This window comes from Asterias rubens, chromosome 4 (genome assembly GCF_902459465.1).
Source record: "Asterias rubens chromosome 4, eAstRub1.3, whole genome shotgun sequence".
Taxonomy (NCBI): Eukaryota; Metazoa; Echinodermata; class Asteroidea; order Forcipulatida; family Asteriidae; genus Asterias; species Asterias rubens.
In genome coordinates, this window is record NC_047065.1 from 19,253,626 (window position 1) to 19,325,714 (window position 72,089).

The 72,089-nt window shown below is 38.3% G+C and overlaps 2 protein-coding genes across 3 annotated transcripts in view; both read left to right on the forward strand.

Moving 5' to 3' along the window:
• Positions 1-16,182: 16,182 nt before the first annotated feature.
• LOC117289501 (ras-related protein Rap1-like) lies at positions 16,183-43,437 on the forward strand. The gene is made up of 4 exons (XM_033770647.1): positions 16,183-17,158; positions 36,873-36,964; positions 38,160-38,364; positions 41,923-43,437. Exons 1-4 carry the CDS (start codon positions 16,768-16,770, stop codon positions 42,261-42,263), a joined length of 1,029 nt encoding a protein of 342 aa, XP_033626538.1. The 5' UTR covers positions 16,183-16,767; the 3' UTR covers positions 42,264-43,437.
• Positions 43,438-49,776: 6,339 nt separating this feature from the next.
• The window catches only part of LOC117289631 (carbonic anhydrase-related protein-like), a 27,793-nt gene continuing 5,480 nt past the window's right edge, over positions 49,777-72,089 (forward strand). Inside the window, exons 1-6 of one of the 2 annotated variants that reach the window (XM_033770839.1) lie at positions 49,777-49,962; positions 54,970-55,164; positions 55,796-55,843; positions 57,799-57,923; positions 64,749-64,844; positions 68,178-68,240. In XM_033770839.1, the coding sequence (XP_033626730.1) occupies positions 49,782-49,962; positions 54,970-55,164; positions 55,796-55,843; positions 57,799-57,923; positions 64,749-64,844; positions 68,178-68,240 (708 nt within the window). In that variant the 5' untranslated portion in view covers positions 49,777-49,781. Of the gene's footprint in view, positions 49,963-51,431; positions 51,647-54,969; positions 55,165-55,795; positions 55,844-57,798; positions 57,924-64,748; positions 64,845-68,177; positions 68,241-72,089 lie in introns of those variants that run through there. The other variant, XM_033770840.1, reaches the window with a different exon arrangement.

Below are 72,089 nucleotides of genomic sequence, written 5' to 3' on the forward strand. Positions count from 1 at the left end.
TCATAAAAGTACGAAACAGTGATCACCTTGTGTGCTTTTAACCAAATTAAATGCAATCTGCACAGGTGTGCTGATTGAAACCCCGAGGATGGAAATAAATTCACTTCAAATAAAAATTTGACAATGTTTTCTCCCTAAAATACCCCGTTATTGTTCAGATTTCTGAGAAAAGCGGAAAGTAAGTGACGTAGTGTAGCAGTTAGTTGAGCCTCATGACTTCAAATTATAGACCGAGTCTAAAAATACAAACCCCATGCAATTGAAGGAGATTTGATTATTTAGTTCGTTGCACCCTTAAGGGACACTCACTTCACAGTACCGTCGTTCCCGCTCGGACTTCTGGCCGCTCCAATAAAGCGAGCCGTGGGTTGCCCATGGAAAAACCAATTTCAAAGCTGCACTTTGAATCCGTTTTCGGTTTCTGTTAATCGAATAGACAGTTCCGTCAAGCAGTTAAGATTTCGGAAAAATCGAAACCATCTTCTATAAGTCTAGGGGACTGAGTTGACTTGGGCCCAATTTCATGTCTCTGCTTACCGTAAGCAAATCTTCGCCGTTTACGGAAGCAGGGAAGTCCGCGCTTAGGTCAAGCGTATACACTAATTTTGCAACGTCACAGCCCGAGTTGTTGCCAACTTACGTTGGAAACTATGGACAATCATTAATGCAAAACAAAAACAGATAGTCATAACAATATTACACAAAACTAAATAATAGTGTTGAATTTGTTGGAAATAAAGCAACCAGTAGGGCATTTGCTTTAATTGACAGTCTATATTTGCAAAAAATGTTGAGTTTATTCACAAATGAATGTTTTGCTAGCATTGGCCGTCCATGCCAGCCATCGAGGGTTTTTTTTTATCGACAACGCAAAGGTATATTTTACAGGTTTTGGATTTGTTGCTCATACGCTTGCACACACCATGATAACAAGTCATTCTTCGATTACTTTAGGCCCTTTTCGAAACCACGGCTTCGGCGCCAGATTCGGCTTAGGCTAGCTTGGCCCCGCTGTTGTGCTATACTCGCTCAGGGCTTCACACGATCGAGAACGGAGCCGTGGATTTGAAAAGGGCCAGCTCGTGCAGGGATCAAAAAGACCAGTCTTCTCACTGTCTGTATCTCCACATTATGCATAGAGTAACAAACATATGAAAATATGAGCTCAAACAGTCATCGATGTTGCGAGATTATAATGAAAAAGAAAAACACCCTTGTCACATACAGAAGTTGTGCGCTTTCGAATGCTTGATTTCGAAACCTCAAAATTCTAAATCTGAGGTCTCAAAACAAATTTGATGACAATTACCTCTTTCACGAAAACTACGTCATTTCAGAGGGAGCCGATTCTCACAATGTTTTATACTTATATCAACCTCTCCCGATTACTCGTTACCAAGTAAGGTTTTGTGCTAATAATTGTTTTGAGTAATTACCAATAGTGTCCACTGCCTTTAAAGGCAAGGGAAAAAATGCATCAGCTTGCATCCATTATTATTCAGTGTAAACTGTTCCTTTACAAAACCCATGCATGCATCCTCATACGGGGTATGCTACTTTATAATTAGTCATCTGGTTTTGTTTTTAAAACCCATGCACCGGCTTGCATACTTGAACGGGTTAAACTGCTCCTTTAAGATTACTCATCATCTCGTGTATTTAAACCCATGCGCCAGCTTGTATCCTTAAACAGGGCAAACTGCTCCTTTAAGATTACTCATCAACTCGTGTTTTTAAACCCATGCGCCAGCTTGTATCCTTAAACAGGGCAAACTGCTCCTTTAAGATTACTCATCAACTCGTGTTTTTAAACCCATGCGCCAGCTTGCATCTTTAAACAGGTTGAACTGCTCCTTTAAGATTACTCATCAACTTGTGTTTATAAAACCCATGCATCACGCTTGCATCCATTAGTGCTCCTAAGATGGTACTAGTCATTAGTGTATATCGTTTCCACTTAACTTTCCAATGTTTAGGAGGGACTGGGCGCCCGTGATATTTAAGCCGACCAGTCCTCCCCATCTCGCATTCACTCACTCTTTTATTTACAATACGGAAAATACAATTACTTAGAGTTGTCTATATCGTGAAAAGATTTTCCCTTTTGGCTTTAAACTTGAAGGCCAATTTAATAAGATTTCGTTTGTATGATAAATGGGATATAGGGATATATTTTAGAAATGTTAATATCTGCACAAATCTAAATACATAATGAGCCATACAAGCATACGACGTGCACTGTAAATAAATGTTGTGCACCATGTTGTCAATTTTAACGATGCAGTGTATACATAGGCCTACAAAATAACGTTTGCTGAGAATAAGACAATATTAAGCAGTCGTAGCATTCTTTCCAAAATAATAAAGACGCGGTTAAAAACAAAACATGGTTAAAGGGGGAACAAAAACATCAAATAATTTGTGTTAAGTAATGGGGGTAATACTGAATGATAGGAGTTTTAGTTTAACCCCCCCCCCCCCACATCCCATCCCTCTCGCTATACTGTTGACCACTATGAATGACGTCACATGCATGAAGATACTTTCTGCCCAGGGGTCGATTTCACAAAGCGCTATACGATTCAATTTAAAATGAGTTGTCAACATCACGCAAACTTGAGCGTAGGTAATGTGTGGGCGTGGATTCGTGAAGCGAACACAAATTGAACAGACAGTGTAGAAGGGGGGGGGGTACTCCAACTAGCTAGTGTCCTATGTCACAATTTCGTGCCAGGAACCTTTGAATTTCCACCGTTTTTTTTTCTCGAAAAACTAGGCCTTGAAAAACTTTACTCGCACCATATAGAGTCCTTTTCCCGCCATTCCGTGTTCTAGAAAACACTAGTGGAAGTATCTTTTAAAAACACAAACTCATTGTTATAAGAGTGAAACTATTGACCTTTTTGTTTTAAATTGGAAACAAAACAATTCCTCTGAATTCCCTTTTCATAATTGGTCTGTTGTATAAGTTGTTTTTGTTCAAAATACGATAGCTAAAGATCCACGATGAAGTAGTCGAGTATAAATCTTAAGAAATTTAATGGCAATTAAAATTAATGGCAATTAAAATTGTAGGTTAGAAGCTTACATAAGCAGCTTTCGGTAATGTATAGAATGTTGAGAAGTGTTATCACTTCAAAGTAATAAGGTACAAAAAAGGTATCAGTTGTTGTGCTCCCAAATTTTCTAGATATAAGCATTCGAGAAGGACCTTGTACAGTATATAAATCAATGCAATCACGTTTTCTAAGATTGAAATATTTACCCTTTTGTTTGGTTGGAAACAAAACCATTCCCTCTGAATTCCCCTGTCATAATTTTGCCTGTTGTATATTTAGTTGTTTTTGTTCAATCGACGATACCTAAAGATACATGATGAAGTGGTCGACTAAATATCTTAAGAAATTTAATGGCAGTTAAACTTAATTACATTTAAAACTTTAAGTTATAAGCTAACATCAGTAGCTTTCGGTAGTGTACAGAATGGTGAAATATGATAACTTCGAAGTATTACTGAAAAAAGGGTAGCAGTTTCTATGCTCCCAAATAAAAAGAAGCATTCGATAAGTACCTTATACAATATAAATCAATGCAATTACGATTGAAATTAATGACCCTTTTTGTTAGTTAGAAACTAAACCTTTCTCCCTGAATCCCCCTTTCATAACTTGCCTGTTGAATAAGTTGTTGTTGATCAATAGACCATACCTAAAGATACACAAGTGGTATAGTTTTTACTTGAATGTTTTCAAAATGGCTTCCCTGTGACGTACCTCATGTATCCTTCACTAACTACAGGCCGATCCTTGCTGATCGTATAGACGTTTATGTAGCACTACTTTAAAAATAAGGCGAGGGCACATCCTTCTGATTGAAGGTGACGAAGTGAACGAGTTCTTCCGATTTTGTAATAGATTTGGCCATCGATGCGATCAGATATCATAATCTATAATCTATAATCTATAGTCTATGACCAATCGTCAATCGCATCGGCTCTTTCCGTGACTGGAGGCTATAGTTCCGATGACTGATCGAGTGTTGTTTTGCACCGAAATGAGAGTCATAACAACAGTGGCGGTGTTGAAAATATTATACTGGACAGTACCCTTGCGATTTGTTTATGTAACCTGCACTGATGGCACAGGTTTAAGAACATTGAATTGGATGTTGTCAAAGACTAGTATTCTCACTTTGTGCATCCCTTTTTGAATCTGTGAAAATTTGGACTAAATTGGTCATCAATGCAGCAAGAGAATCATAAAAGAAAAAACACACATAAATTGCACAAAATGTGTGTTTTTAGATGCATAGGCCCGAAGTCTTTCAATATTTTAGTGAGAAAATACCTCTTTCTAAAAAAAAACCTACGTTACTTCAGAGGGAACCGTTTCTCACAAGGTTTTATATTATTACAAACTCTCTATTGCTCGTTGACAATTACATTTTTAAACTATCAATTATTTTAAGTAACTATTCCAATATTTCAAGTGCCTTGGACGGAAAACGCTTGGTATCTTAAAATGAACGGCAATACAAACTTGTGGTTAGAAGCCTTCAACAGCTTTCCAAAATAGAAGTATTTTATGGATCATTTTACTCTGAAGTAATGAGGTAATGCGAACCGTTTTAAAGTCCGAAACTTGAATTTGAGAAGCGTCTATTGCCAGTTACGTCTCTCGCACTGTCTATATTTTTGTTTGGGATTATTTTTCCTGCGTGGTCGTATGGCTTCGAAATTTCTGGAAACACGACCATTTTTTTAAATGAAATCTTCACAGAGAGGTTATTTTTCAGAGAGAGAGGATTGTAGTAAGACCATGTGAATATGTGTTTTTGAGTTGTGTTGGTCTGCAAAGAACATGGATCAATTTCATAGAGCCGCTAAGCACAAAAATTTGCTGAGCATAAAATTTCTTCCTTATAATTACCAACCAAATTTCCACGTGGTTTTCAGGATAAACGATTAAATATCCAACAAATTGAAATTTGGTTGGTAATCCTGTTTTTTTACCAAGGAAGAAATTTCATGCTAAGCAAATTTGTGTGCTTAGCAGCTCTATGAAATTGGGCCCAGGTGGTTAACGATCGTACGTTTCGATCAGTGCTCTGATCGTCTTTTTAGTTTTTAGTTTGTATCTAGGCCTATGTTTACATAGGATTAAAACAACCGAACGGTTTAAAAACCAAAGGTTTGGACCTTTATCAAGCTGCCTCCATCTTGGTCATGTTCCACGGATCGAACATCGATAGTGCATGCTAATAATCGTTGCAATCAGGAACCAGACTAGTTTATTCTTTCAGCCTCGGTTTGGTAACATTGATATAAATGGGAGAAATTCAATATGGCTGCACCGTGATAAAGGTCTATGCTTTACCTTTAAACATATATATATATTTTGGCGTCGTACTTATTTGTACAGCTTAGTTGTGATTCCAATTAGCAATGGATAAACAACAGATCATGTTCGGAAAAACTGTGAATGTTCGATAAACTGAGTGAACTACATTATCAGAATAATGAAGCCGAGCATTTCCGGTTTTTCTAGCCAACCGTGAGGTTAATCACATCATGATCATTGGGCCTAAGCTAGAGAACAAAAAACGATATAATCCACATTTTTAAATTGCTGTGAGTCGGTTGTGTTTTCAAGGCAGTGGACACGATTGGTAATTACTCAACATAATTATTAGCATAAAACCTTTGTTGGTGACCAGTAATGGGGAGAGGTTGATGGTATAAAACATTGTGAGAAACGGCTCCCTCTGAAGTGCCATAGTTTTCGAGAGAGAAGTAATTTTTCCACGAATTTGATTTTGAGACCTCAGATTTAGAACTTGAGGTCTCGAAATCAACCATCTAAACGCAAACACCTTCATGTGACAATGGTGTTTTTTCTTTCATTATTATCTCGCAAGTTAGATGACAAATTGAGCTCAAATTTTCACAGGTTTGTTATTTTATGCATATGTTGAGATACACCAACTGTGAAGGATAGTCTTTCGTTTGAAAGAAACTAATGACATCTAGTATACACTGTTAAAAATACATCGGTGCAACGGTAAACAAAAATTGTATTTATATTATTTTTATTTTTAATTATTGGTTTTGTTTATTCGTTTGATTTAACCCTATTTAGAAACCCCTCATTAACTTGGCCTCAGACTTCAGGATAAGCCATAGTCGTCGACTGCTTCGGAAACAAATGTATGCCTAGATCTATTAAAAGAAACTTAATGGCACTGGACACTATTGTAATTGTCAAAGACCAGTCTTCTCACTTGGTTTATCTCAACATAATAATTATGCATAAAATAACAAACCTGTGAAAATTTGAGCTCAATCGGTCGGCGAAGTTGCGAGATAAAAAAAAAAATAAATAAATAAAAATTGTCACACGAAGTTGTGTGCTTTCAAATGCTTGATTTTAAGACGGTAAATTCTTAATCTGAGGTTCCGAAATCAAAGTCGTGGAAAATTACTTCTTTCTTGAAAACTACATCACTTCAGAGGGAGCCGTTTCCCAGAATGTTTTATCTTATCAACATCTACCCATTACTCGCTACCAAGTAAGGTTTTATGCTAATAATTATTTTGAGTAATTACCAATAGTGTCCACTGCCTTTAATGACATTAGGTGGTCTTTTTAGTTCTTCTCTTGCCACGGAAATACAACTAATGAATTCCTTCATTTCCGCCCTGCTTTTCTTGGATCACATTATAGACTTTCATCGGAAATTGATTTCAAATTCTGATTATCGTTGTGAGGAACAACCCCCAGTGCTTAGAGTAAACAGGAAGATATCATTCCTCAAAACACACTAACCATGTTTTGTTTCAATCACTGGTCATGAACCTGTTCAAACAGTGTCTTCAACCCATGTCTTTACCCGCGCAAAGTATACATTTTTTCCGGTCTAGAAGAATTTGTTTACCCGCGCAGATACGCCTATATTTATCCAAGACTACCCTTTCCCGCGCAAATAAGACCAATTAACACAGTTAATAACCTTCATGTTACACCTTGAAACTTTAAGGTATGAGACTAAAATAAAGGAAGGATGCTTTTCCAAGATTTTGTTGCAGTGTGTTCTTTGCTTATTGCATTAACTACACCTTTTTGAGCTCGGTGAATATCATGTTTCTCAATTATACGTCATTGTTTTGTTTTAGAAACTTATTTCCAATCCACACGTTTTCAACAACCATTAACTTTAAGCAACATAGCCGGGACGTTCATTGAGGTTGGGGGAGGGGGGGGGGGGGGGTGGCAAGGCACATGGGTGGGGCATTACTTTATAGTTTTTTTTTTCGGCAGGGTGAATTGGTAAGGGGAACTTTGTAGGGACCACTATCTTATTATGCTCATGGCTTTTTGTTTACTTGGCAACATTTTGTTTTCATTCTGTTAACTTCATTTCCCTTCGTTTACCCTTTTCCTTTTTTTCGGTGGAGGGGAGGTAATCCAATGTTTCATCAGGGATTTTGTGAACGTCGGTGGTAGAAGCTTTAAATGTTGTTATTAGCATTATTCCCCCTGCCCCTCCCCTCCATCTCTCTTTGATAAAACACCCGGCACCTAATCTTAAGTAGCTTTCGCAGAAATGACATTCCTCATGCATTTGAAACGCTATCAATCAGTCCCCCGTAGACGTTCATCACACGGACAAAGACAAACACTGCAGTAACATGTTTCATGTAAACCTATTGACGTCAATTGCTTTCATAATCTGTATATGCACAATCGCAATAATGAGCAATCGTTTAAAAACGCCAAACGAACGCTTCACAACCAAGGCGGCTGGGTCTTTTGTTTATAGATGACAATTGGAATGATGAAACGCTGAGCTCAGTTGTAATTTGTTTGTAAACAATCTGATGGCTCAGTAAAGAGTAATTCAATTCAATTCAATTCAATTCAATAAACATTTTTTTTCGGTATTGTCCTCACATGATATAATACATCATTGGTTTTTCATAAATATTAACAGTGGCAGTTGTAAACAGTAGCCAAAGTTATTAACAAATCAGAAGGGCAAAACTTAGGATTGGGTGAAGCCTTGGCTTTTGTACCCTAACCTAATGACAGACTAACAAAACAATAAGACTCACAAGACAAGGGACTACAAGGACATACGAACAAATGTAGGTGTATCAACAATATACCAAAAGTAAGCCATGAAATAATTATAATGAATATGCATTGAGAAGTAATTTTTTAATTTTTTTTGAGAATATAGGTAGAGTGATGCTCTAAATGAATTCTCTTCTCCCGAAGATGACTAGTAGATCAAGCTAGTCGAAACGTTGGGACCTAAAGGGAAACGTTGCCTTGGATCGGTTGAGTTGGTCTTTGAAAAGGATGTGAAACCGTTGTTTTGCAATGCAGATGGTTAGATAGATATTTTAAAAGTAGAATATAATGATCCACACAAACATGCCTCGGAATTGCACGGCTTTCCTTTTACGTCGTGAACTAACACGGTCGGCCATTTTATGAGGTCAACATTTTTTGCTCCACAAAATGGCTGACCGTTTTTCTTCGCGACGTTGTGCTCCAAGCAGTCCCATCACAGCTGATTTTCTACCTTTCGTACAGGTAGTAGTTAAAAAGCAGGGCATAGCTTGAGAAGTATGCAACTGCTACGACTAGTGTATTTTTTGTGATGGTTTCTGTCAAAATGATGTAAATGAAATAAAACAGCCAATCAAAATGATGGTTATCTCTGTTCCGAAAATGTTTTGTGGTGTTTTTATTTGGGTACTTTGGAGATCATCTCATTGGTGAAGCTATACGGTATTGGTCTGCAATTTTTATCACTATTTTTGTTTAACTGCTATTTAAAATGGGTTTGTTTTGTTTTTGTTTTTATTGAAAGGCACGGTTGATTGTTCTTGCACGTCAGCAATGCGATATATCCGAGTTCCTATTCCACTATTCCATTCTCTGTTGTCCAGGCTGCACGGCCTGCTTTGTTGGAGAACAACAACAACAACAAAGTAACAGAATATACTTCATGTCGCTGGTGTTACGCAGGTGTTGTCAAAACATGTTATATCTTGTAAACAAGATACGCCTACGATTTGACCGTGGCAGAATAATAATCTTTTGCACCTGATCCAAATCCAAATCAACGGGACCGTTGAAGACACTGGACACCTTAGTCTTCTCACTTAGTGTATCTCAACATATGCATACAGTTACAAACCTGCTCAATCGGTCGTCGAAGTTGCGAGATAACTGTGAAAGAAATTATTTTGAGTAATTACCAATAGTGTCAACTATCTACCTTTAAAGCCATTATACACTTTCGGTACAAAAAAAGAAGAAACAAAGTTCACAGACTTACAAATAATTTACAGGGTTTACAGAAGGTAATGGTGAAAGACTTCTCTTGAAATATTGTTCCATGAAATGCTTAACTTTTTGAGAAAACATTAAAACAATATCAATTCTCGATAGCGAGAATTACGGACTTATTTTAAACACATGTCATGACACGGCGAAACGTGCGGAAACCAAGAGTGGGTTTTCCCGTTATTTTCTCCCGACTCCGATGACCGATTGAGCCTAATTTTTCACAGGTTTGTTATTTTATATATAAGTTGTGGTACACGAAGTGTGGGCCTTGGACAATACTGTTTACCGAAAGTGTATAATGGCTTTAAAGGGTTTGATTTCTGTTGTGGATCAAGTTTTTGGCCATGACATGAATCCGCACTCACTTGAATGGACATGTTGTTAGTTCACCAACCTGTAGAAACACCAGTTACATGTAACATTAATCGTCAAGTTTATTAAAAAAAAAGGCAAAATTCACAGAGTAATGTTTTTAGTATAAGGTCACGTAATTTCGTTGTACTTGCTAAAATAATTAATTTATCCCAAACCGAACATAATTGTCGTGACATTGTTTTACTCATATGTGTAGCCTGCATTGTGTTTTGTGTCGTACAAAAAGTACCCAAACGTCATTGTAGACCGGGCGTGACGTCCCATTGGGTTGCTCAAAATAGAAAGCGTGCCTTCTAGTCAAGCTTTCTTGCAAATTGAGACTTCGATTGTTTTTTCTTCAAATGCAATGAATGTTTTAAAAAGTACGTGAATATACGCAATATAAGTCATGTGTAAATGAATAATGGGGATTGAAACGCTTGGTATCCATTGCTATGGCCAATCATAGTGGCATTTGTCGTCATTTGTTAGAATTTATCACTTATTTGTTTGCCTTTGAGGGCATGATAGCTTGATTGTTTTTTTTGTGCCCACGGGAGACATTTTGAACGGGACTTAAGATTTTGCTTTCGTTTCCGGATTAAAAAAGTTTTTTTTTTCAATGAGGGGTGTTGACATTTCCATAGGTGTTGTAGGCGATTCATGTTTGAAAAACATTCGATATCGTATTATCCCATTGTGCCTTAAACATTCGATATCGTATTATCCCATTGTGCCTTAAACATTCGATATCGTATTATCCCATTGTGCCTTAAACATTCGATATCGTATTATCCCATTGTGCCTTAAACATTCGATATCGTATTATCCCATTGTGCCTTAAACGGCAGCAGTCATTGCACAACACCAATAAACATTTTAATTGGATTGTGAACTTGCATTGTCAGTGTGTCTCGCAGGCATGACGTCATCGTCCATCAGTGAATGGCCATGATTTGTATAAATTGAATTATTACGAAACTAAGGGTGTGACCGAAACGGCGACTTCGGCTACAGCTACGTCTAGATCAGCGCGTCTACCAGTGTTGAAGAATAGCAGACGCGCGCGATCTAGCCGTAGCTGTAGCCGAAGTCGCCGTTTCGGACACGGCCTAACATCGCTTTTGCTCTCGCAACACGACTGAAAGGATGACATCAGACCCCCCGCAATGACCTTGTGCGTTACATGAACTCACATTCTAGACGGTCTGGCAAATCATTCGTAAGCCAGACGGTGCTGCGAGACGAGACACCTCGCCCACGTCCGCAAAACCACAAAGCGAATCCATCGTCTGGCGGCTGGTGGGAAGACTACATCCGGAGTAGCTTAGCATCAGCGGTCCGGTAACTTAACTGGGTCAATGTGGTGACAGGCTCGTTTGAAGAAGAACAAAGGCTTAATTCAAGACGCCAATACGAGCTTAAGTCCAGTGGATGTTTTCTTAGCTCTGATCTTTGCCGGTCCTTGTCCAAGGATTATTACTTATTGCAACAACATAAAAGTTAATATCGTACAAAACAAGTTTTAGAAAAGGACTTTGTTCACCCCACTCGATTTAATTTAGACTCGATCAAAGGTCAGAAGCCGTACTTGAAATGAAAACGTTTTAAAATGAATGAGGATAAAGGGGCTCTTTAAAGATGTCACAATTCAAAGAAGAAACGTTAATTAAAACCACATGCTGAGTGTTAATCTGAGAAAGTAATTCCCTTCATACTATTATAATAATAAATTGTTTTACTCATGTCTAAAAAAATAAACACTACAGCACCTCAGCGGGGGGTCTGATGTCATCTTTTCAGTCGTGTTGCAAGAGCAAAAGCGATGTTAGTTTCATAATAATTCAGTTTATACAAATCATGGCCATTCAACGATGGACTGTACACCTAAAAGTAGTTGTGTGACCTAAATTAGACAGCCGAACTAGAAACAGTTTCTTTTCTGTCAGGTTGGCGAAGTGGTGTCTTTCCTCACCTTCAACCTCTGCGTCCCCGCTTCGAATCACACCGGGGGCACGATGTGGATTTGGGTGTTCAGGCCCTCTGACTACGTTGGTTTTCCCTGAAATGATTACCTGGGGTTCCCCTCCCACATATAAAACTGAAATGTCTTCATTGTTTTGTCATCTTGTCTAGATGCTCAAAAGACTTTGACAAGAATTAGCATAGATAATAGATGAAGATTATAGAGTAGAGTCTGCAGAGTTCGTAGAATCTCGCGGTAGATTGCGAGAATGTCTCACTTCTGAGGAATGTCCTGGTAGCTAGAGCAACATCTGCAACCTCTTCCAAATGATTTCACAACGGGGTCTTGTACGAGGAAATCCAGTTGAAGATTTCTCAAAGGAAGCTGGCACCGCCACGGCCGTGCTCCACTGATGACGATACAGCAAGCGGTGCGAGACGATCGCCTCGTGGGAGCACCAGGAACATTTCACGGGTAGGATCGATGTCAAAGGCTGACCCAGATTCAAACAGTCCTCGTAGGGTGATGTCATTCGTCAGGGATACATTTTGAAGAACATGAATGTTGAGATCTGGTTTACATCTCAGTGTAAATTGACTGTTAATCACGTCTGACTCATGAGGGGATCAATTGAGAAAGCATTCGGCCTTGTGTCTAGTCAGAGATGCGGCTGCGAAAATAACTTTCACTTGTCATGAGTGGGAACACTGATGGGTTTGGGTAAGGCTATGGCTGCCATGATCTAGCCGTAGCCATAATTAGAAAAAAAAGACTAGATATATAGTAACTCGCGTGAACCAGTGTTTGTTTTGTGGGTTGGTGGTATTGAGCCATTAACCAATTGCTTTGATCCAATCGAAAATTAATAAAGAAATATTACAACTTAGTTTCCCCGCTTTCGACCGACGGACAGATCTTTAAGTGCTGAGCAAGATGTGTGCTTACAGTCTTTATAAAATTACAGTAGTATTTTAGACTGGCTCCTGCTAAACGATTTTGCCTAATGAGAAACAAAAATTTGTGAAGCGCTGCTTTGTGTTTAAAGGCACTGGTCACGTTTAGAAATGTTCAATGACCAGTATTCATTCTCACTTAGTGTATCCCAACATATGTATACAATATGTATGCATACAATAACAAATCTGTGAACACTTGGACTCAATTGGTCATCGCAGTTGCAAGAGAACAAACGCCCTTGTTGCACCAACTTGTGTACTTTCAGATGCCTACAATGAAGGCTTCACGCCTGAAGTCTTTTAACATTTGTGTGAGAAAATTACCCCTTTCTCAAAAACGTTACTTGAAAGGGAGCCGTTTCTCACATACAATAACAATACAATACAATCATCTTTATTAGATCCCAAAAAGGCTAATGCAAATGCTCGCATACAGAAAAAACATTGACACATTAAAAACAGTAAAAAAACAAAAAACAGACAATGGCTATATTATATGCAATTACAAGAAAAACCACTAAAAATTGATAAGAAAAATACTGGAGACTGGGCGATAAATAATTAGTACCGCAGATTTCAATTTAAAGGAACACGATGCCTTGGATCGGTCGAGTTGGTCTTTGAAAGCGTTTGTAACCATTTTTTATAAAATGCATATGATTAGAAAGATATTTTAAAAGTAGAATGCAATGATCCACACAAAATTGCCTAGCAATTGCGTGGTTTTCCTTTTACTTTGTAAACTAACACGGTCGGCCATTTTGTTTATGGGAGTCAACAATTTGACTCACATAAATGGCCGACGTGTTAGTCGACGAGGTAAAAGGGAACCCACGCAATTTCGAGTGATACTTGTGTGGATCATTATATCCTACTTTTAAAATATCATTCTAATCATATGCATTTTATAACAAACGGGAAACGCTTTTCAAAGACCAACTCGACCGATCCAAGGCAACATATTCCTTTAGTCTAGCTGTCATAAACAACACCCGTCACATCAATTTTTAAAGTGAGACTCACGCGTGTTCAAACGTTAAAATGAGCTACTTTAGGTGATTGCTGATGTTATCACTCAGAGGGCATAGTTTCATTAAGATAAAATACATGTACTAATACTTGAATGTAATCAAGGAAGAGTGGCAATCTGGTTGCATTGGTTGCTTGAAGTGTTAACGATGCTTCAATGATACGATATTACCGTTTTAATGTTGTACCTTACATTTTTGGTTAACACATTAATGCACCGTTGGGTAGGGCAATTGAATCGTAACTTAATAGACTGCCGTCACATTGTTTCACATAATAATGTGTGATGAGCCTTTTCCCAAACTCCGGTTTAAAGCCATTGGACACTTTCTGAACAGAACAAAAATTAAAAGCTCATATAGATTTACAAATAACTTACAGGGTTTACAGAAGGTAATGGTCAAAGACTTCCCTTGAAATATTATTCCATGAAATGTTTTACTTTTTGTGAAAACATTAAAACATCAATATCAATTCTCGATATCGAGAATAACGGATTTATTTAAAACACATTTCATGACACGGCGAAACGTGCGAAAACAAGGGTGGGTTTTCCCGTTATTTTCTCCCGACTCCGATGACCGATTGAGCCTAAATCTTCACAGGTTTGTTATTTTATATATAAGTTGTGATACACGAAGTGTGGGCCTTGGACAATACCGTTTACCGAAAGTGTATAATGGCTTTGGACAATCGCGTTACCGATGTTGTGCGATTTCTTTAAGGCTCCAGCTCAGACTAGGGCCCTTTCATCAGTTCAGTGAACACCTTTGCATCAACATCAAACAGAACCAAGAGCGGTAAACATACCTCAGCCAACGTTCGGAAACGCCCAAAAGACCCAACGCAGTATTTACGATACCCGAGAACAATATTGTTCGGCATTTAGATATCGCAAAAGCCTTAGGTTGAAATCAACGGGATAATAAAAAAAAAATAAAAAAAAATAAACAAAAATAAAAAACCACAGACAAAATCCATTTTATTATAAATTGAAGTCATTTTTATTTATAAACCTTAACATGGCCTTACCAGCATTTTAATTTCAGAGGCTATGCATGAACGAGTTTAATTATTCACTTTTTTCCTCATTGACCCTATAAGGGGCAAAAATGTATGTATTTTAGAAAGAAAGGAAAAAACATATGGAGAAATAAATTGTTTATGTGTGTGTGTAATTACTGTTTTTGGTGAAATGTGTGGGACGTTCATTTTGTTGTTGTTTTAATAACTATATTAACACAACCGACCGACTAAAAGCTTCTCATCGTGATCGTTCCGAGCATGGGATGGGACAGCGGTATAAATTATGCAAACTCTTAACGACATCCATATTATTTTGTCAGATGCTGTATTAATCCGTTAAAACGGTTGTCGTTCAAATAAACCACTATGAATGTTGTTATATTTGGCAAGGATATATAGATAATTATACATGACGAGGTGCCATCACTTTAGAGACAGTAATAACAAAAACCAAATAAGATACAAGCTATCATGCGGGAAGTAGAAGCTGAGAGCTGCGGTAGTTCACCTAAAAATGTAAAAATCATCTATAACTCACTTGCATATAAATTGAGGAATGGTTTGAATGGGTGTGGGTGTGTGGGGGGGGGGGGTGTTCTTATAACAAAAAACCTTCCTTTTATGGCCTTTGAGGGTTTACCCCCGATGACCTAGATTTAGAATAAAAATACATATCACATTTTCATTCAAAAACACAACTACGCCCTTGTGTTTCAGAAACACAACTACCCCCTTGTGTTTCAGAAACACAACTACGCCCTAATTGTGATTCAAAAATACTACATTTCTAAATTTGGCTCTCCGTAATTCGTGACTCTTAAAACATGTCAATGTCACTCTGATTGCTTCGGGTTCCTTATGAAGCAAACAAACCAGATGCTTACATTCACGACCTCACTTATTGCTCATCTTTTCCAAATGTTCAACTCCTCTCCTACCCATGACATTACACGTCAGGCTTTTAACTCATTTGATTTTGATGTAACCTACATGACGATCAGACTCTTAAAGCATCATGATTCACCCGCCACAAAACCCAAGTAAATGAAAAAACATTCGGCGCGCTTTATTACTTTGCACGCAGCGTGTGTATACGGCGTGCTTACAGTCAAGAACCGCCACTCTCCTCCTCAACGTGTCGCTGAACTAAAACTTTCATCATCCCAATGACATCATCAGTTGCCAGGACAACCATCGGCCACACACAGAAGACTACATCCCATTGTGCTGGCAATAGCTCCCTATGAATAAAATTTATACTTGATAAATGGTTGGTGTATTACAGAACATACGCTGATAAATAGTGTGTCAGTCGTGGGTATGAGTTCTCTATACACGCTGGAGCAATCGGACATCCACACAGCATGTGGTGGTTGGGATCTCCTTGGGAGCATGCGCAGTGGAGATGATGACGTGATATGCAGAGTTGGTTTTGATGGATGATGAATGTTGCAGTGCCTTTACTCGAGATGATTTGATTCGATGACTCGATTTGATGAGGCAGCACACCGATGTAGCAGTGACGTACAACCTGCTCTCCAGCCTTATGTGGAGAAGAGTGTGATTCGCTGCAGCGCGAAGCTCCACCACACAATAAGTTGCTACACTGTGGGACAATGTAGGCCTGGTCAAAGCCTGTATCCACTTCGATTGTACTCAAGCAAGCGCGCAGCGTGTGACTGCACTATGTTGTTTAATTGTAAATAATATGCTTGTTGTGAGGACGGAAATCATCAGATGCGAGTTCAGAGCTCGCCTGAGCAGTATTTAACCATCTGTATAGAACAACAACCAGACTACCCTGTCGATTTACCGTTTGAGTTTATTTATACACCTGTCAACTGATAATGCCTGGTGTTTCTTTGTAACTCCAAGGGGAACACGTTACTGCATCTTCGGGATTGACTCACAGTTTTCAGGGAACTGAGCCAAGTTCCACGGACTCTCTTCCCTTCTTATAAAAGATTTGGTGCTCCCGGGGTTGGGAGCATTGCAACGAAAGACGGCAGCCCGACTCCTCGACAAGCAGGCCCGACGTGCCTCTGCTGCTGCTTCAGACCCTGCGCTAGCTAGCCACATGATTGAACGGAACATCAAAAGAGGGGTCCGGCCCGGGGCTCTGGACCCTCACCACCACCGGGCGTCTACCCCGAACCATCACCATCATCACCCCTACGACGATGACGACCATTGGCTGGACCAGCCAGCCTCACCCATCAGTACTGTGACCAAGTCGTTGCACTGGAGTATAGCGGACATGACAATCAGGCAACAGCAAGAACATAGCTACAGAGGGAGAAGTTCAAGCCTCCCTTTCTTATCACTCAAAGATCTTCCAGTACTTCAGCAACCCCCTGTTCTCAGAGTGGTTCTCCTCGGTAGCCCAGGGGTGGGGAAATCAGCGCTACTCCAGCAGTTTTCATCCTCGTTCTTCACCGATGTCAACGACTACGAATCAATGCTTTCAGGTAAAACAATAACACAATTGTTTGATAACATTACACATGGGTTCGAATCCAACCAAAGTAATATGCCTGTTTTTTTTTCTCACATAGCTCGAGAAAGTACTGAGTATTATACAGTGCTAACACACATCATTCTGTATAAGGGTTAAACCAACATTAATAAAATTACACATGATCTGTTTTTAGTTATTTTGCGATTGCTGAGCTTATTTTTGAGCTAAGAAAAGTGGTGCTTAGCAGACAAGGTTTACCAGTATGGATGAAATGTAAATTGCAGTTTGTTTGTCTTTAAAGTTGCTATTTTTCTTTGCTGTGAAATTACGATACCACTGCTTTGAGAAACTTGAAGGAAATATTGGTGTTATTTGTATTGTTGTCATCGCTATTGTAAGTCTGTTGTGGAATGTTGGTGATTTGGCCAACTCCTCTTTCACAGCAGTGGCGGACTCGTCTCATTTGAATCAAGTATTGTGCAAGACATTCTTCTCTCGTCTTACAGACCCTGGACACTATCGGTAAATTTTAAAGACCAGTCTTCTCACTTGGTGTATCTGAACATACATTTTGAAAATTTGAGCTCAATTGGTCATCGAAGTTGCGAGATAACACTGGAAGAAAAACACCTTGTCACACAAAGTTGTGTGCTTTCAGTTTCTTGATTTCGAGTCCTCAAATTCTAAACTTGATGTCTCGGAATCAAATTTATGGAAAATGACTTCTTTCTCAAAAACTACGTCACTTCAGAGGGAGCCGTTTCTCACAATGTTTTATACTATCAACCGCTCCCCATTACTCGTTACCAAGTAAGTTATGCTAATAAATATTTTGAGTAATTACCAATAGTGTCCACTGCCTACAAAAATGCAAGCAACCATATAGGGCCCTCACAGTATACTCGGTGTTTTCTGGAAATTCCAAACAAGTGCTTTTCTAGATTAAGTTTATGTTTGTATCTTAGTATTTATTTTGAACTATAGAGACTTTAACTTCTCAAAAACACAATGATCTACCGTACCATTGGAAAATCAATCGCATAATTTCTAGCTGCAGCTGCGGGTCTACGGGTGACATAGTCTCTGTACGAGTCGGTATGTTTTACCTTGGGGTATAATGAAACAATTATCCCATCGTATAAACGGACATCGCGAGAATTATGACCTCCGGGATTTGTGTAAAACTTCCGAGTATATATTTTTACAATGGTACTTCAGATTGATTTGATGATATTTGTGGAAAAGATGACACAAAGCTTTATGTCTAGTTATATTATCATTTCGGATGTTGAATTTCAAACTAAGGCCATGTCAAAGGAAGGCCTTCCAATGGCGTAACTAGACATTTTCATTTGTGGGGGGGGGGGGGGGGGCAAGGATTCTGAGCGGGGGGTGCAGGCCTCCCCCTGCCCCCCCCCCCCCCCCCCCCCCCCCCCCTCTGGTTAGGCCTTCTAATCTTGAAGTCAGGCACACATTGAAGGCAGTGGACACTATTCGTAATTCCTCAAAACGGCTCCCTCTGAAGTAACGTAGTTTTTGAGAAAGAAGTAATTTTCCACGAATTTTATTTTAGAATTTGAGTTCTCGAAATAAAGTATCTGAAAGCACACAACCTCGTGTGACAAGGGTGTTTTTTATTATTTCATTCATATCTCGCAACTTCGACGACCAATCGAGCTCAAATTTTCACAGGTTTGTTATTTTACTGCCACTGCCTTCCGTTTTGTGGCGTTGAATCAAAATAAAACAAGGCCGAATAGCTTTGTGTTTGTTCACCAACACCGATGCCCGGATCAACGTTGATTTTATTCTGTTAACAACGACTTAAATGGGTAGTTCATCGACACTAGACATTTCACTAAACTTGTTCATTAGTTTAAGATAGGGGTTGACTTTATTATACTTTAACTATTTATCTCAACTTCAGACTTGTTGTTTTCATCATGTCTATGGTTCAGTGGATCCTGTTAAAGGGCTAGGTACTTTTTTTACGACAACAAACACAATGTACACATATTTACACTGAACTTACACAGTTTGAAGATAATGATAGTAGAATACTTCCCTGAAAATATTACGTGCTGAGGTGCTGTATTTATTTGGTAATGAGTACAACAATGTCATGAAAACAATTTTCGTCTCATGAGACCAAAACGTATTTTCCTTCCTTTGTTTTACCCATTTCTCAAAAATTACAGCACCTCAGTTAGTAATATTTGAAGGGAAGCTTTCCACTATCATTATCTTCAAACCTTGTAAGTTTAATGTAAATCTATGAACATTTTGAAAAAGTACCCAAATCATTTAAAGGAACACGGTGCCTTGGATCGGTCGAGTTGGTCTTTGAAAAGTGTTTGTGACCGTTTGGTATATGGTTAGAAAGATGATTCAAAAGTAGAATACAATGATCCACACAAATTTGCCTCGAAATTGTGTGGTTTCCTTTTACTATGGGCGTCAACCTAAAATGGCTGACCGTGTTAGTCGACGATGTAAAAGGAAAACTACGAAATTTCAAATGATACTTGTTTGGATCATTTTACTTTACTTTTAAAATATCTTTCTAAACATAATGCATTTTAAAACAAACGGCTACAAACGTTTTTCAAATACCAACTCGACCGATCCAAGGCAGCTTTTTCCTTTAAATGCACTATTGGTAATTACTCAAAATAATTGTTAGCTTAGCAACTGACTTGTTGATAGTATGAAATATTGTGAGAAATGGCTCACTGTGAAAGAAGTAACGTAGTTTTAGAGAAAGAAGAAATTTCTCACACAAATATTGAAAGACTACATCAGACCTAAAGCATTAGCATCTGAAAGCATACACAGTTGTGCAACAAGAGTGTTTTTTTTCTGTCATTATTATCTTTCAACTTCGATGACCAATTGAGCCTATATTTTCACAGGTTTGTTGTTTGATGCATATATGCTGTGATACACTTAATACAAATACTGGTCTTTGACGATGACCAAACATGTCTAGTACCTTTAAAGGGGCCGTGTCGTCATAATTTAACCAGGCTTGTGGCTGTGTATGAACTCAGTTTAAACTGCACACACACCTCTTCCCCTATAGAAAGTTCGCACGTGCAGTAACTGGGTAAGGGTTCATAATGACATGTAAGCCTACAGCCACGTAAAGCGAGGCCTATACTTTGATCGTGACGTCAGTTCCACTTCATATTGCAAAATATGCCGTGTACTTGAAAGAGTCAGTTGGTTCAGTCCGAAGGAGGTTTGTTATTGTGCTAAATAGTGTAATTTTGTAATAGCTAACTTGTTTTAAATGAGATCTAGACGGACTCTGGTAGCACTGTTCACTGCTCTATACTGGAAGTGTCCGTACATGAATTGTTTTTAACGGGAGGTAGGGCAAAGCAATGTGGTGGTTCAGGATTGGCAAGATGAACAACCACACCTTTAGAACAATGGTGCACAAAATATATAGCTTATTTTTCTTTTAATTAGTCTATTTTTCAAACCAAAATAAGTATTATTTTGATGAAAGCACAACAAAGGTTTTCAAGCAAATATGAATCATTGTGGAAAATATAACAATCTGTAATAACCCAGAAACAATTATGACATCTACCGGAGGTATAGTCACCCTTTTGGTCACCCTAGATCCACATGAAGGTTATGGTTTACTACTCACTCCATCACCTTTCTCACCCAACACCCTTAGGCGTCAAACCCCATTAATGAGATTCCAATCAGATAGCGACAGTAATTACCCATGTAGATCATGTGCACATTATCCCTCTCCGCTACGCGTGGTTAATTAATACTGGGGGGAAAAGCGACACTTTTTCCTGGCAGCATGCGTTAAGTCATTAAGAGAGACTGGGGGTAACATTATGCCGGCTATTGGCTCGGTGAAGCTCATGTGACTATGTGCGCCATATGGAGCATGAATTCCTTTCAGAATGTACACTCTAAAAATAGTGTTCAGTTTTTCAACCCATTTTTAAGCGCAAGTTTTGTAACATTTGTACCCACTTTTTTTACATGTAGGTTATAAACTAAAACATGTTAAGATCCATGCGTGAGTTTGAATCCTTTGGATTAGGTGTCAACATGATCTAGGCATGTTTCTAATTTAAACATGTTTAGGCCATTTTGTTTCTTAACGAAATCAAATAACCCTTTTGAGTAGCAATCGATTTCGCGCGAAATAGAATAGCTTGATTGTTAAATTGGCTGCTCATTTTCCGAAATTGGCCGAGAAAACCTATATTATTATTATTGTTATATTATTTAAAATACAAAAATCGCAATAAGGTAAAACTAACAGGACGTCTCAAGATGCGTAGACTTGTAATTTAAACAACGAAGCAAACAAGACGCTGTGTGCTCACCTCTATTTTAGTTATGGGGGATGAAGGTAACATGAGCTGTGGCAGATGATTTTCAGATCATCTAAGATGTGGTTTCACGGGACACAGAATAGCGATTCTCCTTCCCCTCCCTGTGACCTAACTCCTAAAATCACATTCGCTTGTCACATTCTTCTTCTCCATCTCTTTTCACCTTCCTCCCCTTTGACCTTTCTCCCGAATGATGTCACCTACCTCCAGTTAACCTTCCTCCCTTTAACATTCCACTCTATACCGTCACCTTCCTCCTACATTTCACCTTCTTCATGTCACCTTCCCCTCCCTAAAACCTTACTCCTCTCTTTACCTTCCTCCCCTCTCATCATTCTCCTCCCCAACACCCTTCACCCTTTAACCCTCCTCCTCACATCGTCTCCTTCCCCTCCTCTAACCTTCCCCATCTTTTCCATTAATCCTTCCTGTCACACTGTTCCCCTCCACCCTGCACCCCTCCCCCTTCCTCAACTCCACCTCATTCTTCTTAATGACCGTTCCGTTCGTAACCATAGGATACATTTTTTTCTGAGGTCTCTTCCTCAACGTACACTACCTTCAACGCTTCAACCCTTCATTGCATATCAAATCAGCAAGTTCCAGCTGAATGTTATCAACAAACAGTGCAGATGTAATACTCTATATAGCCGTGTTTGATATCCATATCTGGAGATGGCTGACCATAAAAATGTTTCAATCAACCTCTGGAATGTGACATCCAGCTCAGACAGATTAAGACTTGGCGCTCATTTCATCACCGCCAAAATATATACAGCTTTTATAGCAGCAGCAATGTGCTACTGCAGAATCGATTGATGGATAGTGTCGATTCATGCTTATGCTGCGGCTATGTTCAGTTTCTAGGTCTTCAGCTGCCCTCTGTATTCTCCAGTGATGGCGTCATCAGTTTTGTTAAGATTGTACTGGAAAGTCGAAGGATTTCCTTTGCGTGTTGATGTTGAGAAACACGCGGTAAATCCATAGGGATGAATAAAAGGGCAGGAAGCTGTGACAGCGTGGTGAAAATGAATGGACACGGACGATCCTCTGGGAGGTAAAGATTGACATTCCCAAGGCAGGTGTTGAAAGGGGTAAAGCAAAAACAGGGGACCAACCTATAAACACTGAGCCGTTGTTTTAACGAGTGATACCAATCCAGGTGCTGAACGTTAAGTTTGGAACTCCCCCATATTGAAACCCCATGGAATTTAAAGCCATCAAAGAAGTCTTGGAATTTAGTTTTCTTCTGCATGTCAAGGAATTTCATTCCTGAAAGTTTGTTGGTACCCCGACGAATAAAGGGAATGCATTGTGGCTGTTTTGATATCATGGTCCCAGCGCTTAAGTTCCCATCATGTATTGCTCCAAAGAGTCTCCATGTTGTGTTCATTGGAGTGACGTCAGATAGTCAGATACCGAAGTTATCTTTATCAACGGGGTTATAAAGTGCGGGAAACCAGCAGCGGCTTAACAATTGTGTTTGGGACCATTGAACCGTGCCAACTGGTCGCCATTTTATTTGTCACGGGGGCGCAAATTTAATCTGTTCTTAGAATGGTGTAGCCTTTATGCAGTCTGCGTGTGTTTGAATCACGTCTATACCCCATATAACTTGTTTATGTAATTCAATATTCTGTGTACAGGATACAAATTCCAGCACAGCTACTGTTTTACATTATGGTCCCGTATCTTAAAAATAATAATAAGGTAAAACATAACTAACAAAATATACTAACAGTCGGAGACAAAACATTTTACTGATTTCAAAAAGACAAATATCAAGAGGATATATAAATGCATGATCTGGGCGGCTCAGCAACGATAGACGTATACAATCCATTTACCAATTTGCGCGGCAAGCTGTATTTACGACGCGCAAAACGATTAAAACAACCGTGAAACTTCTGCCTTGAACAATTTACGTGCATGGTTGTGATGCATCTCTCCATGACTGCACCTGTTACCGGTGCACACTGTTTTGTTGGTGGGGCGATTTAGAAGCTCCCAACCTGCGCGTGGGCTTGTTGTGAGTTCCGGTGCTGCTCCTTGATGGAGCAATGGTTTAAAACGCCCACCATGTCAGTTGTGTTTAATTTAAATGCAGAGACGTGAATAATACAATGACTTTGCAAGGTGAAGCCTCTACCGTTAGAATAGGTGACATTTATCTCCTATTTATTAAGAAACAAGAAAGGCTTTCCACTTGAACCTTCTTTTCATCAAGCAACAGCGTGGGGAGTCTATATTACTTCAAGTATTTACCTAGATCAAATACCTGCTCCAAAAATCGAGAAGTTCATTTCACATCTCGAACATTTTAAACTGGATCTGCCTCGTCAATAAAACGTGTCAAAAGAAATCATTCGCAATACTTGTCTTATGAGAGATATTGAAGAAAAAACATCATATTTAGAATTCCACGTAATTTTTTCACGAAAGTAAAAAACTATATGCAACAACTTGTTATGCAACCAGTGTACCCTTTCTACCAACACTTTGTTTGCTTCCTATGGTTGTTAGTGTTCGTTTTTGTGTATATTGTCCCTGTCTTAAGGGAAGAGGGAAAACAGCTTTTGCTTCTTTTTTCCTACATGTTAACGTCAAACTATTTTCCATTTTTTGTTCATTAACTGGATTAAGTTGTCCTTAGTACAAGTTATTATATGTTTTCTGAACAATGTTATCACACTGTATGGATTGATGTTGACATGAAATAAATGTATCTGAAATGAAGATGAATTGTGTGATAAATTTCGCCTATGATGAAATGATGTCTTAATGGCAACAGCGGTTTCTCTTGAAAAACCACTCCCGTTGTATTTACTAGAAGTTGCAATTAACAGTAAACCAACTAACAGATGTAGAGTCCAAGATTTGTTTGACTCATTTTTAAAATGGTGCCTGGATCGCTCATCGTGACACGTACTTTTGTCTGCATCAGTTTTATTATTGAGAAACACTTTTCTTGGCTCCTTTCCAAACTGCTCGGCAATGCATTTTAATAACGAGATTTCACTTTGTGTAATCAGCCAAGTGCAGTTGAATGCATTCTTCGAGATACTATAGAGTTTTGTGATGTTTCTCAAGCGAAGTGAAGGTACAGCATACTTCCTGTGTTTTGCATCCCCGTGGATACATCATTTGTTCTTTCCTTTTTCACATAGGCTTTGTAAACAAAACTCCTTTTTGAGCACCCTTTTGTGTTCACTCTCCCGTTTTGTTTACGGTCTCCACGATGCAGTTAATCAGCAACGCTCTTCAAAACACGAGTTTGTGACCTTTACAGTTTAGAGTCTTATGGATAAACCATAACATATCCGCAATCTAGTGTCGTCGAAAAAAAGCTTACACAAATAAATTTGCTAAGCACAAACAAGCGCATACCAGTCACAAGTAATGTACACTGCAAGCCAGTTTTGCTGATAACCGATGTGTCTGCTAAGCATGATTTGTCGCTGCTTACTATCTTCATGAAATTTGCGTTCTGGTTTCTTTGGAATAGTCTTCCAGTGCATATTCGCCAAGCTAATTCTTTACAATGTTTAAGTCCCTGTTGAAAACTCATTTGTTTAAAGCTGTTTTGTTTTCGTAATTTTCTGATTTGTATCTTGTATCTTTCTCTCATTGTTTATTTTATTGTTCTCTTTACGGATGCGCTTAGAGGCTTTTTGCAGTAGGCGCTTTACAAATGTCTTATTATTATAATTATTATAAGGCAGTGGTAACTTATCATGCATTGGCGCTATGGTGAGGACATATTTAGTTTGTTGTTAATACTTTCCATAGATTTCTTTTGGTTCATTTGGTTTCGTTTGATTTCCCGGGAGAGCCATAAATGCTTCGGTTCTGCTAGAGTTGCGCTGAATGAGTGTGATCCATCTAATCTAGTTTCATGATCCTTATAAATTATTTTGAATCCAGCTTTTTGCCGCACAAAGAAAGGCCGCTGATCGGGTATGATTGCACACAAGCCCATCAAAGCGCTTTTTGTGTGTGTAGGTAGAGCATATGACCGAAAGAAAATTAAAGGGGGGCAACATTTATCGCAAACAAAGTCATTTTTTGTGTGAAGGGGAGAACGTAAAACAGGAAGAAAATTTAAGTGGGCCAGAATGTATAAAGGCTTTTTACCAAAGGATTACCTGAACAATTCATTTGTCTCATCAAATAACTACACAATAATCACAATAATCGTTATCTTTGATCTTAAGACAATCATCTTCACTTAATGTATTTTAATCCAAGTTTAAAACCAAATTGTTTACGATTAACTTCTTCACTCTTATAGTAGCATTTAACGTTTTATTTTCTCGGCAATGTTTCGTTAATGTTTCAAGGATTTTGGTACTTTTTGTTACCCAATGTCCACTTAATGATGTACATTAAACTTTTCACCGTTAGAAGATAATAATAGTAGAAAGCGTACATTAAAATATTAGTTGCTGAGGTGCAGAAGCTTTTGAGAAACGAGTAAAACAATGTCATGAAAATACTTTTTTACATACTACAATAATTTTCGTCTCATGATCACTGAGACGAAAGTTATTTTCATGATACTATTTTACTCATTTCTCAAAAACTACAGCACCTTAGCGAACAATATTGTCAGGGAAGCTTACTACCACTTATATCTTCAAACCGTGTTTAATGTAAATCTGTGGAATTTTTTTTTTTTTTTTTCTTCCTTACAAAAAGTACATGTACCCTTTATAGGGCAGTAGAGTTGTCATTAAGGTATTGCACAATATAAATGTAATCTGTTAAAACTATTTTTATACAAGCAATTTACAAAGGCACAATCATTTTTAAATCCAGAATAAAATAGAGAAAGTAGAGGAATATCTAACAGTAAGAGTGGACATGAAAAAAACCCGAATATTTTAGATGGAGAAATTCACGGAAGTTCTAAATACGGACCAGCTGAAATGCCACCCTCGGGTAGAATTCAAATCTTTCAACTTTGGCTTTCCATGGAGGAAAAACATAAAGGGGAAAAGGTTTAAAAGCGCACATACAATGTCTTTTGAGACGATAGGAATACCCAAGCGCATAATTGCCACACAGCGCCCCCGGGAAATTGAAACAGAACAAAAATCAAAATCGCCGTATGCGATGGCTCACACGTAAAAAAAAAAAACTAAATTAGATTCGTCGAGATACCCGAGGTGCAACATGTCAGGGGGAGAAGAATCACGTTAGAATTTGAACTTGGACAAATGCTCTTAAGGTTGTTTCCCACAGGAAATTACCTGAAGACGTGGAATCACAGTCCAAGTTTTAATGATTTCTGGTCTACCCCGCGGGGGAGGAAAAAAACAGTTCTATTTTCTGCGTTCAAAATGTGTGGATTTAAATGAATACGATGCGCCAAGTTGTCCGCATGCACAGACACGTTTATGGGTTATCGGTGCGCAACATGGAGAGAAGAATTTTTGTAACGAAGCTTTTGCGAAATGCGGTCGGTGAGAAAAACCTCTCTCGTTTACCCGGGGCAAGCTTTGATAAAATAGTTTTCACTTAAAGGTATTAAACAGGACTGAGAACCTGCTAAATCCGTAGACTTGACTCCAGTGTCAATCCCGGGCCATCCTCAGGAAAATACTTTTGCTCTGCTCACCTGGTGACGGCGAGAGCGCGCACTACTGTGTATGCTACGTGTTGTTTTATAGTTAAAGTTGGGGTATAATTATGCTTATTGGGACCTCTCACACGAACGAGAATGGGACTTGAATCAAGTCTACTAAATCCGTGATGTTGAAATCGACACCACGTGTGTTGCCACATTTAGATAGCTTTAAAATAATCATAATTAACAGAGTGTTAAAATAACACCAATGTATTTGTGTTTACAGAATCAAGTGTTTTTGTTAACACCCGAAATTGAGCAATCACTCGAAATTGGTAGCTATTGTGTGGCAACGCAGATGGTCGAAGTTGCGAGGTAACAATGAAAGAAAAAACACCCTTGTCACAAGAAGTTTTTTCAGATGCTTGATATCGGGAGCTCAACATCTACTTCTGAGGTCTCGAAATCGAATTCATGAACAACTATTCTTTTTTGTAAACTACGCTACTTCAGAGGGAGACGTTTCTCACATTGATTTATTCTATCAACAGCTCCCCATTACTCGTCACCAAGTAAGGTTTGTGGCTAGTAATAATTTTGAGTAATTACCAATAGTGTCCACTGCCATTAAGCTCTACTAATCATAAAATACCTTAACATGTAAGTACCAAACCCTGGATAGCCTGAGTTGTATAGATAACTTGTATAAGGTTTGATGACTTACCACGACCCCGGGGGTGGCGGGCGGGGGGGGGGGGGTTACAACTGATGAGAGGCTCATCATTTCTTTGGTCTTTAAACAAGGGTTCTCGCCTCCATCTAGTCGCTAAATGGACAACGTAATGAAAGCAAACACCAAGTGGGTATAATTGCCCGAGCTTCTAAAACTGGTATATTTACTCTCAGGAGAGTGTCTATGGTTTACATGGGTAGGAGAAACTGACGCCTCACGGTCCCATCTTTAAGCCCTCCAGCCCCTATGTTCGGGCTGTAAATTGCGAGGAGTTGTTTTCATTTCAATGATTCACCGATCTTAACCAATTCCACTCTACGTGACGAGACCTGGTCACCCGAGCGCGCCAGAGAGTGGCGTACCTCACTCTGGTGGAAACATACACTTCAGTGGATTGACGTCAATGCTGGATAAATATAGCTCCCAGGGTTGGGTCGGCATGCTGTTATGCGACTTAAAATAGAACCCCAAGGTTTCCGAAAATAACAAACAACTTGTCACCTTACACTAATAGGTAGGATCCCTGGGCGGTTTTAAGAGAGACGAGATGTTGTTTGTGATTTTATAACGCTGCTGACCACGTGCATAATTATGTTCGACTTTTGAATGTTTGAAATTGATTGGTCAATCCCACCTGATGGATCTCAAATGGGTGTCTAAGACTGGTCCGTGACTGTCTCTTCCCGAACTCGTCAAAATGTATTTCGGGCATAATCTGTGTTACGATAATAATAAACTATTTTATATGGCGCTTCACGCTTAGTAAGACGAAAACAAGACACAGCGTACAAACAAAACCATACTGCCCAATTAATAAGCGTTTTTCTGTATTCATGTATTTTATTTACATAATGTTATTAAACGGATGTGTGGAAATCGTTGAGTGGAAAGCATCGACAATTCAAACTCGCTATTTTTAAACATGAGCAGATGTCAATAGCAATTAAGCGGATTATTGTCATGCCCATGGATATGTATTATTTTGATTAATGTGTAAAAAGCACTTTATGTTTGCGCAATACACTTACCCATATTTTATGTGGCTAGCGTCTGGAGGTAGCAGAGCGCGACAGTACTTCCTGGTGCTCAGTGGGGTTTGACAGTACGTTATTGCTCAAGTAATTGAGTCGGTACTGAATAAGGAAGAAGAAGAAGAAGACTAAGACATAATGGAGCCGATATGTATAAGTCTTAACCCGGCCTATTTAAAATGCTAGTAGAGGGTGTGGTTTAAAAGTGCGAATACATTTCCTTTGCACTCACAGTATATAAAGCGAGTAGAAACATTTCAGTAGCATATGAAATAATAACTCCACAATCTCACTGAACTGTTACAGTTGCATAATTATATAACCCACTCTGAACCTGTCCTGGACAGCATCAATGCTAGGAGATTATAAACAATTCAAGATTCAAGATAGCTAGTAACTGTTGAGGATAAATCGCTCTTCAGAAATTACAAACCATCTGATGAGCAACTGTCGACTCACTTGCGGTTATTACTTGTGAAATAACGCACATTATTCCAGATTTCCCAAACAGTCCATCGTAATCGAAAACATACTTTAATACTCCTATTTGGCAATAATTATTGAGGCCTCGTATGTTGAAACTCGCACAAATCAGGGACTGAGTGATTAATGGACCCTTCCCTTGAAATATGCTAATTACATTCACGCATGCGTACATACCCTGTTTGTTGGCAAACACCGTAGAGTTGTGCACTAAGCAGACGCGCAATCGCGTCTGCGTCACGCACCCATCAGCCGTGTACAAAACAGCGCGATGTTCCCTCATTTTGTCAAACAAAACGTTAGTGCGCACGCGATATGTGCAATTTACATATTTCATGGGAAGGGTCTATTGTTTAAGTTGCACTAAAACAAGAAAATAGGGTCAGGCGTTTTCGAGAAAAAAAAAATGGAGCTGTGACAGAATTGTTTTTTTTCTTCGTTTTTTCTTCGATAAGCTACTCACACACCATGAACTGCTTGGTTATCACTGCATGATAGGTAATCTCTTGAAGTGAATAGTTGTTTATTAGTTTTGAACAGCACGTGCATACGAATAATATACACCACATTGATTTGAGATGGATGCCAGACTATGCCTGATCTCACACATTGGATAATGAGTATCCCGTGTGAATTGCGCAAAATGACACCACGTGCGTTTATCAGATTGCATGCATTTTATGCGCTCATGGCTAAATTCAAGGCAGTACAATGCAACGGGCGTTACGCTATTACACGAGTAGTGCATGCATTATAAAGTGTATTCATACATAATGACGTTTTGGTTGAACGTCCTGTGAGGGGTTAATCAGTCAAGTATGATTGAATGAATTTTCCTTCTATTTTTTTTGCAAATTAATTGAACCGATGGTATTGCTTAATGCATAAGGCATAACACGTGGTTGATAATGATCGAAAACAAAATAAATAAACTTATATATGTAAATGTTTTTGGATTGTGGTAGCACCATGTGTGTGTCTACTTGCCAGGTAAAAATATGAACTTGAAATATAAAATTGTTAATGACATTGATTGCTGAATATCTTTCGTCTGCAGTATTCAAATGTACAATAATGTTTTTCAACATACTAATGCTTTAAAGACAATGGACACTATTGGTTATTGTCAAGACCAGTCTTCTCACTTGGTGTATCTCAACAGATGCATAAAATAACAAACCTGTGAAAATTTGAGCTCAATTGGTCGTCGAAGTTGCGAGATAATAATGAAAGAAAAAACACCCTTGTCACACGAAGTTGTGTGTGTTTAGATGGTTGATTTCGAGACCTCAAGTTCTAAACTTGAGGTCTCGAAATCAAATTTCGTGGAAAATTACTTCTTTCTCGAAAACTACCTCACTGAAGAGGAAGCCGTTTCTTACAATGTTTTATACAATCAACCTCTCCCTATTACTCGTTACCAAGTTAGGTTTTATGCTGATAATCATTTTGGGTAATTACCAATAGTGTCCACTGGCTTTAAGCAAGAATGTGAAATTCCACTACAACACGCGATTTTAAACAACCAATCTGCGGATTTCCCGTACATACTTCACGTCGTTAAAACCACATAATGATACATAATACCTGCACTCTTCCAAATAATATAAAACACCTTCATAATTTGGACTTAATTAAATTTTCCAGCGTCTAAAACATATCTAGTTTGAATTGACTGTCAAAATCATGTTTACTTCTGTTTTATACAAAGGTGTTTACCAATATCGAAGACACCTATTCAGATAACATCACCCGTACTTTGATTAAATCGTAATACAAAAAAAATGTTGTACGTCAGCAAACTGTAATCAGCTACAAAGTGCGGTGTATTTATATCTCATATATTTATTTATAGATACAATGGGAGATTGATTTGATTATTTGAGTAATGGGTGGCAAGGTTTGGCAGGTTGCTTCATCCGATGTGGAGGTCAGAGGTCGGAAACCTTTCACGTCTTGGACTATCTGATTGAGTTGTTATTGGGTTGTTATAGCAGTGATAGACTATTAGCAGAGACAGTCCAGTTAGCAGATACAGACGCGCGCCATTGGTTAACCTTGGGGTTCAATAGAGTACATTGTTTGCAACAGAAATACAATCGAACAAATTATTTTGTGAGAAAAGGTCGTGAAGAAGGAAACAACAACAACAACAACAACCACAACAACCACAACAACAACAACAACATCACGGTTTTAGAGCCAGATGTGGGGCAGCAGATATATTGATCAGAGTAATAACTTTGCTACAAGTCCGGAAGTATTTTATGTATTGTATTGTATTGTATTGTTCCGATTGCTGAATAAATAACAATAATGTTATAAATACCATCAACAACATTAGCAACAGCAACGACTTAAACAACAACGACTACGACGAAAAAACACACAAAATAAACACGTCAGTGACAACAAAAACAACAGCAACACCAACAATATAACACAAATACAAAACACCAAAAAAAACAAAAAAAAAACACACAGCAGCAACAACACTAACAACAACACTAACTACAACAAAACAACAACAAAACAACAACAACAAAATGGCAGAATAAACAAAAACAACGACTGCAACAAAACATTTTCCACACTAAACACACATTTCTCAAATGTTTATTTTCAACTTAATAACTGTCTGGTTTTACAAAATATAATTTATATTAATAGTCTCACGACGTAAACAATGTTCCAGGCGGAATTAATTTCAAATTAAATAAAGCGGTACCAGCACAAAAAATATTAAATTAAATTTCAAATTAGAAATCAATCACCCGATCCTTCATATTTATTCCAAACCAAATCAGTTATTCATTTTCTATAAACGGATGAAAGAAAACCATTTACGTTTTTTTCCGATTACTGTGTTACCTCAGGAGAAATTCAACCCGTACTTTTCGAAAGTGAACGAATTCAAATGAAAAAAAAAAAAAATGAATTTCCATATTGCTGAAACGTGATCTGCCGTGTTGGCGTCAGATATCGGATGCTATTATCATACACAGAATGCATAGCCTCACGTGACATTTGACCAAGCACACCTAGCACCCTAAAAAGAAGAGCATTTTTCAAAAAGTGGAAAAAATAGGTAGAGGAAGAACGTGTTTAAACATTGAAAAACATATTTGTTTGTCGGTATGTACGGATTCTTTACAGCCTTTTAATAAAAGGGGTTTAGCTATCAACAAAAAAAGACCATGAAGAAGGAGGGAAAACGGCTTGAAGTAATAACCATGTTAATGTATTGAGTTGTCGAAAGAGCCCTAACGATGAGACGAGTTTCGGCCCACGCGTTGTGTTTTGCGTTCGGAAATGCTGAACACAGCATAAAAGGCACTGGACACATTTGGTAATTGTCAAAGACCGGTATTGTAATTTCCAACATTATACATAAACTAACAAATCTGTGAAAATGTTGAGTCAATTGGTCATTTAAGTTGAAAGAGAATAATGAAAGAAAACCGAGCCTCGCTGCAGAAAGTGTGTGCTTTCGGATGACAATAGGAGCCTTAGGCCTGGTGTCTTTATTTGAGTAACAAATAAGAGGGACCCGTTTCTCACAATGTTTTATACTTTCAAAAGCTCTTCTATCTTGCATGTTACCAAGTAAGTTTTGTATGCTAACTATATTTTTTGAGTAATTACCAATAGTCCTATTGTCCTGAGCCTTTAACGATATGGGTAGGACGAGTTTCGGCCCCCGCGTTATGTCTCGCGTACGGAAATGCTGGACACTAACATTAAAATTTCGTGTGTTCAGATTCATATCCGGATTTGTTGTGATCACGTCACCATTAACAACAGTTCTGCATTGGCCTCTTCGTCAGGTTAAACATAATGTTAGAGACAGACTCTGAGTAGCATCTGACCCAGAAATTGACCAGGCACCACGGAACTTGGAGTTTGTTGTTTATACTCAAGCAAAACTTCGTAAACCAATCATAAGCTTACAACAACGCCATCCATAAAAACAAAACAGGCCTCAACATGATTGTGTAAAAAAACAAAAACAAATCCAGAGTGGTCTGATTCCTGTTGGTCACACAATGCACAAAATAGGGGTTCGGGAGACAAGTAGGGTGCCCGTCTATTCGTATAGACTAGCTCGTGAAAGGCAGCTGCAGGAGTCTAGTCCCAGGGATTTTTCGAGGAAACTAGAATCAATACACGTGACTCGGACGTGGATGTGCCGCGGTCTTTGATTTCAAACTGTTTGCCGGCACGGTCGACCTTTTAGCGCCAAGCCGCCCCTGCGAGGCAGATTTTAGACCATAACATCACTGTGAACCCTTCCACACGAAACAAGTTGAAAACACAACTTCGTTCTCCGTAACATAAATAAACTAGTAATCACTGCACTTGGTTGCATACAATTTGCGTGTTCCAATTGCTTTGAGTGAGGAAAGGCCCTAATTGTCTATTATAAAATTGGACAAACTTGATCGCTACCTAGACTATCATGCACCTCATTCCACAGCTTACGCATGCGCTCCGAGTATGAGTGGAGTAGTCCAGGGCACAATTTTAAAGAGCTGCTTATAAGCACATAGAGTAGCTTAGCATAACAAAATTATGCTTACCAGATAACTACCATGCTGTCACATGTACCATTTGTTAGTGGTATCCTGCTCATGTCTGCTTAGCACAGTTGTTAAGCAGCTCTATGAAATTCAGCCCTTGCGTTGTATTGTAATTACTGGACACGAATCGACTGTTTGACCTGGGGGCCAAGGCTACTGCTCCAAATACACATGTCATGTCAGTAACTATAGCCAGCATTACAAGAACGATGACATCCTTTAACCAGCTTGCATAATGATCAGACAACTCAAATGTGGGTCACACTGCATGTGGGTAAGATATCTTTCTGAAAAGAGTGAGTGAAACATAAATGCACGATTTGTAATTTGAAAGGTTTCTGTAAACAAATTGGTAATAGTTTTTTTGAAAATGTTCACAGTTTCGTACAATCGTATAACCCGCTTGCATGGCCACCGAGGACTATGATTGGCTGAGAGCTGTGCGCAGTGCGTAAGCGTGTACATATTGAATGTCTTTAACCAAATATAGCGGTCATTTACGTCATGTGTAATCCACTTAAAAAATTGGGCATGCCGGAAAACTCCCCTTTAATTTGTTTTCACTTGAGATGATACCAATGTATAGTTTTGAGTGAAACAAATTTATTTCAATATCTCAAAACCTGATGTTTGATAAATATTTAAAACATTTTGACCAAACTCAGTATTTTGATAAATGGTCTTTATTTCACTGGGCAATGTTCTTGTGCCTTTAACGGTCGATCGATCTGAACTTTCACAGAGACCTGCAAGCTCACTGACCGGGATGAACTCGGCCAACGCTTCCCACGCGCACTTTGATATTTATTAAAAGAAGACTCTGTGATTGATAATGTGTCACTTAAGTGGGGAACTTCGCAGGTTAATGCAAGTGCCTAATTACGATTGATTCGTATGCAGACATACAATATATTCGGGAGGGATGAATTGTTTAAAATTTACAAAGATATGAATAAAGAAAAACGTCTTATGAATCAAGGGAGAAAACTGTTGACTGCAGCTTTAAAGATTTTATGTCAGATTTTTGGGCCGATTTGCCCCAAATTTTTTGATTTAAAATTCAATAGGTATCTTGATGGGGGTCGAGAAAGTTACAAGCTTTCTTGTGAGCCATTGATCGAAAAAGTCCGCTACTTATTAGTAGCAGTGAAATAAAGTGCTCAAAATTAGTTTTTGTCGGAATCCCGACAATATATCACGTGACCAATTCTTATGTGTTTAGTAAGAAGCGTTAAACAAAATTCATGGTTCCTGACAATTAAAAGTAAAAATTTAACTTGTTTTCGTTAGAGCGGGTGATACTCTTTGAAATACCATTCACTCAAACAAATATATTTGTTAATGTTTTGGGCGAAAAATCTGGCATAGAATCTTTAAATAAAGAGATGGCTATAAGGCGTATACACAACCCATAAACTGCTATACACAATCCATAAACTGCTATCGTCTTATCTTGTGTTGTTATAATATGTCCGGATAACAAAATAACGAGCATATTCTGCAGAAAGTGGCTCGAGGTATTATTGAACAAGGCTCCAGCTTCAGTTATTTCATTAATGGTCGTCTGAAGATTCTTCTTTTTTTCTCAGTCTGACTGCTAATGCCTGCTGATGTATAAATGGATAGTCTGATTTATTTCTGTAAACCCGTCCATGTTGTGCTTCAATATCATACTTTCTTCCATATGACGATTTCGTGCATTGCTTTGACTACCCCCCCCCCCTCCGGAGCAACTGTTTCATATCACCCAGCACATCATGTCGTAATGATTATTTACGTTGATCATAAATTATAAGCAACGCGTCTGGAAGCCAAGTAACACGAGTAGACTTTATGAGTATCAATGTTTACAGGCAACTGTCCTTGTAAGTGCATGGAATGGATAGCCTGAAGTAGGCACGTCGTGGTGTCACGACTTTACACGATAAGTCTCACCTCTTCCGGGTCCCGGGACGGCGAGGCCCCAGACACCGGGTTATGTCTTCACCCGTGTCGTGCACTGATCCAGACTGGTTGTTATCCGCTGCAAAGTATCATAATCCTATACCTGGATCCTGATAGGTTATTGTAAGCTACTAGCACGCGTTGGAATGTGCCTTCATCAGATTGGCCTGCTATCAGCAGTAGATAGCAGACGGTATCGTTATATGTTGACGCGCAATGTTCAAAGACTCCGCTACCCAGTTTAGTCCTATCCACTGGTCACGCTTGACTCTAATAACACTTTCTTCTGTCCTGATGATCACCCGTTAATAGTTGAGACATAACATGTGTTTAAAACATAATGTTGAAAATGCTGTAAGGTGTGCTCAGTGTACGAACATATGTTTTGGGAATTATTAACGGAGTGAGATCGGATTTAGCTTTATCATGGCTGGGCGTAAGACCTTGACTGATTGTACACTTCATTTCCATGCCAGGCTGTTTTAAACTTAGGCCGTTCAAGGCACCTTTATACCGTTCTAATAACGAGGTTCATTGCTCAACATAACCGCTGAAGGAGAACACCAAGTTAACAGACATTCATAAAACATTGTGTAAACAAAGTGTGCTTGCACATTAGTGTCTTTCTGGCAGGCAAGATAACGTAATACGCTTGGCCAAATATGGGTTAAGTCAATTTGTACCACCATAACCATCTAACTGGTGATTGAGCACAACATATTGATACTTTTATCCAAAACAAAAAAACAAACAACTGTGCACACATTGGAGAGGAAAACAGTGTGTCAAAGTATAGGAACCTTTTTGGGGTGGACAATGTCTGCCAAATATTGGGAATAGTTTATCTTTGGGCCACCATCTCCTATGAAATATGAAAACAATATTTTATTGTTTCTCGACCGAAGAATGCTATCCACTCAATTACAAAGCTTACACTATTGAAATGTCATGCGGATAGCTTCAATAACTATTTTGCGCCAATGTTTTTATATTATTTTTGCTGTATCACAGATAATCAAGAAGACGAATTCTACGAGAAAACGGTCGAGATAGATGGCCAGATTACATCGCTACATATCTTAGATACACCCTCTTACGGCCAGGTAAAATTCAATTATGAATCTTTCTTTTAAATATATATTCACCATGCTCCATCCATCTGTATGGAGCTGCTTAAATGCATCCATTATGCCTATTGCTTAGCAGAAATTATACATGACATGGGCCCAATTCGGCTTAAGCAAATAAGTAAGCTGAACAAAACAAAATTATGCTAACCAGAATGAGGTTTACCAGCCAAACTACAGTGTTACATGAACAATGTGTGACTGGTATCTTGCTCATTATCGCTAAGCTGCTATATTTTGAGCAGTATTTTGTGCTAAATCAGCTCTGTGAAACTGGGCCAAGGTGTTTTGGCTGTGAAATATGGACACTTTGACAGCTGGTTCTTAAATCAATACTGAAACATGATCACTTTAATCTAAAGAAGACTTAGTTCTGCATGCCTCGCGGGTATAAACCCTCACCTTTCGGGAGTTTTTAGCGCACCATTTCACTTCTTTTGTACAAAATGCTTTCCAGATAAAGTTTTACTCTGCGCTAATGGATGCCATAACCTAATCAGAGAAAACTCACCTCCCGCAAGGCAAGATGCATTTAAACATTTTGTTCGTTAGCCGTCTCGACAGGAATTCCGCCACTAATGTTCCGGTTGGCGACAACATTGCAATGAAAACCCCGTCGTCCAAAATGTTTCCCTCTCTGTGTCTTGCTCTCTCGTTCCCAGTTTCTATGGGGGAAACTCTATTAAAGAAACTGGAAACTATTGACAATTAACTAAATCAACATTTTATATTAGCATAAAAACTTACTCGGTATTTAACGAGCAGTAGAGAGCTGTTGATAAAATACATCATTGTGAGAAACTGCTCCCACGTAGTTTTTGGAGCAAGTATTATTTCTCACTCAATGAAAACTTAAGGGCCTTCATGATCAGTTGAAGTCTCTTTTTTATTTGAGTGAGAAATAACCTCTTTCTCAAAAACTACGTCACTTCAGATGTAGCCGTTTCTCACAGAATGTTTTATACTATCAACCTCTCTCATTGCTCGTTGTACCATGTATGCTATTATGCTAACCATTATTTTGAGTAATTACCAATAGTATCCAATGCCTTTAAACTCAACAAATCCAGCTTTGTTCATCATCATCATCATCAATATCATCATCAATATCTTCTTCATCTTCTTTCTCTTTCTTCTTCTAACTCCTCTTTCTTATTCACACCTTCTGAAGGCTGCCTTCGAGGATAAGGAAGAGCAGTATCTCTCGGCCGGGGATGCCTACCTCCTCGTCTACTCTGTTACGGACCGGCGAAGCTTCAAGAAGGCCAATGAACTCCGGTTTAAACTCCAACGGAGCAAAGAGACCGAAACAGTTCCAATCATCCTCGTAGGCAATAAGACGGATCTAGAGCGGTCCAGGGAGGTTTCATTCGCAGGTAAGGGTTGTTATGGTTACTGGAGAGGCAAAATTAAATAATGCATGAGCAAAACTATATTTGTTGTTTGGATTGTTGCCTCGCGTTTTCTCCAGTTTCATATTGGGGTCAGCCCCTCTTTCAATTCAATTCATATTTATTTCCATACTTTCAAAAACACAGCATTACATGATTCATATTGTTATAGCGAACAGAGTAGTTTAAAGCCATTGGACACTTTCGGAACAGAAAAAGAGTTCACAGATTTACAAATAACTTACAGGGTTGACAGAAGGTAATGGTGAAAGATATCGAGAATTACAGATTTATTTTAAACACATGTCATGACACGGTGAAACGTTCAGAAACAAGGGTGGGTTTTCCCTTTTTTTTTTCCAACTCCGATGACCGATTGAGCCTAACCTTTCACAGGTTTGTTATGTTATATATAAGTTGTGATACATGAAGTGTGGGCCTTTGGACAATACCATTTACCGAATGTGTCCAATGGCTTTGAGGATTTTACAGTCAAAGAAAAGGAACATTATGGAGGTCGTGAGACATAGACTTTCGAGATACTTTTTATATTTCCAGCTTTGTCCGCCTACGAGGGAAAAAAGGTAAATTAAATCATACAAGTCACAACTTAAACTATTCGAAAATAATTGGCTATTCGAAGACAAAACTCAATTCCTGTCGTTAGTTAACATCAAAATCCCTAAAAAAAAAATAACAGCGAAAGCGTTGAACCTGGAGAGAAAAATATAAAAAGGTTATTCATTATTTTAATGCTTGCAGTATGGTAATTACAACACCGATAATCTATGTATTAAAATCCGTGTAGCTTTCTCGTTGCAAATAAGCTAGTGGGTGTCGGCTAAAAATACAAACACACAGCCATAATTTTACTCCCGATTTAAAAACATATTCATGGAAAAAGCCCCCTGAATTTTTTCTGTATAAACTATCCTACCTACGCTTTTTTCTATTTTGAATTGTTAAATTTCTATTTTGATGCCATAATTAAAGTCACCTGGAAATATAATTTTTTTTTCTTTCAAACATAAGAGTATATGCTTACGAACAATAAAACAATTTTTTTAGTAATTGTTTGTCACGATTTATATGTTTAAAAAATATATAAAGTTGTTTGGGGGGCTGACTCCGCCTACCCCTTTTGTGACGTCAATCGAGGCAGACTTTGTCTGCAATGCGTATAGTAAACACACGTGCAAAGTACATGTACGTCCAAGTCGTGAGTTGGTACATTTCAAAAAGTGTATTTCTGCATTCAGCAGCAATACACCTGGTCGGCATTGCCGGAAAAAAACACAATTTCTTTTTTTGAAACGTACAAACTCACGACTTGGTCCGTACATGTACTTTGCAACTGTGTTTACTCTACGCATTACAGGCAAAGTCTGCCTCGATTGACGTCACGAACAGCGCCCTCTCGGGTCGGGGTCTACTCATAAATTTGTAAATAACATAAGAACTGATTTTTTTAAAACCTTAGTTAACTGTTTATTCACATTCCACTCATCAAAACACATATATTAGTGACAAAAGCTTTATTTTGAAAAAATACCACTTCCAGGTGACTTTAAGCGATTGCTACATTTTGTGTTTTCATAAAAGACTAGGGCCCAATTTCATAGAGCTGCTCAGGCAGAAAAACAGCTAAATCACAGCCAAGTTACGCTTATCTGAATAACGTTACCAGCCAAACTACCTCACATGTACAATGTGTGACTAGTAATCTGCTCATTTCTGCTTAGCAGACAGTTTTTAAGCAATATTTTTTGCTTAAGCAGCTCTATGAAATTTGGCCGTAGTCGTACATTAATAACACTAACAGCTTGTCTTATTTACAGCGCAATTCCAATAATGATCATTGCGCTTCACAAAAAAAAAACGAAAAAAAAAGGGGAAAAAAACAACAACAACATTATTTTATTAATGTTTTTATTTATTTAAAGATGTTTATACAGGATACAAAAATCAGCACAAGAGCTGTATTGCATTATGGTCCTGTGTTATAAAAAAAAAGAAAAAAAAGAAAATACAAATACAAACAGTCAGAGTAAAAAAAAAAAAAAAAAAAAAAACAGAAGAACAACCTGAGTATTTTATTTAAAATATTAGCAGTTATAACGCACTACACTGATCATATTGGGATAATAATACACTCTGTCAGTGGTGAGCTCCAGAACGACAGCTTGGAATTTACGTCATTATAATTCAGTCGATACATAGGTATTGATTTTTGTTTATTCCCCTAGACTCTTTATGCCCCCCGGACGTAAACAAAACACCCAGCTTCTAAACATAAATGCATGTCACCTTTATAATTAAAACAGAGTGGATACCTCTTCGGTCGGTCGATTGATGCACAATTCATTTTGACGAGTATGTGTTTCAGAACTTAATTTGAAAAATATTTAATGACTAATTTTTTTTTTATTAAATAGCAAACTCAATTGGGGTGTGTTTGTGAGTTGAGACTGTTTTTAAATTCAGTAAATTTATTATCGCAGTGATAAGCAATTCACTTGGTTCATTTATCAAGTATTTTGGATTATAAGTAACTTCATATATTATTGAGGCCGATTATAGTAATATCCATAGCTGTCTAAATGACAATTATTTATAAGCAAAACGAAAGAACTTTCGGTTTTTAGTGATAAATGTAGCATACACTTTGATTTTTGTTGTTGTTGATATAATCATAAATATAAAATAAAATAAAATTTGGGAAAAGTGTTGAGCCTGAGAAAAGCCGGTGCGAAGATACCACAACGGTTCTTTTACGAACCAAAACTTGTATTTACCAAAAAAAGAGACTAAACAGGTTCTTATCAGAACCAAAACCGTCCCCCCCAAAAAAAAAAAAAAAAAAAAACCAAAAAAGAAAACACCTAACATCTTACTTGTCATTAAAACGGTTATCAAGTAAATAGCTTACACTGTACGGATGTAAAAAATATCTCGAGTCATTGTGTATTACGGGACTCTTAAAGGTACAGGACACTACTGATAATTACTCAAAATAGTTGTTAGCACAACAACTTACTGGGTAACTGGCACTGGAGAGCTGTCGATAGTATTACACATTGTGAGAAACGGCTCCCTCTGAAGTAACGTAGTTTTGAGAAAGGGGTCATTTCTAAATAAAAGGTTTCAGCTGCATCCTTTTGTTATGCATCTGAAAGCACACAATGTTGTGCAACAATGTTTTTTTTCTTCTTTTAACTTCGATGATCACTTGAGCCAAAATGTTCACACGTTTGTTTTTGTACGCATTGTTTGGATACACCAAGTAAGAAAATAAACTGGTCTCTGATAAACCAAATGTGTCCAGTGCCTTTAACGCAAGAAGCAGGCCTAAGCAATTTTGCAATTCCCATCTTCATAAATAAACTGCCGATGTTTTGTCACTACTAGGCAATTTTGCAATTCCCATTTTCATAAAGATACCTGCTGATATTTCGTCGCTATCAAGCAATGCTATTTTGACTCTATCAGTAACTCTTAGAGTGTATATATACATATTTCTTTTTCTCCATTTCCTATCCTCAGAGGGGAAGCACTTTGCAGCCCTGTTCGACTGCAAACTCATCGAGACCTCCGCCGCTATCTCCCACAACGTCGAGCAGTTATTCCACGGCGTGGTCCGGCAGTTCCGGCTCCGGAGTCGTCTCAAGTCGGACGAGGAGGAATCCGGGAGCAGGGGTAGCATGGACTCCACTGGGAAGGTCAGTCCATGTAGACAGAGCATCGCTTCGCAGAAGAGACGGAGGTCGTCCATGCTAAACCGAGCACGGGGGGTCCTAGAGAGAATACTTAGACGTCGGAGCGCTGATGAGCCACCCGGGTATCGCGCACGTTCAAAATCATGTCATGTCATGGAAGTACTATAGGTACGACATATACTAATGTATTTTCTGTATATACTCATTGTAAATACCTTGTAATTGCAAAACCTATTGGAGCATAATGTTTCTGACGTCATGAAGTAATGATATACGTCATTTAGTGTTATGAGAAACTGCTTTAATTTACATATTCATGATTAAGTTATAATTATTCCCATTATACCATCTTCAAATGGCTACAATTACATCAATGCAATCACTCAGTTGACGATAAGTCAGATTATTTCACTGGCACTGGCTTCCTTTCAACAGAGCCTATTCAAATCGCAATTCACCCACTCCCCTGACTTCTGGTCCCGCTCATTGTATTACATTACTGATAAAAGAGGCCTAGAAACGGCCCCAATCCCAAGCCTATACCTAGTTTTTAAAAAAGGCTTAAAACAACGACCGTCAACTACGGCAATGGATGTTTGCTGCAGCGGTTGAAGAGGCTTCCAAATTAATTTGGTCAAAGCCGTCAATTTTAGTGCCCGGGTCTGAAAAGTCTTTAGAGAAAAGCTAGTCTGGTCCCTGCAAATAAAATAAAACGAGGTTGCATTATGTTAACCAATCAAACACACCATGTTTTCTTATTAGAACTTCAAATTAGCATTCTTTTGACAATATTAGTTCAGAATGTAATCAAACTTATTATTAAATTGTGAATTATTTATGTACGGTCGGGAATAATCACATTTAGGTGCACTTATTGAAGTTCTATTAGAACAGGTTTCATTCATAATGTCAAAGCTGGCTCCACGGCTGGCGGTGGTGCAGCAGTTAAATTGCATCACAAGGACTTGCAAATGTTGTGGGTTCAAATCCCTCAAAACTTCACTGAGGCCCAGTGGTTAGACTGCATTACTTGCATTACTTACTCACGAGGCTGTGGGTTCAAATCCTTCCAAACTAACCGATGATTTCACAATGACTAGAAAATTGGCGTCTAGTTACTGAAATGCAATTTCATGATTTGTGCAATTCATAATCATAGACGTGACACTAATGTTAGTGAGAGAGATTGGCTGTTGCCAGCTTGTGTTAACATTCCCTTGTTTGAGTTTGCCGAGTTCATTTGCCGGGAAAATCATATAAACAACCGCTGTACTTAGACAACCAATAACCGCAAGAAACGTAAACTTTGTTTGCTGGTGTTCGTTTTGCTGTAAAAAAAAGTGCGGGGAGGGGGGGGGGGAGGGGGCAGTATTTTACGGTGCCCCTTGGCTTTACTCAATATGTAAATACTGCTAGAGGTTCACATGATTGTAATTCTGAACGGTGTTGTTTTCTTGTTTGATTCTGTCTCTTAAGGTAAAGTTAATTGTGTTGGGTAGTGCCTTTGTTGTCTGTTAAAAACAAAATATTGGAGGCCTATAATCGAAATTTAACCTCGTTCTCACGTGCTGAATCTAGCTTGCTCCCTAAGTCTGGATCCTTGTGAATTTTTATGAGTTCATGTAACTTGTTTCTCATCAACACACGAAGGAATTGTGTGTCGAATAAAAAATGATTGCGAGGCAGAAATAAAAGTATAGGCCTAGTCTCTTCCCAAGTCTTCACTTGTATCTTGAGCGTCCAAACGTTTTACTTAATTCTCGTAATTCGTGTACGACCGGCTGGAGGCAAGTCCTTGTCACAACTCGGACGTGAGTTGAATTCAAATTGAAGTAAATTTGATCGTTACCATTGAGCTGAACCATTAATCGATTTATTCTGCATCTTGCCATGGTGTCTTGCCCTAGGCAGCTTAGCGCATGCATTGAAGACATCTCGGCAAGCATTGCGGAAATATTTGTCTTAGATTTGAATGGTTGTCTTTAAAGGCACCGGACACCTGGGTAATTGTCCAAGACCAGCACTCTCACTTAATGTGTCACTACTTGTGCCTATCACAACAAATCTGTGAAAATTTTTACTCGATTGGTATTTGAAGTTGCAAGAGAATGGTGAAAGAAAAATCACCCTTGGTGCATTACTTTGTGAGCTTTCATGTGCACAATAAAAGTATTTTATTATTATTTTGAGTGAGTTACTCTAGAGGGAGCCGTTTCTCAGTGGACACTATTGGTAATTACTCAAAATAATTATTAGCATAAAACCTTTCTTGGTGACGAGTAATGGGGAGAGGTTGATGGTATAAAACATTGTGAGAAACGGCTCCCTCTGAAGTTGCATAGTTTTTGAGAAAGAAGTAATTTTCCACGAATTTGATTTCGAGACCTCAGATTCAGAACTTGAGGTCTCGAAATCAACCTTTAAAACGCACACAGCTTCGTGTGACAAGGGTTATTTTTCTTTCATTATTATCTCGCCACTTCGATGACCGATTGACCTCAAATTTTCACAGGTTAGTTATTTTATGTATATGTTGAGATACACCAACTGTGAAGGCTAGTCTTTGACAATCACCAATAGTGTCCACTGCCTTTAAGGGACCGTGACTGCGTGAACCAAAATTCTTCTGTCTTGGTTTCGGGGTTATATTCACACGTAACCATATAGATGGCATGATTTCAAAATGTCATGTCGGGGTCTGACCGTAAACGTGGTATCTCTCATGAACTGCGATATATGCTAACGGATGCCGGTGAATTATAAAGTGCTATTTTGATAAAATTCATGAATTATCAATGTGGCTCTACATCACTAAATTGTATTTCCACTTACCTGCTTACCTGTTCATGTTTGTTGTGTTGTCATTATGCCTTTAAGAAAGATTCTTCTTTGGTCGAAACGTTCTATTTATTGTTTTCATTTATACAATGTTATTTTGTTTGGTAAATTGTTTGCAACAACTAATCATCTATTTTCTCAAAAGTGCAACATGAAAACAAGCTTTACACTGTGTTCACGGAGAGAAATGATTTTAAAAATTAATTGGGACTTTCTTATAATATAATGTATGTATCTAGGTCTGAATGAGTTGAACTGAAAAGTATCGCTGTATTTTGATTTTGGAATCACCTCCTATGTAGTATGACCTCCCACAGTAATGTACATACACAGTGACATTCAAAACAAAAAAGCATAACCATGAAACAAAGATAGACTCCATAACTCCATTATTTGAGTCGAAACATCAGACCATTAGCTATTTGTTTGCATGCAATCAGCTACTTCTATTTTCTCAACAATGAAACTTTTGATTATGGAAGGACAAAGTGATGAGAACGGTATCCTGTTATGGATTGGTCATTAAGAATTTACTAGTTAATAAAACCCGCATAACTATCATTGTATTGAGAGAATTAATTACGATTGTGGGTTGCATATAAAGAAGTTTGACTACGGTTCCGGCGCTATACCAACTGAGCTTTCAGCCCCTGTGTTGGAGGTCTCCATATTGTTGTCAATAATCTGTGTTCGGGAATAATTATGTATATACAATATGTATTTTTCTTCCAAATTACCACCACATCTGTATGTGATGGTGATTCTAATTGGCTTGATGCACTTTACACACAAAACCCTCATTGTTCGATGCTGTTCACGCGGAGCTGTTGACGACCAATTTAACCAAACCTCGATATCATTAGGGGAAGACAAAATCAATATTATGAAGAGGGGTGACCGGTGTATTTAATGTATAGCGAGTTATTACGTAATCACTAATAGATTCCATATAATATATGATATATTTACTACAATGCTGATTATTATCATGCATTAAGAGGATTATGAAAAACTCATCATATAAACAAAAAAATTATGTAGACACTATAAACATAATGATAAAATACGTCAACTAAAAGGGTGTTTAAACAATTGCTTCTTAATTATTTGGATTTTGACCAAGTAGGCTAGGTCATATTATAACATTACTGTAAAAAGGGTGTAAGTAGTGGTGCTATTAATTTAAATAATATTATATTTATCATTGCGTCATCGCCGAGGTTAAGGTATTGCTTATTTGTACATACTATTTGAACTAACTTGTATCAAGCGCTAAAAAAAAAAAAAAAAAAAAATGAATTTGTACATACTTTCAAATTGTAACAAAACAAAATCGTTATGGTATGTATGACGTCACTTGCTTGCAACATTCGTTGTATTGTATTTTTGGGGGCTTGGTGCTACTATATTGATTGTTACGTATCAAACACAAGGACGAAACCACAACAACACAACATTATTCTCTTGATGAATTTTGTCAGTTCATATTATTATAAAGGAGGGCACAGCAATGTTTGAAGTTTTCATTATAAATATGAACTCTCTTATATTAGGCCTGACTATATACTTCTATAACATAACTTGTATATTCACATTTTTTTTATGAATATTATATTTAATGAAATCAATGTACAAATCTTTTGAGAGGTAAATAAACTACTGTAATTATCGGTCATGATATAAAACTGCGCCAATTGTCTGCCATGAATTGTTTAAATTAGTATTAATGTTATTATTTGTTAAGTGTGCACTTGTTACTGTCGTCCAAACAGCGTGCCTGAAAAAAAAAAAAACATTGGAAAACCTGAATTTGCATTTTAAGTTAATTATGCAACAAAGCTTGCTATGTTTTTATTCGTAATTTGGCATGTTCCTAGGATGGGTGGGACTACGAACACGTAAAAATTTGCGATCGAAAAAAAAATGTGAATCTTTACGTACAAGAAATTGCAGGCAGTCCCCAAACCAGACGTAAATGTTATGGCTGCTAGCAAACATTCTAGAAGCCAGGGCCTCTAAATCGACTCGTAATTTACTGTACATCATTTGATGGTTTCATTATGGGCGTTGCTTCACTAATGTACAACGCTGTGACGTCATACGAAGTACTTGGTCAATCGCTTAGTCAGCCTCGCGGTTATGATCCATCGGCTCATGTCCAACAGCTGCTACACTGCTGCAATCATGAACACATTTCATGTAAGCAGACGTTTCGTGCTTACGGCACGGCCTTTAGCAGAATTTCTATTCCATAAAGCTGTTTACCGTCAGCAAGGGCAAGTAGCACACGAGTGACGTTACATGCACATCCATGGTGAAAGTGCTTGCGCGTAGAGAATACTTTCGTAACTTGATAAATCATGGTGAAATACCTTGATGTTACGCACCTTTTTCTGCTACAGTTAATACAAACATTTGCTTTCTGAGAACAGCTTTATGAAATGAGGCCCAGTGAACACACAGGTTCATTCCCGTCACAACAAATCCTAGAAACTATGCATCAGGGGGAGTATGGTTAACACAAATCAGTCGTTTTTCCATCAAGAGTACGTAGGCCTACAACCCATGCATAACAAGTTATTAATTAGTCACCACTCAAGGAGCCTTTTGAATAAGTTGGTGAAGGATGAGACTACAGGCCTAGTTCGGGATGACCTTTACCTGGGAGAATCGAAGCTGTCGGCCAAGACCTACAGGTTAAGCGTGGAAAAACATGTATATGTATAGTTTTGCACATTACCATCTGGGCACAATTGCAAGGTTCTGCTTACCGCCGAATTATGCGGTTTCTGTGCAAGCAAATTCTGCGCTAGCTATGTAAGCGAAGAATGCATATTAACGTGGAGTACGCTTACACGCAAGCAAACATTCCCTGCTAACCTTTGAAAATACGCTGGACGTAAGCGCGGAACAGCCTTCTTCGGTAAACGTCGATTCTTTGCTTACAAGCATGGGTCATGGAACGGTGTTGAGCAGTTTGCCAGTATATGTAGCTAAATGCCGTATAGACTGTCGCTTTTCTTGCAGTGTGCCCGATTTAATTATACATGCTTGCAACCACAATCTACAATCGAAAAACAAAAAGTTAAATAACAATGTGTCATTATGAACCAAGGCCACGTGGTCTTGATAAAAATAAGATACAAACATTGTGTAATTACAATAAAAACAACTTCCCACACAATAAGTGTAAAGTTATTTCACCTTTTTGGGCTCGACACCAAGCTCTGTCAATAATCAACGATTCTTCCCGCCCAAACCGTTGTCCCAACTAACCACTCTGCTAATAAGTTTTGAGTTAATATTACACTCCTAATAAACAATGTGTAGTATTCTCCTTTTACAGGTTTCAAATATTTCTGTTATACAAGCCGACTTTTGGGTTGCACGGGGCAACGCATAATGAAAATTTGTTTTCATAACGGCACTTAAAGGCACTGGAACACGTTTGTTATCAAAGACCAGTATTCTCACTTGTATTGTGTCCCAACATATGTACAAAATAACACACATGTCTACTATAAACAATTTGGGCTCAATCATCGAAGTTGCAAGAGAATAATGGGGGAAAACACCCTGGCTGCAATAGTCTTTGTGCTTCCAGACGCATAACAAAAAGGCTTCATCAGCTGAAGTCTTTTAGAATTCGAGTGAGAATTTACCTCTTTCTCAAAAACTACGTTACTTCAGAGTTCAGAGGGAGCCGATGTCACAATGAGTCTCCACTGGCTCTCCACTCGTTACCAAATACATTTTTATGCTGACAACTATTTTGAGTTAATTACCAATGGTGTCCAGTGTCTTTAAATCAATGTGTGGATCCTTAAATTATTATATGGGGTGGTACTTTGATCAACACGGGACATGTGAATAGTGCCTGGCCTTACGGACCCATGTAAAGTGTTTGATGAGATGAGGACAAGGTTCTATTTCAATAAGTTAATGACACGGTAAAGCCATTTTGTCATTAGCTTGTGGCATTATAAAGTGATCAAGCCCGAAACTGAGAGGAGACTGAATGTAGAGCGTGGGCGTTGAGGGGGAGGCGCGATCTGGAACTCAACCTGGGCCGTGGAAAGCTTCGTTGTCGCCCGTCGACGAAAACAGCGGGCTGTGCTAGAATCAGACTAGCCCTCTGAACAAATAATAATAATGAATAGATATTCCCTCAGCCTACACCAGTTTTAATTAAACCAAACATACTTTATTCATAGCCGCTTATAGGATGTCAATTTGTGATGAATGGGTAGGAGTTGATAATCGACGTTCGCCCCCTCTTGCTTCGAGACGAAATAGACCGAGAGATGTCCAGAAAAAGAAAACATTAAGACACATATCCGTTGTGTTAATTTATTTCTAAGTCGTAAGTAAGGTACTTTATTTTACCCACACAAATGTTTTCCTATTATTTTGTTTGACGGCAAGAACAAGAAAATCTTTGCCACAATAATAAATCACGTTCTGGAATTGAAAAGAGGGCGCTATAATATAAAGAGCGGTGTTTGAAATGCATGGTTTTTACTTGAGGGCGCTATTATCCTCAAATGGTGCTTTGTATCACCCGTAGACTTTAAAGGGTAACAAGTATAGCAGGCGCAACTGGCTTGACCGATTCAGTGGCTGTGGCTGAAAGGTCCCATTCTTCAACATTGTGTCTGCAGCCATCGGTCAACCGTATCCAAACCTGCTTGATTTGGATACAGTGAAACTCAAAAGGAGGTCAATCGAGGTCACGCAGACCTGGCCCCTCAGAAAAAACACACACTTCAATACAGAAATACCGTGCATTGTTCACAAACTCATTATCAGAACACAAGGGATTTGCATTGTCGAGGGTCCGGCCAGTGCATGTGCCCGAGCTCAGCTACCAATATGTCGGCCCGTCGCTGTCAGATTTATGGCAAAATTCATAAGCGTCGACTTCAGTCTCGACCTGCCATGAGCACTGTGATGAGATTGTCGGTCATCAAGAATATCTGCAATCGTCGGTTTCGGGATTTCCTACCGGACGGCAAGACTGCATATAAATGTAAGTAGACAAGATCTGGTCAACCCAAACCTTCAAATTGACATTGAAACAACAACCTTCACTTGCCTATGTCCTGCACATGTAATGTTGACATAAGATTTTTTGAAAATAAGGGGCCTAAGATTGGTCTTAAAACTGCAAGTCAGTCGTTTGTAGTTGCTAGTAGTGTGATGTCACAATACAAACCAATGGTTATACCATGGAGATTGGTAACACGGCGGACAACTTGTCTTGCGAGGAATGTTATTGATTTGTGTATAAAGAAAATTCGCCGTTGGAAGCGCCCTCACGCGGTCAAACATTATGGTATTGACCAATAACTCCAAACGTGTCCAGTTTGATTACACTTACAATGCTTTTTTTCTTCTGGATCAAAATGGCAGCATCTTGATTTGAAATAATTGTTTATAACGGGATAATGTTTATTTCTCTTCAGCAAGTGACATCAATAGTGTACTTTTAAAGCTGTTTTGGGGTTTTATTGTAAAACGTGTATTGAGTTCTAACTCTTTCATGGATGTAAAGTCACCTGGAAATATAACTTTTTTCTTCAAACATTAAGAGTATAATTATGTTAATGAACAATAAAATAATTTTGTTAGTAAGTGTTTGTAACGATTTATATGTTTCAAAATAGATGTTTGGGGGTGACTCCGCCTACCCCTTTTGTGACGTCACTCGAGGCAGACTTTGCCTCGATTGAACATTGAACACACACACGTACGTGCAAGTACATGCAAGTCCTAGTCGTAAGTTTGTACGTTTCGAAAACATGTTTATGTTATACAGTATTGTCTATACAGTACTGTCTAAACAGGGTATACGTATCTAGAAGTCAGTGAAAAAAAAACCAGGATCCCCCTAACAATATTGAACAATGTGCATTGCGGAATGTGGAAGCAAAACAAAATAAACGAAATGTGAGATCGTTCTAAGGTGGGCTAGACAACCAACAGAGTAGTTTCAATACAACATTGTTTCCCGAAGTAATAAACAGTTCTTCTTTATGAGATTATAATTACGCAGTGAATCGGTCTAAAACGTCTATTTCAACGTCTGTATATAAGAGCAGTCGATGCCGCAACATGCAACGCATGGCTCCTAAAGGTTATCAGATCACAAACAACACAATAATGATACAGGAACCCGAACTTTGGTGCAAGGGTCACTTTCCACTCCGCATAATCAACACTGCAATCGGGATAAATGAAAGTAAATATTATATAAACGGGCTGATATGCAAACTGACTATACTAGACTATACAACACGCAGTGTGTATAGGAAACAGCTACTCCAGGCAAGAGCTAAACGCCTGGCCACAAATACCCCACGACGACAACAAGCAGACGATCTCACCATCAACTCCGCGCGCTTTTTGTATCTAACGAAATACCATACCCGGTTCCCATGGCAACACATAAGAGATGACTTCTGGGCAGTCGCCGGGGTAATCTCATTTTACTTCCGTCGCATCGTCATCTTACGCAGTGTGCATCTCACTGGCAGTCACACACACCATCCGCCTACGTATAGTCCTAAATTTACTGGATTTTCCCGGGCTTTTTTTCCCCGTCTCGCTTAAAACAAAAGCTCACTCATTACACGTGGTCAAAATGCATACTATGTCTGCTGTTGACAAGGAGATAGAGGCCGAAGGCGCTGATTGGCGATACATCAACGACGGTACGTTATTTTTGTCTTAATGTTAAGAATCTAACACAGTCTGCCATCTCAAATCTTTATTCCACATCTGTGTTTCTAGAAATGGACTGTTTGCGCGCCATTGCGAAGTGATGCATTACTGTAGCAGCGATGTCGCCTTGGCATTATCAGCACCATAATACGAAGTCAACGCTGTCTTTTCTAATAGCTGGAAACACACCCAGGCACAGCGCTGTAACAATAATTATCTCCCGTTTGGATTAGCCTTGGGTTGTGCATGATATACACAGCGAGACTGTCGTAGTGGATGGTGATATCTAAAACCATTATTAGGCCTACGCCACCACGAAGATATCTGAATAGATTTGTAGCGACCATTTACCGTCAACAGCGTTGTATTTGATCTGAAATTTAAATCAATACAGCCTTTAGCGCTGTTGGTAAGACTACGATTTAACCTCTGCATGGTAAATGTATGATTGATATATTCACTGGGAATATCTCAACACAGTTACTATAAAAGAGTACATGTGTAATTTATGTCAAATTTGCATCGGGGTTAAAATGTGGTTAACAAAATATTAATTATGTGAAATTTATATATTATTTTAAACCAACACTGATGCTGATTTACAAACTTATAAATCTAAACACACTAACAGAACATGTGCTTCACAAGAAAGTAATTATGTTAAATTTCCAGCATTTTGTTTTGATTTCGATCATAAGGTAATGTTATCTTGCTTAGAAATAATTGTGCATAACATTAACACACGTGGTTCAATAAAATAACTGTTGATTGCAATGTAATGTGGAATACCAATTAGCAGAACTGTAAACATCTGGTTGTATCTGATAAAGCCTACTTAAAATATATTCATGCTATATTAGATTAACGTTTTCCGTAATGTTATTGTTGTGTAATTAAAGGCAGTGGACACTATTGGTAATTACTCAAAATATATATTAGCATAAAACCTTACTTGGCAACGAGTAATGGGGAGAGGTTGATAGTAAAATACATGGTGAAAAATGGTTTCCTCTGAAGTAACGTAGTTTTCGAGTAGGAAATAATTATCCACGAATGTTGATTTCGAGACTTCAGATTTAGGTTTTGAGGTCTCGAAATCACACATCTGAAAGCACACAACTTCATGTGTGTGACAAGGGTGTTTTTCTTTCACTATTATCTCTCAATGTCGACGACCAAGTGAGCTCAAAATTTCACAGGTTTGTTTTTGGTGAGATACATCAAGTGAGAATACTTGTCTTTGACAATTACCAATAGTGTCCAGTGTCTTTAAAATGTATTTGGGTAAGAATACACGGAGCTCGGAAACGTGCCGAGTATAAAGTGCTGACACACATCCGTGTATAGGGGTGTACAACCAAAATTAATAATTCTTTATCCCCGATGCAAATTTCCATCTGTTAAATACAAACAATCCTTGTATTGTTAAATTTTAGTCTGATGACAGCTTATCCGATTAAAAAGTTCACACTAAAATCATTTCTTGTTTTTATTTTATGAAATATTTCCCTCTGAAATTAAGTCGTAACCATTCGGGAACATTTCAAGAACAAAAACTAACCAAACGTACAACAGTTGATTTCGGTTGTTAAAACAGCTGATTTCAGTTGTTACAACAGCTGATTTCTGGTTGTTACAACCAAATAAAGGACAAAGAGTTTACATGAAGAATTTGCACAAATGTTCATATTATGACTGGCACAGCGGAATAAGCCCAGATTTGTATGATGGTCGATCACACATAACCTGAACACTGTCAGTGACTGCCAATCATGTAAAATACCTCAAATATTACGTAGTACCACGTAGGATACTAAAGAAAAACCAAAACCTCTACAGGACCATCAATCAATAGTGACATAAAATAGCCGTTGGGTATGAACTCTTTAATAAGAATATTAATGTACGGAATATTGAACATGCATTCCTGTCAGAAGCGAGTGTTTGATGATGGGGTTTCCCAAACACTTTTGGATTGAACCAGTATGAAATGTAGAGATGTGACAATTTCAAATTTCTTTATGTTATATTTTGTTTAATTGTTGTGTGTGTGTGTTATTGTTTTGTTGTGTTATAATGTTACACTCTTGCGAACTCACGGGTCCTAGGGGCGTGAGCCATAACTGGGTCAGACTGGAGTCACCCTTAAGGTGTTTTTCTCTTTTTTTTCAAAGATAATTTTACTTAGGACTCAGCAACATTTTTATCCATTTCTATGTGATTTTTGACACAAACTATGGTCAAGGCCCACGGGGGACACTGACCAGGGTCAGTTTTGACTAATTAGGTGTCTCGGTAGAGGAAAATGCTCGATTTTGTTTTAACAGGTCGCTGAATTGAAAGTGTGTATTTTGTATCTAGGCCTATTTTGTAACAATTATAAATTTAGTAGTGGCAATGTCTAAAGACAATGAGAGTTCATTGAGCTCAACATACAAATGTTTCGTTGCCATTTTATAATTGGAAATTACGATTCTCCTTTCGGCAGTATTTAATTAAAGTAGGCAAATATCGTAATTCATTAGCTTATTCTGACGTAGTTGGTGTGCGCTTTATGCTGGTTGGTGTTCGTTTATAAACATTGTTCAATTATAAATCATTATCTAAGAAAGAAGATACAGGTAAATTACTTATCATAACTAAGTCAACAGAGGTGATGCATTCTCAATAAAGGTGACGGTCAAAATAATGAATAGCAGCTACAATTCGGAGAACTTCTCGTTATTTCTGCTACCCGGTGAAGCGGTCATTGATGATCTTGAAATACACGTTGTAATATATAGCGCCGCCACACGCGTCGTCGCTGTAATCGTTGGGTAGATCAAGGTGATACTTGATACGCATGGCTCTTACAGACTCTACCCTACTCCCCATTTAGTTACCCTCAATCCTTCTCACCATCTTAACCCCTCTTACACGCCACCTTACCACTTTACCCTCTCCCAAACTTACCCCTCCCCTACTCACCATTTAAGTAACCCTCCAACCTTCTCACCATCTTAACCCCTCTATAACGCCATCTAAGTAACCCTCCAACCTTCTCACCATCTTAACCCCTCTATAACGCCATCTAACCACTTCACCCTCTCCCAAACTTACCCCTCCCTTACTCACCATTTAAGTAACCCTCCAACCATCTCACCATCTTGACCCCTCTATAACGCCATCTTACCACTTCACCCTCTCCCAAACTTACCCCTCCCCTACTCACTTTTAGTAGCCCTTATACCACCTTTTCACATTCATTCTCTCTTTTGGCCACATTACTACCCACCTTCTTATACCTTCTAAACAATTTCCCCCCTCTATACAGGCACAGCAGAATGGGGCCTCCATTTTCCCGAAGCTCGCGGCGACTGCCAGTCCCCAATCAACATCAACTCCCGTCAGTCAGTTTACGACAGCGCCCTCAATCAGCCCAGCTTGAATGCAGACTACGCTCTGTGCCGTGAATGTGAGATGATCAATACTGGAAACACAGTGCAGATCAGTGTCAAATACAAGCCAGGTTAGTTCATAGAGAAAAGACACATAGTGCAACACTCAAGTGTTGTTTGTAAACAGCAACATGTCTGTGCCCAATTGCATAAGGCTGTTATTAAAGCAGAACATTTTGCTCGACAAATTTATTTACTAAATAGAGTGGGGCACTAGTGGACCCTGCCACTCAAATGGTGAAAATATAATTAGCTGTTAGCAAACTGGGCCCATCGTAAAGCCTGTGAAAGCACACTAGTATTGAAAGTATTGAAACAGGTTACCAGCCAAAATTACATATATATATATAGGTCGACATAGTTGTAACTGCATAGAGTTCACTCATTGTCTTTCAAACCTTTCTTAAACTGTTTTGAAAATAACGTGTTTAAAGGGCGCCTCCTCTAGCCGGCGACCGAAAGTGCTTGAATGTTCCACCCTCACTTTTGTTAAGCCTCAAAGTGCACACAATGACAAATGATAACAAAACAACATTTTGCTTACCGAAATCAACGGCTAAGGAATTTTTAATTTCTAAAACCAAAAACACCAAACCCAGTTCCAAATCTTGAGTATTCGGCGCTCTATAAGTGTTCACTCTTACAGCCTAATAACCTTTGATCTAACTTGACTGTCTAATATGTTTTTCTTCTCGTTTCTAGATGGAGTCATGGCAGGCCTAGGCAAATCCGAACCACCGCCAAGATCAGGTAAGTTCACTCTTAGGATTCATCAGTTGACAAACGGGTCCAACAAGTCAGAGTCCTTGTGAAAATGAGAGGAAAACTTAGTGATCTATTTGTTAATATTACTAACTAAAAAATTAAACTTGGTAACGAGCAATGGAGTGCTGTTGGCAGAATAAAACATTGTGAGAAACGGCTCCTTCTCTAAAAAGGTAATTTGTCCCTCAAATAATTATTTTAACCTAATAAAATACTTCAGGCCTGAAGCCCTTTTTAGGCATCTGAAAGCCCACAAAGTTGTGCGACAAGGGTGTTTTTCTTTGACTAAAAATGTCCATGCATTTGTTATTTTTATGCTAGGGATACACCTATTGAGAATACTGGTCTTTGACAAATATTATTACAAAACGTGTCCACTGCCTTTGAAAAAATATTTAGGAAGCTGAAAGTAGGAATTGATATTCCTCTTCAGATCAGATTGCATGATGCATGGAGGGAACCATACACCAAGCAATGAGTTTCAAAGAAGTGCAGTACGTGGAATAAAACCTGTTGGAATTACATTTTTGTTCAACTGTGTCTAAAGGCACAGGACACGTTTGGTTATTGCCAAAGACCAGAATTCTCACTTGGTGTAACCAACACAATTATGCATAAAAATACCATGCTCAATTGCTCATTAAAGGGTCAATGTACTAAAAACACAATGTCAACACATTTGTATTAAACTTACACAGTTTGAAGATAATGAAGGTAGAAAGCTTCCCTGAAAATATTACTTGCTGAGGTGCTGTAGTTTTTGAGAAATAAGTAAAACAATGTCAAGAAACTAGTTTTCGTCTCAGTGATCATGAGACGAAAATTATTTTAGCTTGTAAAAGCGTATCTTCATGACATTGTTTTACTCATTTCTAAAAAACTACAGCACCTCAGCAAGTGATATTTTCAGGAAAGCTTTCTACTATCATTATCGTCATACGGTGTAAGTTTAATGTAAATATGTTGACGTTGTGTTTTATATTGCAAAAAGTACCCAAATCCTTTAAAGACACTGGACACTATTGGTAATTGTCAAAGACAAGTCTTCTCACTTGCTGTATCACAACACATGCATAAAATAACAAACCTGTGAAAATTTGAGCTCGATTGGTTGTCGGAGTTGCGAGATAACTATGATAGAAAAAAGTACCCTTGTCACACGAAGTTGTGTGCTTTCAGATACTGGATTTCGGGACCTCAAATTCTAAACTTGAGGTCTCGAAATCAAATTCGTGGAAAATTACTTCTTTCTCGAAAACTACTCCACTTCAGAGAGAGAGCCGTTTCTCATAATGTTTTAGACTACCAACCTCTCCCCATTACTCGTTACCAGTTAAGGTTTTATGCTAATAATTATTTTGAGTAATTACCAATAGTGTCCACTCTCTGGGGAGAGGTTGATGGTATAAAACATTGTAAGAAACGACACCCTCTGAAGCGCCATAGTTTTCGAGAAAGAAATAATTTTCTACTAATTTGATATCGAGACCTCAGATTTAGAACTTGAGGTCTCGAAATCAACCATCTAAACGCACACAACTTCGTGTGACAATGGTGTTTTTTTCTTTCTTTATTATCTCGCAAGTTCGATGACCGATAGAGCTCAAATTTTCACCAGGTTTGTTATATTATGCATATGTTCAGATACACCAACTGTGAAGGCTAGTCTTTGACAGTTCCCAATAGTGTCCACTGCCTTTAAAAAAACTTGCAAATTGTTGCATAATTTGTGTGTTTTCTGATGCCTAAAAGGCTTCAGGCCTGATGAATTTTAATATTGAGTGAGAAACCTCTTTTCCCACACACTAAGTTTCGGAAGGAGCCTTTCTCACAATGTTAAAAAAACAAAACAGCTGTCCATTGCTCGTTACAAAGTAATGTGCTAATAATAAGTGTACAATGTTCTTAACTGACTGAAACACCCATCTCTTTCCATTCAGTCTTAACAGGAGGTCCTTTGGCACCAGACTCAGCGTACGAGTTGGCCGAGTTTACGTTCCACTGGGGCCGAGAAGACGACAGGGGCTCTGAACACACAGTGAACGGCAAGGCATACCCCATGGAGGTACCTTTTATATCAATTGTTCATCTAAATAGATTATTATCATGGTTCTACCGTCATAAGATTATATGTTTTTTTTGACCGACTAATAGAGGTCTGCGGTAATCACATGTGAATGTCTCTTTTTAAATCCATTATACAGTTTCGGTACAGAAAAAAAAAAGTTCACAGATGTACAAAAAAATTACAGGGGATTACAGAAGGTAATGGTGAAATACTTCTCTTGAAATATTATTCCAGGAAATGCTTTACTTTTTGAGAAAACATTAAAACAATATCAATTCTCGATATCGAGAATTACGGATTTATTTTATACACATGTCAGACATGGCGAAACGTGCGGAAACAAGGGTGGGCTTCCCCGTTATTTTCTCCCGACTCCGATGACAAATTGAGCCTAAATTTTCACAGGTGTATTATTTTTTATATGAGTTGTGATACACGAAGTGTGGGCCGTGGACAATACTGTTTACCAAAAGTGTCCAATGGCTTTAAGTCGTGTTAGTTCTGAAAAGAACAGTGTGGCCTTTTCTCGATCTATAGTTAGAAACTTTAAGACACGAGTTCAGCTAAACGTCAAGGTTTCGATCATGATTATGTGCTACCATTAAATATAAATACCGCCCTCTTGTGACGACTGGAAGTTCAAAATTTGACGATTGATTTAGACTTCCATAGTTTAGTGTCAGCGCCCTCTTTCATCAATTAGCAGCGATTTTTCATTACCTGCCGTCGATTTCACAAAGAGTTAGTCTTATCTCAAGTTAGGACCAGTTACTCGTCCTAACTATAAGGACTATCCATGCAATTTGTATATCTCCTAGGACTAGTCCTAAGTTAGGACTAGTCCCAACTCTTTGTGAAATCGATCTCTGAGCGAGCAGTGACATATTAAAGGCCCTTTTCGAACCCATGGCTTCTGCTCCAGATTTGGCTCAGTATAGATTTGCCCCGCGACTGTTTTTTTTACATGCTGAGCGTGCTTTGCGTATACGTGTTCAGGGCTTCAGACGGCCTGAAGCCGAATCCAAAGCCGAAGCCGTGGTTTCGAAAAGGGCTGCAGAGATGTCGAGTTGAATTTATTGGTCGACTGCAAAAATAGTCTAGCGCCCTCTTATGATTCCATCGTATTGCATCACAACACGGACATCAGGTCACACATCAAATCGTATAGGTTGGAATGCTGGTCAATCGATATCATTGAAATACATTTACTGAACCTAATTGACACTCAGAGAATCAAAGTATTAATCATAGTAAAATGAATACCCTTTTTTTTAATGGAATTAACTGCACCTAGCTGCGTTTGTCGTATGATACCGTCTTGAGAAATTGTCGTTGAATCTTTTATTTTTTCCCCTCAAAGTTCTATGTTTTCAAATTAATGTGTTCACATTGATCATCACTGATCAATTTACTGTTCAACTAAATCTTGTCATACTATGATAATCTGTTATAACTAGAGTAAAATGACAACAGCTTTTAAAATTGCGAAATTTGAAATAAGAGTTGTTTTAGCACAAGTCATGGACTCTTTGTCACTTCATTTATAGCCAAACTCCGGGTTACAACTGGATCACTACTGACTGTTGTTTGGCAAACCAGTTTTGTTCAGGTGCAATGTCATCAATTGAAACTGCTTATAAAACAAAAAAGCATTATGTTCTGCTTAGCCACAAACTAGAATGGAAACCCAACCGGTTTTTCTGTCTAAAGCAACTTTGTGATTATTTACATTATCCTCTGTTTTGTGTGTGTACTATAATGTTGTACTATATAGTTTTGGTTGTAACCAGTACCGTCCAATATGTTTGTTTTGTGGACATGGGGGGGGGGGGGGGTTACTTGATTAGAAGGGTCACTTGATTGCATTTAGTACTTCTTGGTTCTGGAGTTACGAGTGTGCCAAGGCCTTTTGAAATAAGTATTTCACAATTTTAAACATGCTCAACCCGAAGGCACACATTTTTAAAGGCAGCCTCCAAATTGAATAAACTTTGCAGGTATCGCGAGATCCTGCGGAAGATATAACAGAGTAATGTTATAGCTATCGACAAACCTACATCTGTTGACATACAAACACGAGAGGTTAATTTTTTTCATTTCAACTCACACTCGCCGTGGGTGTACACTTTCTCCTGTTCACCGCGTGCCCGTTCCACCCATGTCTCTTCCAATCTATGCGTGCTGCCCCTCGCGTCATTTAATTTCTTTCACTTTGAATTTAATTAGAAGTAGAAACTTACATATTTTGTCTAGATGTGATTGTACAATCTACACTTCTTTTACCCCCTCCTTCCACACACAAACACCCGTTGCTTCCAGGGGCCTACCTTCGCCTATTAATTTTCTCACTCCCCCTCTCCCAAAAAAAGAAAACCGGACGCATACCCCTGAGGACAACAAGTGCAAGTCAGTAGAACAACATGTAATATTTGCTGTCCGTTCATATTATGGTTTTATAGCCTGGGATATGACCGTACACTTGTATGGGTAATTGGAACACAAGACAGAAGAAGTATTAATATTGTGTGCTAGAAATAGTTTTAGGCTACACTCGGGGACATGGCAATGTTTTATTGAATACTGGGGTAGATCGAACGTGAGTGTACCGTCATAATTTTGCTATAGCTGCTGGGTCCAGCGCGGGAATATAACTTATTAAGAGTCGCTTTGCGCGACCCGTGTTGGAGTTTAGAGGGGGAGACAGAGAGAGAGAGAGAGAGAGAGAGAGAGAGAGAGAGAGAGAGAGAGAGAGAGAGAGACAGAGAGAGAGAGAGTGAGAGAGTGAGAAAAATAAAAAAAGAGTGTCGTGTTTTAAAGATTATTCCTTTGTTTCTTCTTTCAAGATTTTATTGCACTTCTCTTTCTTGTGTGATTGTGACGAGAATTATCTCAGCCTCGTAGTTTGTAGGTCCTTAGGCTTCCAACTGTTACAAGTGGACGGTTCTGAGAGCGGGATGAGTTCATAGGGGCGACGGGTGTTTCGTGTCTAGAAGGGTGGGAAGTACAAAATGGGTTCGCCATCTTGCTAATTTCCTCTCCCCGCTCTCTCTATTATCTGTTGAGCTTTTTCAAATTGTTACCGAGTCCGTCTGCTCTTAAAGGGTGTTTAATACATTTTGTTTGGGGCTACGGCAATATAATCCATACTCACTGTGAATCAAGATGTATAGTCAACTAATATAATTAATGTAGAAGTTTCAGCTTCATTGGTCTTCAAGATTTTTAGAAAAAAGTGAAAATCACAAAGTAAAGTTACGTTCTCAGGAAGTTATTGGTGTTTACCAGCACTCGGCCAAATTCCATAGAGCTTCTAAGCACAACAGTTTGCTTAGCATGAAATGTTTGCCTTGATAAAAACAGAATTACCAACCACGTTTCCACGTGGTTTTCAGGATTTGGAAACAAAAGCTGAACACCAGTTACTAGCAATATACAACAAAAAGATAATTGGATGGTAATTCGATATTTTTTAACAGGGAAGAAACTTCTTACTTAGCCAATTTGTTGTGCTTAGCAGCTCTATGAAATTGGGCCCTGGTAAATACGTTGAAGGCCGACATGCTAAAATAATGTTCGTCTCCTGCGTGACGAAAATTGTTTTCTTGACATTGTTTTACTAATTTCTCAAACACTATATATAGCACCTCAATAAGTAATGAGAAGTTAAGGGAAGCTTACTACCATCATTATCTTCAAACTGTGTAAGTTTTATGTAAATCTATAAATCTCGCATTAGGCACTTGGTACCTTGTGTGTAGCGGTAGGAAAGGAACAGGGCAGAAGGCCCGTGTTTAAAGACACTGGACACTATTGGTAATTGTCAAAGACCAGTCTTCTCACTTTATTTTTTTAAACGTATGCATACAATAACAAACCTGTAAAAGTTTGAGCTCAATTGGTCGTCGAAGTTGCGAGATATGAATGAAAAAAATGCTTTCAGATGCTTGATTTCGAGACCTCAAATTCTAAAGTTGAGGTCTCGAAATCAAATTTGTGGAAAATTACTTCTTTCTTGAAAACTACGTCACTTCAGAGGGAGCTGTTTCTCACAATGTTTTATACCACCAACCTCTCCCAATTACTCGTCACCAAGAACGGTTTTATGCTGCTAATAACTATTTTGAGTAATTACCAATAGTGTCCACTGCCTTTAAAATTATCTAAAGGCTTGCAAAATTCACAGGACGCGTGGTGCGAGGCTTAATTAATAGTATTTTGTTATTGTTTCACATAATGATGTTTCTTAACATACAATAACATTCCAGAAATTATTTTAAAGAAACGAAATTTGATAATCTAATAAAGTAATTATTTAACTGGATATTTTAAAGGTAAGGTATTACACGATTAACTTTTCCCTCCGTCTTCTTTCGGTGCTATTATTCTGCTTATAATATTTTTAATGAAAAAAATATGCTAACATTTTGGCAAACACTACTCTGCTAAAAATGTAACATACTTTTTAGTATGGAATTAATGTTGACTTGAATTGGATTGAGAATTATGCAAGTTTGAGAGATTTTCAAAGGAACTCGAAATGTCCTGAGAAGTCGATTTTAGAAAAAAAATATATTTAGAACCTAAGAAAAAACTCAACAAATAATGAAATTAGCAGATGGTTCAACAAAAATAAAAAATACACGCCTGCTAAATAAACACCTGGAATCACTTGAAATAGGTTTGTTGTGCGCTACAGTCAATCGTCTGCTTTTACAAAAACCGCGGGAAACACTTTAAAGCGAGATTCGCAAATCCTTGATCTTTTGTTTGTCGCTTTCGCTTTAGAACTGTCGCATCCACACTTCATCTCTGAATTGGGAATGATTCAAGTGGTGTAAAATAGAATTTTGGCAAAACAACCTGTTATGTCTGAAAGAATAAGGTACCAGTAATTGTTGGTTAGTTCCTGGCAAGTTACATAAGTGGGGGAGGAGAGTTTTTTTTTTGTATATTCCGGAGGACAAATACTACCAGTGCTTAACTTGAGATGTTGTGGGAAATGACAGCAAGAAACACAAGGTTAGATTGGGCAGGAATCTGGCAATCTGCACACCTGGGCCGCAGTGGGTGTCACAAAAACAAGGCATTCATTGACTGGGGTGATGGGAGAGAAAGCATAGACTTTGATGAGTGAGTGACAGCGAGTTTGGCGGGGAGACCAAGTGACATTGCCTCGCTACGGGAAGACTTTGCCCCTGTAGTGACAAGCTAAACCTACTCACTTTTTACTTGGGGTTGGCGTGCACCATTTAAGAGCATGTTTACACTTCCAATGCGACCCATTGGGGTCCCTGTATCAACTCGAAAACTGTCAATGTTTTGGAAACATTTTGGGAGAGGTGTCAGGGCTGCCAATAAGTTGTGAGTCAGGAAAGCATTTAAGGGTTGACGGTTGCTGAATTAACATCTAAAGCTCACAGTTCAGTTTAACAGATGCGTTAGAGGCGAACAGCATAAGCTTGACATTTTAAACCAGAAAGAGTACTTTAGACAAGACAGTTTCACGATGGGGAATTTCGCGTCTATTTTAAGGGTTTTGATTCCCCTGGAAGGGTTTAGCGGGGACAATTTAAGGAGTTTGTTTACAGAGAGGGTTTTTAAGGTGCGTCTGAAACAATCATCACCAAGTCACTCGATGCTCCGGATCGATGCAGCCTAGCAAAGAAACAATAAACCACGGTGTTTGAAGTTTGCTTATGCTCTTCTCATTTTTTTTTATATATGGATGGCATTTAACAGTCGCCCAAAGAGGGGCTTTCAGGCATTCAACTCAGAGAATTCTGAGTAGTAAACATTGAAATTAAGACCCTCTGTCTCTTATTTGGCATTTAGGAAACAGTTATTAAAAACTCCCAATTGGTGCGATATTACAATGGTTTTTGAGAGAAGCTTGAACGGTTACCAAAGACAGTGAATGTTTGCCCTTTAAAGACAAGGAAATGGTGCCGTTGCGACGTGTCGACAGAAGGCTTCGTAAATGCCATCGAGGTACATCATATTTCAAATAATTGTAAACAATTACTGGTTGAAAGAAGATTTAAAGGATAACGGAAGGAGAACGGAAGAGTATCTTTTTTTTTTTTTCAAATTCCGGAAAATTGAACTCTATCTGACTAAAAAGTATACCGTCAGATAATTATAGGAAAAACGGAGACCTTTTAAACAATTCATTGTGCTGTGTTTAGATTTTTGTGCACTACGCTGGTGCACAGCCAGCAATCATGGGTGTACATCTTGTGTGTGTGCATTTTATGAATAACAATTTGAAAACTACTGATGTAGCGGTGAGTTATCTTGGTAACTGTTATTTATAATAATTATGTCAATTAAACTTATATTAAACCGCATAATCTATACATAGCAACTACTATGTCTTTAGAAGCAATGAAACAAGCCAAGAACGTGTTATAAAAGATGTAAGGAAGTACATTTTTATAATGGATATAAATGAGAAAATGTATTAAGCTGTCATCACCACATACTGCTTAACAACCAACCTGTGGTATAAATGCTTTAAAAAAAAAAAAAAAAAAAAACTATTAATGGCCGTTTGTAGTCTCCGAAAAAAAAACTCTGCCATTTAGAAACGTCAGTCAATACAACAAATTTGGCAAAGGAAATAAATGAATACATTTTTTTAAACCTGTTTTTATATTTTGTTGATTTGATTGGAAACAGTTATGATGGCCTGATCTTTGTAGCCTCCAAAAAGGACCCTGCTATAGTAACACCACGTCTGGCAAATAACCCCTTTTTGCAAAGGAAATAATTTAATACATTTTTGAAAAATTTGTTTTATATTTTGTTTCTTTTTGATCTTAGCTTCATCTGATTCACTGGAACAGTCGCCTGTATGACACCGTGGAGGAGGCCATGGGTCGAGATGACGGTATAGCTATTATCGCTCTCTTCATACAGGTAATTATTTCAGTGTGAATTCAGTGTTTTGTGCATCGTTGGTGGGTTTATACAGTGTATCTGGTGAATCAATGGAGTTTACAACATCTTTGATGTTGGTATACCATTGTTAGATAGATATATAGATATGTAAAATGGTTTATTAAAAAACTGTCCTCACAGCACAAAGGCTGAATTACAACAATTTTACATTAATAAACAAAAAATGAAATAAAATAGGAGGCCAATACAATTGGTAATACAAAAAATACTAAATTTACACATTGAAAATTGCACATTGAAATTGAAATAATTTTACTCAAAATGGTGTGACAATAAAATAAAGCAGCAGATAAGAAATGAAAATTGTTGGTACATCATTGGTATTTGGTGCATTTTTGGAGTTTGGTGCATCTTTGGTTTTGGTCGGTGCATCATTGGTGTTGTTATTTTGTGTTCAGTGCATCGTTCATGTTTGGCTTATCATTGATTTTGGTCCATCATTGGTGTTATGATGGTCTTCGATGCCTATAAACCTTTATCACTCTGTCAATTCATTGCGCAAACATGGCACCAGACTATTATTTCGTCCAGCCTCAGTTTGGTTACAATGAGTTGGAATGAAGTAAAATCAAGATGGTCACAGCGTGATAAAGGTCTATATCAGTGTTGGCACACCATTGGTGTGTTGTTCATCATTAGTGCTTGGTGCTTCGTTTGTGTTTGCCACATCCTAGTTTGTTAGGGGTGTAACCAAATTTGTATCGTTTCTTTGTTGTGCGTCATTGTGTTTGACAGGCTCTTACAGACACTCAGATTCCAATATGATTCTTCAAAATACTATACCTTGGCGGCTTTCAGATTAAACACCGACTGTCTTCGGCAATTAACCGTTTCCAACATGTATAACTGAGTAAACGTGCTGCTTACATTATTCAATTCAATTCAATTCAATTCAATTCAATTCAATTCAATTCAATTCAATTCAATTCAATTCAATTCAATTCACTTCAATTCAATTCAATTCAATTCAATTCAATTCAATTCAATTCAATTCAATTCAATTCAATTCAATTCAATTCAATTCAATTCAATTCAATTCAATTCAAAAATACATTTTTTCCATACTCTCATAAAAGAATAACGACAGTTACATGTATTTACGGAGTAAAGCAAAACATTATATTTAAGTGAGAGTAAACAAAAATTAATAAATAGAGTACGGGGCCGTTTTAGTAAGCAAAAGCTTGTAAAAAAACCCAGCCATACAGACAGACAGACAGACAGACAGACAGACAGACAGACAGACAAGACAACCAGACAGACAGACAGACAGACAGACAGACAGACAGACAGACAGACAGACAGACAGACAGACAGACAGACAGACGGACGGACGGACATTGCATGACACAATACATGGCATGACACAATTATTAAAATCTAAACATTATGTAAATTCAGGATGCCCGAGATCCTGATCCATTTCTGCGTCATTTTGACCCGGAGTTTAAGAGTGACCTGAAACCTAAATCGATTGCCCAGTTTTAACCGAATCGGGTCATTTGGCACCTATTCCGGGTCAAACTGATCCATAATGAATCGGCCCTCTGATCCGGAAGTTTGTTGTGTGTGTGATAAGAACGTCTAAAGCTGTTTCGCTTTGCATGTAATACACCTTAATGTTGAAATCGAGTACAACGGCCTTGCCCCAACTTGGATCCCAGATCACAACTGTCATTAAATTGTTTACAGCAATTTTCTTCAGGAAAAAAAAAAAACGTCTCACAAAGGAAAAAACGTTCTTTGGGAATATCACTGACATCTTTGTTTCCAGAATATAGAGGGCGGTGTGTTCACCCGAGTAGGAGATAGTGTTTCAGCCTCTGGTAGTAATCGAATACAGGCCCAGATCTTTAAGGAAACCGGTTTTTAGTAATAACTGTATCATTTCAAAACCCCTCTAATTAGATTTGCCAAAAGGCCGTCAATTCCCAGGGCACGACCATCACCATGGCAATTTGTATTTTTCAAGTAAAAATTAACAACAATTCCTCTCCGGTTTTTGTTCCCCAGTCAGTCCTTTACCCCCTGTAAGGATCTTTAAATAGATTATAAATACTCTGGTAAATGATTCGCGCATGATGCTCGACACATAACACCGGGCTCTATGGAAACCGCGCCAGGCAACCTTTTAAAACCGCGGGAAAGGCATTTTGATTCAAAAGGTAACTCTACGCTGGACCCTTTTTTCAGTCAAAGTTCAGGCCTCTGTCTTGGAACAGTAAGAGATGAATGTCCTCTCATTCCGGGTTGACATTTTGTTGTTTGGATCTGCATTGTGTTGGAATGAACTCTTTTTAAAGTCACTGTGACATAGCTGTTGTGAAACACATATCCCCTATATACTTTTTTTGCTGATCGTGTTTTTTGTGAAGTTTTAATCTGAAATTTGAGATGCATGCGTTCATACGACCATTTTCTATTGAAAAATCGTGATCGTCAGATTGACATATCTTTTTTTTTTCTTTTTTGCGTTCTATACAATAAAGAGACACAACTCGTTTATGGTCGTTTTCCATTTTTTTTCTTCAATAGTACTAATTTGTTTTTATTATTACTTATGTTGCCAGAGATACCATGATAATATAAGGCAAAGGCATTAGAATAAACGTAAATTTTACCTGAGATAATTTTTTTCTATAACAATCTAAAACATTATGTGATTAAAATACCTTTTACCACATTTAACCACAAAGCTGAAGAAAAGATGATGACGACACTATTCCACACATAGTTTTAAAAACAGGGCAAATCAGGAAAAAGGTATCGTTTCCATTACACCCCATCCCAATAAAACAATCCAACAACAAAAAGGGAAGTATTCCATGTTTTTTTTTTTGTGGCAAAGTCCTGGGTGTGATTTGATGTAAGTGGGCCAGCCGCCGAAGCGTCGCTGCAAAGTACGGACCGCTCATGTCCCTCTCTTGCTAAAGGTTTTTCACAACACGAACGCCGCTTGCATTCACCCGAAGCTCTGGGGCTCCTTTATTGTCCTGGCACTCGAAGGAGCAAACCGTATAAAAGGGCACTTCCTGCAAGGCTCCAAGATGTCAAGACATTTCTCCATCGGGTTTATTATTGCTGTATTCACTCCCAAACAACAGTCACAATACAATAGTTCATGGCATATCAGTGTGTTTTTATTTGTGTGTGTGTTTATCAACCGCCACTTCTCTTGAATTGTCCCTTGCAGATATCCGTAGCTTTAATAAGAGTAAGACTGTCTTCATCTAGCCTTTAAGTGTGTATACTCAAGATTTCTTTAATATTGTGTCTTTTGATGTCTTGTAGGTTGGCCGGGAGCACGTCGGTTTACGAACTTTAACGGACTATCTTGAAACAGTGCAATGCAAGGTACGTGTGACTTCCATGTTTTGTTGAGGCGAGCCGATTTGTATTATTATTACAGAAGACCTGACTATGCTCCCACACTACTCGCCCTTAAGGCGTATGGTGGGAGCCGATCATAATTATTGAACATCTTTTTTTCTTTCTTCTTCTAAAGATTCTGTTTTCCAATTCTGTATCTCTTCGTTTTTCATTTTAACCATGACCAGCGGCCTCCAAGCACGTGAATTGTGTAATTAAATTTTCTGAGCTCGAGATCGGGGCATTACGACCCGCAGGCAGGCAGTCCTGCCTTAGGAGAAATTTCTCTATTTCCGAAGCAGCGAGAGCAAGGAAGAGAGGGAGAGAGGGGGAGAGAGAGAATGCGAGCGAGGTTTTCAGCAGTTGAAGGAAACTGACTGCACCCGGGCGACCGTAACGATTGCACCGATCGCTGACGCTGCATTTGCAAGCCCCGGAGGCCGGGCTGATCGCACAACTCGACTGTAGAGTGTTTACAAGGTTCCGACGGCGATTTAGGGCCTTTCTTCCTGTCTGAGTGCTAAAACAGAATGCTCGGCCAAACAAGACTTTCTTCTCAATTATATTTTTTGACGAAAAATCAATAAGACGGCCGGGGCGCAGTTTATAGCCTTTCTTCAAGAGGCATCTAGGCCACGAAGCTGGCTGATTTATACTCCAAACCGCAAAACGCCATGCCTCATAATAACACACGTCTTATATATCTGCGCACTTCATTATTGGCTTAAGCAATGTACTTTTCCCGGATTTAAAAGGAAAACAGAACTGACTGGAGATCCAATTATTAAAAAATCATCATCATAATAAAGTCATATTTATTAGGCAGTAAATGTTGAGTATAGCTAATAATAGACAATCTTGAGACCAGACATAACTTAGGGGAACAGAACATGGCAGTAAAGGGACCATGGTAGCGAGCAGTGTGTGAGATTGGCGAACATGACTTGCCTGTACAGTGGCGAAAATAGAGCTACACAAAATAACGTGCATTTCTGAGTTGCTTTCCCGTTAAAGGGTTTTGGTACTTTTTATAGGACACAAAACACAACATCCACAGGTAGATAATGATGGTAGAAAGCTTCCCTTAAAATGAAACTTGCTGAAGTTTTTATGAACAATATAAAACAATGTCAAGAAAATAATTGTCGTCTCAGGAGACAAGTAATATTTTAGCATGTACAACATAGATAATGAAATAATACCGTATTTACGCGACTCTCCTGAAAACATGTGATTTTCACTTTTTTTTATCAAAAACTTAAAGACTAATGAAGCTAAAACTTCTAAAGGTAAATTATACACATATGCCTAGATCTTTATTCACAGTAGGGATTCATGTCATGGCCAAAAGCAAACAGCATCAAAACCCTTTCAAAATAATCACAGCAAATGGGAGAAACCAACCATGTAACACTCAAACGTCTTATTGACTGGGAAAGGCATGTACATATTTTTCAATCTGGAGCTCGAGAATTCTTATTCTTTTATTTCTCTTCACACGTTTTGCACTTAACAAAAAGTTTACAAAAGATCAAATCCAGACATTTGAGTTTGCGAGACGGATAAAAAAACAGTCAGATATCTAAGATGTTCAGTGTTGTATCAAGACTATAACAACTGCATGAAAACACTGCAACCGAAGTAAACAATAATGTGAATTTCTGTTTTTTACGAAACTGTGTTTTTTTCTATAGCGAAACACTTCAATAAAGCGTCATTTAATTCACAGAGGTAAATATCCGAAGAAGTTTGAGTCAGTTTCTTTTTATGACACATGTGTAAAATACTGTCTTAAAAGGGCAATTTATTACATGTTATTCTAACGTTTTGTATTCAACTTGCAATGTACAAAGCCCTCAACAAACTCTCAACAAAATTTTTACTTAAAGATATATTCAAACTGTTCAATGTGGCACAATTTCTTGAATAATCCACTTATTTGTTATTGAACTAGTACTCCGTGGAAATGTAAAGGCAGTGGACACTATTGGTAATTACTCAAAATAATTATCAGCATTCAATCTTACTTTACTTGGTAACGAGTAATAGGTAGAGGTTGATAGAACAAAACATTGGGAAAAACGGGTCCATTTGAAGTGACGTAGTTTTTCGAGAAATAATTAAATTTCCACGAATTTGATTTTGAGACCTCAGATTTAGAATTTGAGGTCTTGAAATCAAGCATCTGAAAGTACACAACTTCGTGTGACAAGGTGTTTTTTATTTCCCTATTAGCTCGCATTTCGACGACCGATTGGGCTCAAATTTTCACAGGTTTGTTATTTTATGCATGTTGAGATACACCAAGTGAGAAGACTGGTCTTTGACAATTACCAACAGTGTCCAGTGTCTTTAAAATGTCATTGTTTGGAGAAAAAAATGTAGCAATGACTTCACAATAAATAAATGAAAAATAATATTACATTAGGATCTAGGATCAAGATGGAAACGTATGGTATAGTGGTGAGAGTTAAATAACAAACGCCCGTCAGCCACGCATTCCGGCCAACGCTCCCAAGCACACCCTACGGCTACACGGCCGCGATCAACGGGCGAACTGCCCTGCACTTTTAGCTACCTGGAAATATTGACTCGTACTACGCACACAATGCAACAATTTAGATGATCTGAAACGTCTTCCTCTTACAGAAATAAATAGAGAGAGGGTGAGAGGAAATTCTCATCAAAATAATGAATGACTGATATTAAATTTTGTGAGAGTGTGACTTAAAGTGAGCAACAGGCTTGTAAGTGAACACTCATCAAGTGATGTGAGCGGGTGAGTCGGTATTAGAACATCTTAGGCACTAGAGTAGTGACTAGGAAAAGAAATGTATTACGACCAAGAATACAAGACGTTCAACAACACAGTCTTGAATGGCTCGATCAACGGTTAAAAGCTACTTCCTTAAGAAAGTGCTCTTCGCTCGCAGTCTCCATAGAAACACCCTCTTCCCCCAACCCTTCCCCCTAGTCATCTTGTACTTTTTACCTTGTTATAATTGTAATGCGAGTCCAATGTAAAATTCATTGCGCGAGATAGACACTTTTCATTCCACGCGTCTGGTCACGCCTTATTGCCGTTGAACTAGCTATTGTGTCAAAAACAGCGCCTGAATCGGGAATGGTTGTGGCATTGTAACTTAGATGCTAGCTAGTCTCCACCTTCGTGCTGATAAACAATTCAATGAATGACACAGTGATGGCAATTAAGAAAATCTCAAAGTGTATAGACTCATTTCCACATTTTTATTACATCGTACTTCTCTTTTCAGCGTATCGATGATAACAGAAAAACTAGCGAGCGCGTAGAGAGAACAGAGACCACGGGAGAAATGGTGACAAAGAACCCGTGTAAATGATACTTGAATCCTGTTACGACTCGTCTTCTATCGTGGTATCACTATGGAACCCCGGATATCCTGTCAGCTTGCTATGAAATGATTTTGTTCCCCTCGGTGAATAGATTATATAAAAAACCTATATAAAGCATTGAATACATGTGAACAAGGGGCGACCAAATCACGCGCGTTTGCTCACTACGTTCCTTTTCATATGCCGTTGCCTTCTATTGAATCACTGACACTATGGCACTGCGCCAATATGAATCGGATGGGCCTCTATCCGGCATTTTGACTATGCACATACTGTTAAAAGGCCCGTATTAGGTTTCAAATTGAAATGAAATTAATTTAATCGTGTGTTTCATTAGTGGCTGTTTCTATTACCCCCAGTTCAAGATGGCGAGGGCAGATCTCTGCAAACTGAGAGTGGGCTGTAGCGTAGTATAGTGTCCATGCATGCAGTGTTCACGCTATGGGCGTAAACTTAATT

What these genes read in the sequence shown, in the direction of transcription:
- LOC117289501 (XM_033770647.1), top strand. Translation starts at nt 16,768, where the DNA reads ATGATTGAACGGAACATCAAAAGAGGGGTCCGGCCCGGGGCTCTGGAC. An exon ending in CTACGAATCAATGCTTTCAG is followed by an intron (nt 17,159 to 36,872) that starts GTAAAACAATAA and finishes GCTGTATCACAG; the next exon opens with ATAATCAAGAAGACGAATTC. An exon ending in CAGGGAGGTTTCATTCGCAG is followed by an intron (nt 38,365 to 41,922) that starts GTAAGGGTTGTT and finishes TCCTATCCTCAG; the next exon opens with AGGGGAAGCACTTTGCAGCC.